The 72,089-nt window shown below is 39.8% G+C and overlaps 3 protein-coding genes across 3 annotated transcripts in view; 1 reads left to right on the top strand and 2 right to left on the bottom strand.

The window, feature by feature from the left end:
* Nucleotides 1–4,298, top strand: part of CLDN18 (claudin 18) — a gene marked incomplete at both ends in the record, with an annotated part of 10,939 nt that extends 6,641 nt beyond the window's left edge. The window contains 3 exons of the mRNA XM_081329603.1: nt 1,793–1,904; nt 2,636–2,746; nt 4,157–4,298. Coding sequence (XP_081185729.1) covers nt 1,793–1,904; nt 2,636–2,746; nt 4,157–4,298 — 365 coding nt within the window. The remainder of the gene's footprint in view (nt 1–1,792; nt 1,905–2,635; nt 2,747–4,156) is intronic.
* Nucleotides 4,299–17,127: 12,829 nt separating this feature from the next.
* Nucleotides 17,128–48,159, bottom strand: DZIP1L (DAZ interacting zinc finger protein 1 like). Its single transcript, XM_081328244.1, has 16 exons — nt 48,103–48,159; nt 41,256–41,834; nt 38,720–38,804; nt 37,519–37,631; nt 35,936–36,097; nt 34,840–34,977; nt 33,955–34,017; nt 33,274–33,414; nt 32,661–32,691; nt 30,740–30,790; nt 30,093–30,226; nt 28,248–28,434; nt 26,837–27,059; nt 23,730–23,947; nt 18,530–18,669; nt 17,128–17,451 (listed from the first exon to the last, which is right to left on the bottom strand). Exons 2-16 carry the CDS (start codon nt 41,769–41,771, stop codon nt 17,275–17,277), a joined length of 2,379 nt encoding a protein of 792 aa, XP_081184370.1. The 5' UTR covers nt 41,772–41,834; nt 48,103–48,159; the 3' UTR covers nt 17,128–17,274.
* Nucleotides 48,160–52,239: 4,080 nt separating this feature from the next.
* A4GNT (alpha-1,4-N-acetylglucosaminyltransferase) lies at nt 52,240–54,793 on the bottom strand (the record flags this gene model as incomplete). Its single annotated transcript, XM_081328551.1, has 2 exons — nt 52,240–52,842; nt 54,386–54,793. The coding sequence occupies 2 exons, from the start codon at nt 54,791–54,793 to the stop codon at nt 52,240–52,242; spliced, it is 1,011 nt and encodes a 336-aa protein (XP_081184677.1).
* Nucleotides 54,794–72,089: the final 17,296 nt, after the last annotated feature.

The raw sequence follows: 72,089 nt of genomic DNA, 5'->3' as shown, positions 1-72,089 counted from the left end.
CGTGGCTAGAGTGCATATGGCCTACTGGGTGGGCGTGGCCAGCTCTACATCGTTCGCATCAAGGGTGCCTATGGGGGCCCGGGCAGGAGTGGGACAGATCTGAGGGTCTCTGGCAGAAGGAGGGCCTCTGGGCCAGGGCCAAGGCAGCGGGGGCCGTTCCCTCACTGTTTCCAGGATGGCTTCGCAGGCCTCATGAAACCACTTTCTGGGCCGGATCTGGCCCCCGAGCCTTGTGTTTGACATGTCTGGTCTAGTTCAATATTCTGCTGAGTACAGGAATCCACTATTATGCATGCCAAATAGAAGACTATTTAGACTCTACTTCAATAACTCTTTGGAAGATGAGTTTATAATCTCTCAGTGCAGTCCATTTCACTATTGAACAGCTCTTCTTCTGAAGAAATAAGATGTCCTGATGTCCTGCCCAATTTTTTTTTAATGCAAGTCCATTGTTCAATGTTTTTATTTCCTTTTGGAACAACTCTGTACAATTTTGTCCATCTTGTGCAAGATAGCCGTTCAGTACTTGAAGATAGGTCTAATGTCTTCTTGAATTCTTCTTAGTTGCTACCCTCTGAGCACACTCTCCTTCCTAAAATGTGGTGCCCAGTACTAGATGATAAATTCTAGGATTTAATGTTTGGCTTCTGTCAAAACTCAGGGTAATGGTACTGATGTGATTCAAGGACAGCTGCATTTGCTCCTACGTAGTACTTCAGTGTATAGTGTTTAATTAGAAATCTAGTGAACTGGGCACCTTTTCATTCACTTGTGTTATAAACTGATAAAAGGTGTTCTTTGCTGGGTTGGATCCATAGTTTATCTATATATCAGTACCCAATTCAGTAATGTATAAGCAAAGGCCCCTGGGACTCTCATAATCAGAGCATGAAGATAATTGGTCACTGTTCCTACCTAGCAATAGATGATCATAGTTTGAGGATAGACTATGTGACTAATAGCCAGTGCTTTTTTTGTAAAAAAAAAAAAAAGGTGCTGGAACTCACACACAGCTCCAGCTCCAGTCGAAAGCCCTTTATGGAGCGGGGGGGGGGACCGCTTTAGGGAGCGTCCGAAGTGCAGATCACGTGAGCAGCGTCAGCTGACAGATGTCATTGCTGCAGCTTTTGAGAGGGCGCTTGTTCGAAGCTGACATGTCTTCTGCCACCTCGTCCTCCTCTGCCTCCGATGACACAGAGGCTTCATCCAGAGCCAGGCAGTGGCATTGCTGCTTTGGGAGTGCCCCTGGTCCCTTGAAGAGATTCATTCCAGGAGCCAGCCCTGGTTCCTGGCATCCAATGTGGGGGTCAGGACAGGTGGCGGCAGCAGGGGGAACCCCATGAACCAAGGCAGAGAAGAGGGTCTGCTTCAGGGCCATGGAAGTGTTTCCGGGTCGACCTTCGATGCCCCCGATTTCCCCGAGCAGCTTCCTTTGACTGAGCTAGAGCTTCACTCGTGCTTGCAGCTTAGAAGGAGCCAGTTCTTCCCTTCAAAAAAAAGGTGCCGGAATGCTGTTCCATGCGTTCTATGACAAAAAAACTACTGCTAATAGCTATGATATTGTTAAACTTCACAAACATTACAATGAAGTAAACTTGCCAAAAATAAATTGTGTTAGCATATTTCCTGAGAAATAGAGCTTATCTAGTAAGGTAAGTGGAGGTTTAAAAAAAATCAGTTGTATGATCATGCTCTGTTTGTAATTATATAGTAAATAAAAAATGTTTTTAAAGTTTTGACAAGCTACAGAGTTGTTGGACCTAATACTAAGAATCTCTGTTCTTTTTGATAGGTATCTGTGCTATTTGTGGAGTATCTGTTTTTGCCAACATGCTTGTCACAGACTACTGGATGTCAACAGCTAATATGTACCAGCCAGGAATGATGCAGTCACTCCAAGTAAGGTAATTTCAGCCCACAGTGCTTAGAAGGAAAATGTTGCTGCTGTTTTCCTAATATCAGCACTGAAATAGTAAGCTAATTTTAATAATCTTTTCACTCTCCGTGTGAGAATAAGCTCAAGGAATAGGAAGAAGAGCCTCAATCAGGACTACAATCAGATAAATGAAATTTCCAAAGCAAAATTGTAATTCATCTACTAAGCCCTGGCTTTCCCCCCAAGGCATTTGGACCCAGACTTGCCAAGGCAGTGCCTTTTAGTTAAAATTTTATATTTTATATATTGAAGTTTTATTAACATTGCATGGTTACTTTTTTCCTATGTATTCTTTGTTTCTCTTATATGTTGCCCAGAGTCAGTGCTTGAGTTCAGAAGCCCTATACATCAAACAAACAAACAAACAAACAAACAAACAAACAAACAAACAAACATTAAAATTATCTATTTAAATCCCATGATTAACATGATTAATATATGTAATATTTTTTGTACCCTCTCATGTTAGAAATTATAATTTGGTAGCATTTGGGGAAGAGATTCTGGGAGTCACATTCAGGTTAATCAGGAGCTGCATACAATGGATGGGGGAGGGGCTGCTTTAGTCATATTGCAGCTAGTAGGGTAGATTAGACATCCCAGATTTAAGCCCATTTGATTTCAGTGGAATTAATCCAGAACTATTTTAGTTTGGCCCAGTTTATTTAGAAAATTAAGTCCCACCTTTTCATTTTGCAGATACACATTTGGTGCTGCTCTCTTTGTGGGATGGGTTGCTGGAGGCCTGGCCTTTGTGGGAGGCATTCTGATGTGTGTTGCTTGCCGAGGACTGGTACCTGAGGAGACCCAGTGAGTGCCTATTCTTATAAGTTGTATGTTGTGTGACAAAGGACTATGGAAGATTCTTTTCAGTTATTCTATCTTTTTTTAAAAAAATATGATCCACTTCTACAAAAAGAGGAGAAAAAGTAGTTCTCAGCAATAATAATAATCAACAAACAATGTTTAAAATCAGAAGCAGGAGATAATCAAGACAGTACTTAATGACAGTTCTGGAAAAAAAAATAGGGCATATAAATTTGTTTCAGTATTAACTGTTTGTATATTGCTTTTTTCTTTTCTGTCCAGTAAAAGCCAACTTTTATAAACTCTTAGAAAGTCACATTTAATGTGGGAAAAGGAATAGATTATTAATACGTTTTCAAATCTAATTCAGTCAGATAACCCATTCAGATGGACAATGAGTTTGCTTATACAAATGAAGTTTTAGGCATGCAAATTTCTTCCACAATAATATCACAATAAGACCAGCTCTTTAGTGATGAAGCTTGACTTTAGGTGGCTAAGCCACCCTATTCCCTGTAAAGCCTGCAAGGCTCCAAAAAGACATTCTCCCCTCCTTTTCCAGTTGATTATCTATCATTTTAATGTGCGTAATGTTTTGTTATTTTCAATGATTTTTTTCTTTTCCATGCAATGCTTGGAGCAATGTTATGTTGGGCAAATGGAGAAATGTTAGAAAATTAAAGTAGTGAGTAGCTACTTGGCATTGGCTTTGTTGCTCAAGCCTATGAACAAGAATGGGACAAATTGTGACATTAGTGTGGAGTCTCTCAGTTGGATGGAGATGATTGTTTGACTAGTTCTAAACAGGTATATAATACGTACATAGTTTTAATTCATTGTGTCTTGAGAGAGAATAATGGTAAGTAAGAAAGACCTTGGGAGACTGGGCAAAGAGAAGCTGCCAAAGAATGGCAGATAAGAGACAGCTTAACTTGTAACTCAGAAGAGACTCTACCTAGTTTCCTTGCTGAAAAGGAGACGAGCAGAGAGAAATGTACTTTCAGATTTGCAAGATTCTGTAAGATAGTTTGCAATGAAGTGGAATTAGATCATCTGGTTGTTATTCCTATACGGTTTACTGTGGGAGGCTGACAGAGGGCCATTAATGTTATATTTGTTATATAGACCTTGGATATTTATAAAGTGTAGAGAACTGTACTGAAAAGAACAGTGCAGATATTGTTACTGTTTAATAATAATAATAATAATAATAATAATAATAATAATAATAATAATAATAATAATAATAATAATAATAATGGAAGGGACCTTGTAGGTCGTCTAGTCCAACCCCCTGTTCAGGCTGGAAACCCTATACCATTTCAGACAAACGGTTATTCAGACAGATAACTCCAGTATAGGCTGTTATCTCCCACTTCCACTAAATGACACCTTGATTTACTTCTCTTTCAGTTACAAGGCAGTCTCCTACAAGTCTGCTGGGTATAAATCTGGAACCGCTTATGAAACCAAGAAGACTCCTGTAATGGATAATAATACTGTCAAAAGTGATGAAGGAAGACGTTCCTACCCTTCAAAATATGACTATGTATAGAAATTGCCTGTTATTATATGGCTCCACACTCTATTTGTTAAAACTTTAGCTTTACTCCAAACTAAGAGCCAAGTGCTAATGCCACTACTAATCTCTCTTTGAAATATTCTTGGGTTTGCCCTTATGATGCTGGAAATCTCTTCTCCAATTGTTTATTAATGTTTGCTTTATGACTGTAAATATTGTAGTAAGCTTGAAATGAACTGATTATTTCCCCCTGAAAATAATTGCTTTCTTTTCAAAGAGAGTTGAAAACTCTCCATTGACAATTTACTATATTTTAAATAGGTGTAACTATATAGTAAAAAACTGGAGCATCATTGCAGTGTACAATATTGAATCCATTTCAGGCTCATGCTTTGAGACTTTATAACAGTGTTTTTCAAAGTTTTAAAGTTTTGGGAACTTTAAGATGCATGGACTTCAACTCACAGAATTCCCATGTTGGCTAAGGAAGTCTAGGTGTTGAAGTCCACGTATTTTAAAGTTCCCAAGCTTGAAAAATATGGCTTTATAGTTTTGGACATACCTTGATAATCTACTTGGATGTTTTTCCTAAATCATTCAAAATTCAATCCAAGTTAGGAAAATTATTTTATTTTAATTTCTAAAAATAAAATATAACATCAGAATTAATTTAGGGTGAATATGAAGTAGGATTAATTGCTCAAACAAATACCCTTGCTCTATTTCAACGGATATTATGTCCTAGTGTATTTTCTTCTTATTTCATTCATTCTTAAAAAAACACTGATATAATAAAAATATGTCAATTGTTCTAGCTTGCTGATAGCAAATGTTGCCTTTATTTTTGAATTGCCATGCATCTTGTACAATGCAATTATCTTGTCATTCTTACACTTGAGTCTTGAATACTCTACTGACAAAATAAATTTGCAACATTAGTATCACATCATATTTTCTTGAGAGTGCATTACTAAGGTAACATTGGTCTGTATCATCTTATCTTCTTGTTTAGGATGCTACAGATGGAAAATAGCAAACTCAGAAGTTAGATCGTTTCTTATCCCCTTATAGTATTTTGGATGTGTAGAGGTGTTTTTTTTTTTTGCTAAACTTCTCTTTTGAATTGAATTGCAAATGTTTATAATCAGCAGAAACTTCAAAGAAATCTAGAGACTTTTATTTATGCTTATGTTTTCCAGTGCACCCGTCTTACTTTTCCACCCAGTTTTGGAGGCATTTTCAATAGATATATTTTGTGAGTTTGTTTTTCCCAGTATATACTTTTTATCATTGTTTTATATTACTTAATTTTAAAACTAGATTTAAGTGTTCATGTGGATTTTTCTACATTTTATGAGGGTTCAAGATCCGTATAATCATTCAGGCATTCCGATGGGCCATATTTCTCACTCATTCCTAATGATTATCAACTTTCTTCAATAGCTAGTAGTTTTTAGTCTAAGAATAAAAATGCACGTCAAATATAAAGGCAAAATAACTAAAATAAATGTTTTGAATTCAGTGTTTTGTTTAATATGCATAGAATTGTAACAGTTAAAATTCTTTTGATAGATATTATCTTAATAGTTATTAATTTGACAAATATTAATGCTACTGTTTTGCTTCCAGTTCCAATAATGGAAACTTCATTATTGCCATTATTCCAAAAATATTGACTGCCACGTGTTGTGTTTAAAATTAATAACTTGTCTGAAAATTGTACACTTCTATTATTTTCATAATACAAAGCAATTTTACAGAATTTTCCATAAAAAGTTAGAAATCTGAGTGTCCATCTGATTTTTGAAGGAATGATGTGAGAGAGGTCTACAGTATGTGACTTCAAGAAAGTTACATTATATTCAATTTTGTCAAAAGAGAATAAAGCAAGTGAACTTTAGATGGCCACAAAAGCTGCAGGAAGAAAGAATAGTGCTGTTAATTTCTCTGTTGAAACTATGGACTGAAGGAATAAAACATTTTCCATAACCCATGGATTATCCAACACAAATCATATTATAGTAGAAAAATATAGGTATACTTTTTGAACTACTCTTTTAGTATCTCTTAATTAATGCAACAGCCTTTCAACATACATTAATTAACTTACGGTAATAGCTTTTCTTCTTCCAGCATCTTGTATAGCTAGTGCAGGCATGTCAAACTGCTGGCCTGCAGGCTGGATTGCGACATGCTGAAACCAGGCCCACTCCATTGCCGGCAATGGGGAAAAAGTCACGATACATCACGCAACATCGTGTGATGTTGCGAGTTTGACATCCCTTAGTTTCACTTTCTCTTATTCTTAGCTTAGGGAGTCCAAAGCATGGTCATACTCATCCCAAATCATCCATTTAGCCTAATGTAATAGTTTAGCATTATATAATGAGTTGTGAATCTATGCTGACAGTCATTTAGTGGTCTTTAGTCAAGTGACCTACACTGACAGGATCTGTTATTATTTTATTAATACATTTCATATTGACTTATTTCCACAAAATTGATTATATACCTTTCTTTGTATGTTAAAAATATTGAATGTTTGCTTACTAAATTACTTTAAGAATCTTTATTAGTGTTTTTTCTTTTTAGGCTAGACCAGCACTTTTTCTGTGTGTGAGGATGTTACTATTGTTATAGTTATGCATTTTGTACTCCAGTAAAAAGGAAAGAAAATTTGCTTTTGTTCTTTGTGTCTTCTTTTGAAATTACTATAAAGTTCTTTATACAATGCAAATAATGGGACTCCAAATATTGGCAGTCATTGGCAGTATTAATTTAAAAAAACCTGAGGATTCTTGATCCCATAAGAAAACAAATATGTTGGATAATAGTAGAAATGTGGTTTTCCAAGCTTTGGTTTCCCTAGAGCTTTTTTTTTTGAAGCGGCTGAAATAGTTTCAAGTTTAACAATAGTAATGGTTTTTCTGCATCTTGACATATAGTAATAATAACCCTTTAACATATTCATACTTCATTGTTTTGTTCCCCATTTAGGGAGCTCTAAACAGTAGCCTACTGAGAATCTGAGCACTCAGCCAGTTACACTATGGACGTTTCTCCCAATGCCATTAGGATGTTACAAAAGAGATACAGTAACATACTTATATTTTTGTCTGCACCACTACAGTAGTGCCATGGCACCGTTTGAGATAATTTATTTGTTTATTTATTTTTTATTTTATTACATTTATATACCGCCCTTTCCCGGAGGACTCAGGGCGGTTTACAGGGAATTAAAAACCAAAAATACAAAAGTTAAAACTAGTTTTAAAAAGATTAAATTTATCCCTGTACAAATAAAACCCCAATTAAAATAAATTAATTCTCAGCCCGGGCCAGAGAGCTCGAAGAGCCAGGTCTTCAGGCCCCGGCGGAATGAACAGAGGTCGGGGGCAGTCCTCAGCTCCACTGGCAGCTGGTTCCAGAGGGCAGGCGCCCCCACTGAGAAGGCCCTATCCCTGGGTGTTACCCGCCGGCAATCTCTTACCGGTGGGACCCTGAGAAGACCCTCCCTGTGGGAGCGCACTGGACGAAGGGAACTTGATGCTGGCAGCAGGTGTTGCCAATAATAATTTCAATTCTGAGAAGTCAATTTCCCCTTCTTAAGGGTTACTGAAATGCTTTCTAACAATTAAGTGGAACCTCCAGCATGTCTAGACTTTTTCCCCCCTTTCCTTTCCTTTCCTTTCCTTTCCTTTCCTTTCCTTTCCTTTCCTTTCCTTTCCTTTCCTTTCCTTTCCTTTCCTTTCCTTTCCTTTCCTTTCCTTTCCTTTCCTTTCCTTTCCTTTCCTTTCCTTTCCTTTCCTTCTTTCCTTTTTACTTTCCTGCTTTCAGTCTTTGTCAATTGCCTGACTAGTCCCTGAAGTTTTCTTGGCAAGATTTTTAGAATTTTTTTGCCCTGGCCTTCTTCCTTAGCTGGAAGTGACTGGCCCAAAGTCACCCAGCTGGCTTTGTGTCTAAGGCAGGGTTAGAACTCAGTCTCCCAATTTCTAGGCTGGTGCCTTCACCACTAGACAGACAGATTCATCTGTTGTACCTGTTATATCAGGATTGGTAACTAGATAAAATCTAGTTACCAATCGTGACATAAACAGGTACAACAGACAATATTTTTTACAACTGAACAACTGGAAAAATTGTATAGACATATAGCGATCATGTTCAGAAACAGAGACTTAGGGCATATACCACAGTCAACCATTTTTGCTTAATTATTCTTACAGTAAGAAAATGATAATTCAAAGATACTGCAAAACCCTGAAGTGAAAAAATAAGTATAACTTGCTTCCTTTCCCCAGATTTAGAGAACGCTGTTTGAGCCAGTAGTAAACATATAAAGTTGTTCTGCTTTTTTCTGTAATACTGTGGGAATACAGTTTCCTAATTTGCTGGGAGTTTTGCATGGTTCCATTTTTTTAGCATCCACTTTCTCTCTGTTCTGTTCGAAAAGAGAATCAGTGTTCTTTTGACTTACTACATTCATGGATAGGGAGGTCTGCCAATTTACACCATACAAAAATCAAATCCAAAGATTCCAGATAACAGTTTTCTGAACATTGTTGAATAAAGAATGTATACACGTCATATTATATATTAACATCCCTATTTGCATAAAATGCATCTTCACATTGGGCACAGACCTACCCTAATCCCAATGGTATAAGCTGGTAATAGGATTTCATTGTCTTGGGTTGTTTTCAAGTTTCATCTTTGCAAAAAGAAAAAAAAATCATTTTGGATTAAACTTTTATTCATTTCTATTTCCCTTGTGGAAAGGCTAAATTTGTTGTCTTGTGTCATTACAAACAAATCTTTGTGTCAAAAAATTATCAGGGTACCTGTTTCTCAATTCCAACTTGATTAAAAAATAAGTTCCCTCCCTTTAATGTCAACTTAAAAAAAAACATTGTCTGCCATGGATTTACACATTTATCATGCTAATTCTGTATTCTCTTTGCTTTCTTCCTTTTCTCAGAAGTATTATGAGCGAGCAATACACTAAGTACATGAAATAATTTTAATATATTTTTTAAAAGCTGTAGTATTGAGTTTTCAAACATAAACAGTACTCAGTTCAGTTCATAAAGCAACAAAAATAGGATGATGAAAGTACATACAAAAAAATCCTAAAAGTTGCCTCTAGTTTAAATCAAACACAACCAAATTTAGGCTTCCTCCTGATCTTGTCCCTTTTTGTGGGTTTAAAGGTCAACTATTACTGAGAGAGGTTGCATCCATATTAATAAAAGCAGAGAGGCTTAAGGGGATCTATTGATACTATAATGCAAATAACGTATACTATAAAGGTACATTCTGCCATTGGTAGGGAAAGAAGATCAGAATGTTTTAATTGGACTTTTTACATAAGGTGTTATTCTCATATATTTTCACTTCTGTTGCATTGTCTCATTATCCTATTTTTAAAAATATTTTTAACATAACAAATACTGATATGTGCATCATTTCACAATGTGAATTTTGACCAAACTATACATTTCAATATGATTTCCCTCTGGTAAAATGAGTGTTAGCTTTCAAAGTATCCATCCACACATTAGCCTTAGTTAAAGGCGTCTGGGTTGGTGGGTGGGAATGACTCAAATACCCATAATGAAAAAACTGCAGACAAGATACAGAATGAATTTGAAAAGCTCATTGCTGAGAAGATTTAGGAAGTTACAAGGGCATACAATTAATCATGCTTGCCTAGTAGATTCTATCATTTACACATGTGTATCTTCAAATAAAAAGACTATATCTCCACTCCTTCTGAACTTTAAGCCTCTCTTCTCACAAAGAAACAGTTGTTGTATTTGGAACTTCCTACCAATCCAGAAGGTTTAAGTGGGCTCTCATGTTGCCGACAAGCACACAGTTGAAGAGATTTCACATGGCATTACTGGCTTTGGTGCTGTTCAGTATTGATGAGGTGACTGAAGAATCAACTCAGCACATCACAAGTTGAATAGCAAACTGAATACATGTGTTGAAAGAAAAATTTTCATCAGGGTCCAGTCCAAGCTGGGAATAATAAAAATGGAGACTGCTTTAGAAAGAAGGTTGTAGTTTATTGAAGAGGAGAGCAGACAGAAAGATGGCTCTGGGAAAGCTGACCACATGTAGTACGGAGTGGTGGGTTTTTATACCTTCTTGAGCTTTTGTTTAGAGTTGTTCCTGTGGCATGAACTTTGACCTGAGTCTGAGTGTGCCTTTCTGGTATTCTGATGGTGGTGGGTTAATCCTATTATGTCCCAAAGGTCATATCCTACTTCCTAGGGGTGTGGCTGATGACTATGTCCTGTATTGGATTTTTGTGTGTGAGGGATTGTTAATTCTAGGGATCTTTGTCTTTCTAATCCCATCAGCTCTAAGCTTCCAGTCTTTCTGAAAGGATTATGATATCTGCATTTCTACAGAGTTGGGGGAGGGGGGGAGGGAGACTTGGGGCTTTTAAGAAAAACTGGGCATGTTTTTCTGCCTTTTAAAGATCCTTTGAGGAAATATATTCTGCCTTTTTAATATTTCCCAAAATATTTCTTTCTCTGGATTCTTCTCACATATGCTTCCTCTTTGTGGCCCTTTTTTAATCATTCAAAGGAAAATCAGGAGGGAAGGTTACTAACTAGGGTGAAAGGTGGTGTCAGGAACTGGATAGTCTGGAAGGCCTATTTGCAGAATTGCATACAGACAAGAGGTTCAGTTACTTCATCCTGACTTTTGAACTTTACTTGCTTCTGTACAAATTGTATATGCAATCTGACAGACTGAAAATCCCAAGTTGGCTTGTTACTTCTTAATTTGAAAAGGCAGGTAGTACAAAAATCTTGTGAAAAATCTTGGAGTTGCCAGAATTGCCATTACATACTTAAAGCCTGCCTTAGAAAGTATTTCTGTAGGGATTTAATAACATACACTTTAACTGAATGAATGGCTAAATGCCTGTTCTGTATCAAGTAAACTTTAAAGAAAGTTAAATAGTATGGCAGTGAAAATCCAGCATGGGGGAAAAAACCCAGTTTTTTGAGATGCCAAGCTAGCATGCATTCATGTGCCTCCAATCCCCTTGCTTGCTGCAAATCCAGATTGGAGTCCTTGGGCTGCTCCTTCCATCCCATTTCGAAGCCAGTCCAAAAGCAAAGGGAATGGTTCCCACCCCACCCGATCTTTGTGGGGCTTCATTTCCAAAGACCCTCTGCACAGGCGCCAGACAAAACTCTAGGACTAAAAAAGCAGCAACAGGAGTAAAGGGTTGTTCAAAGGAAGAGGAAGAAGTAGAAAGTGGGAAAAGTCACTACTGAACAGGCAAGGCGCGATGGGTGTCGAGGTATGGTAGGTCTGGCTGTGGGGGCCCTTTGGCATGGTAAGCAGTTGCAAGGTGCATGGGGCAGCTCCCCCCTCCACCTGCCTCATGGCAGTGACTCCGTGCCTCCCCCCTGCAGAGAACCTGTTGATAAATTATTTGAATCCCACCAATGTTCTGGAGGCTACAGAATTTGAGCTTCCAGGTTGCCTGTATATTTCGTATTATGAAAGATTGAAATTGAGAGTTGAAACAAGTCATTCCAGATGTGACCAATTCTGATTCAGTGTTCTAGATAATCCTTAAGTAGCAATGAATGAATGTATCTGAGTTATTTCTATGTGTTCATCATTATGTTGCATCTAACTATGAAACTCAGAACAATTGATGCATATTGAGTTGCTTCTTAGTCAAAACATATTTTGTTTATCAGTTGCAAGAGTTAGCCACTGATAATATCTGGCATTTTGCTCTAATCAACTGTAGTGTAGCCCAATCTCTTTAACATCTGTTATGTATTGTTTTCTGGTTTGGAAATTAGTGTTCAGAGGTGTCATACTTATTTGTTTTGATCTGAAGGAATGAATATTGCGACCCTTTGTGGCATTTAATTAATGTAGTGCCTCATTCCCTGGGAAATCTATACATGAAAGAGTGTTCACATTATTATTATTGTATTATTATTATTTAAATTTAATTTAGCCAATTTGAATTTGAGAGATTTATAATTCTTGAATCACAGCCTCATTCATGCTTCCAAAGTGGGGACATTATTCATCATCAATAATAATTGTTCACCTGTTTTGTGAAGTTAATAAAGCTAGTGTGGAATAATCTTATAAACTCCTAAGGCTTTTCTAATAGTTTCAGAAGAGAGAGAGAGAGGGGGGGGGTTATGCTTGTCCTTTAATATTGAAACACTGCTATCATATCACCCCTTGTCCTTCTCTTCATTAAACTAGACATACCCAATTCAAGCAACCGTTCCTTATATGTTTTAGCCTCCAGCCCCCTAATCATCTTTGTTGCTCTTCTCTGTAATCTTTCTAGAGTCTCAACATCTTTTTTACATCGTGGTGATCAAAACTGGATGCAATATTCCAAGTGTGGCCTTACAAAGGCATTGTAAAGTGGTATTAACACTTCACGTGATCTTGATTCTATCCCTCTGTTAATGCAGCCTAGCACTGTGTTGGCTTTTTTGGCAGCTGCAGCACACTGCTGGCTCATATTTAAGTGATTGTCCACTAGGACACCAAGATCCCTTTCACAGTTACTACTATTGAGCAAGGAACCACCTATACTATACCTGTGCATTTGGTATTTCTTGCCTAAATGTAGAACCTTACTTTTTTCATCATTGAATTTCATTTTGTTAGATAGCGCCCAGTGTTCTAGTCTGTCAAGATCCTTCTGTATCTTAAGCCTGTCTTCTGGTGTGTTGACTATTCCTGCCAGCCTGGTATTGTCTGCAAATTTTATGAGTTCCCCATCTATCCCTTCATCCAGATTATTGATGATGTTGAAGAGCACTGGGCCCAGAACAGAGCCCTGGGGCACCCCACTACACACTTCCCTCCATATAGATGCAGTTCCATTGAGGACCACATGCTGAGTATGGCCGGTCAGCCAGCTATGAATCCATCTGGTGGTGGTGCTGTTTAACCCACATTTTTTTATCTTATCAAGTAGTAGGTTGTGATCTACTTTATCAAATGCCTTACTGAAGTCTAAGTAAATTATATCCACAGCATTCCTCTGATCCACTAATTTTGTCACTTGGTCAAAGAATGCAATAAGATTTGTCTGGCATGATCTGTTTTTAACAAACCCATGTTGGATTTTGGTAATGACTTTGTTTGCCTTTAGGTGTTCGCTGATTCGTTGTTTGATTTTCTTTTCCTGAATCTTTACAATCACAGTGTATGAGAAAAATAAAAATCAGCTGGTCTACAGAACATAGGGCACACCCAGGTCTTACTTAGACAAAGAAGTGAGAGACAAAGAACGAATAAAAACTCCCCCTCCCAAAGATCTCCAGATATTTTTTACAGGACTAGGAGCCCATTTACTATGTATTCTACTCCCTCATTTTACTTATGGCATAACAAATATGCATAAGGAACTATTGATGATACAAATATAGCTTTAATCTTTCATATAAATATGGTCTCTGCAGTTGCATGGGTATACAAAGATAAGTTAGAACAGTTTATGCAGCATTTTGTATACATTTTGTATTACCGGTAATATTATAATCCAAACATTACCTCACTGTGAAATTTATTTTGTGATAGAATGAAACCAGGAATCTACCAGATATGCAAATGTCTTGTAATTTTTCACCCTGCCTTTCGTCATTAGAAATATTCCAAAAATTAAATATTTCTGCACCTAATTTTACATTAGGGAAAAAATGCAAACATAGCAAAAAGGTAGATGATATTTATCTTTCTTTTCTCAGAAACACTGTCTAATGCTTTACAGTCTCAAGAATTTATAAATATTGTTTAATAATATTCACTTATAGACAGAGCTCTGTGACTGAAAAATATTAGAATCTCTTAGGGTATGGTTATGATCTCACTTTCTCTCCTCCCCCCCCAAAAAAAAATAAAGATAAATTGTCATATGCATAAGACATTCAATATTTCATGTCACAGTATGAAACATTTTGATTTACATTACAGTATGTAAAGGAAAACCAACAATTATTTTATACTTATTTGCATTAATTCAAGTATAGCCTCTGAACATTTTCCAAAGATTTCTAGGTGTAATTTGATTTTCCCCCCATTTTTTTTCAGTTCAACAATTTTGAGAAATGTAGTTATGTTTAAAAGTTGCAAGTCCTCAAGTATTCTTGGGACATATTGTTTTGAGCAAATGTCTAAAATTGACCTCAGTAAGGAAAAGCATATTAAGGATGGGAGAAAATAGAATCAAGCAAAACTTTTATTTCAATTTAGACACATGTATAGAATGGCCTATTCACTATTACTCCTTTGGGTGTTCTATATGCTTTGCTTTAGGGGGAAAGTCTTTTTCTTATTGCGAATATCATTTGCAGAGTCTAAAAAAAAAATAACATTGCATGTTTCTTCAGACATGGTGCCATCAAGTGGCAATTGCCAGCATTGTTTCAGTTTCAGATATATTTTCTAGAGCTTCTCTAATTAATTTGTAATTTATGGGCCAGCCTGACCAAGTTTCTTGAAGAGTCCACATTTTAAGAAGAATAGGACTCAGAAAATATCTGCACAAGTGGGGATCCCTGAAAAACCTATATGTTCAGATCAGCCTGACATATTCAAGCCAAAAGATATCTCATTCCCTAATTCTCCATGAATGAAGATTTGCCAGGATAGCAAAATGTCCAGTCAGTAGAGGAACATTTGTTTGCTTGCTGAACAGTGAGATTAGCAGGAATATTTTTGGGATGAAGGAGAAGGCAGGGAATAATCAATTACATTGCAACAATTACCCAGGAATGATCATAATCAGACAAGATGACATAAACCTCCCAGTATCTTCCCTGGGATAATAAGAGCCTTCTGTACAGGTATTCCAGCTCTCATCCTCATTCATTTCACATCACGGAGGACTTATGCATCATTGAAAGCCAATGTAACTGTAAGTCAATTCCTATTAGAAGTGATTTAGGAGAACAATACTTAAGAAAGGTGATTCATCCTTTCTTTTGCTTGAAAAAACATACAGCATTTCTGTATATTTATAAAACATAAATTTTATTTTTTAAAATTTATGTGGCTGTTCATCTTAAGTAGATAATCCTGTGTACCTCACAACAAATCCCAGAAAATACTTGTTTTTTAAAAAAAATCTGTAAACAACCATAATACACCAACCAAGGTATCATAATAAAATTGCCAAAAGAACTGCACCTACAGTATATTGGGTGCAACCAACATCTCAGCCAGTTCCTGGTGGAAGAGCTAGGTCTTTACAGTGGACATAAGGCTAAGAAGATTGGGGCTTTCTGAATCAGGGAGTAGTTGTTTCAATGGAAGATTATAGAGCAGAGAAGGCACATCTTCTAGAGCCCAGGGTGATCTGGATTGTGCTCATCCTGTCAGATGTGGTGGGATGGACAATCCTTGGAAAGTTGTGGTCCTGCAAGTAACCTTTCTTGGTACCATGCAAGACTTTAAAGATGAAAACTAGCACCTTGAATTGTACCTGAAAAAATATGGGCAGGCAATAAAATTTGGGCAATAATGATGTAATTTGGGCTAACCTTGGTACATTTAAAATAATATGTACTGCTGAGCATATTGAAGCTTCAGCGTTTTTCAAGGGCAGCCCTATGTAGACTGCATTGCATTAATCTAACTGGAAAATGACTATATATCACATCCCATTCTTTCTCCTATGCTGAAGGTAGCAATCACAACATTCCCATCTTTATTCATCTTCACAGCCAGGAATGGCTTAAACTCACCATGAATTCTCATGACTGAGGATGGACCTGAATCTGGATCCCTCCAGTCCTACTCCAACTGCTTAATTATTATCCTTAACTGGCTATCATTAATTTCCAACATTTTAATTTGTGGTCCATGTATCATAGTTCATGATATTGTCAACCCTTCAAGATAGGAAAGTTATGAAACAGGAGCAATATGGACTCCAGGAAAGCTCAGTATTGTTGTAGGGTAAAATAACAGAATCTTGAAAGCCACTCAGATTTTCTCTCTGTCGCATCTTACATCAAATAAAATTGAGGGTGGGGGTATTTTGAGTTTTCATTTTCTGAAGATATACTTATTTAATTCTGAAATACCTTTAGCATTTTCAATGTGATTCTATTTAAATATAATAGAAACATACTTTGAAAATGCTAAATGTATTTCAGAATTAAATAAGTACTCTGCACTATGATGAAGTGCAATCAAGCTAAGAATGAAACTAAAGGCTGATGGGATACAAAATGTTTGAAGCATCTCCATTTGACTTACTTTTGTGGCTATAAACAAACTTATCAAAAAGAGGAGAAAGTTGCATCCATCATACTAGAAAGGAAAAATTGCCTAATTGCATAAATAATTCAGAAACATTTTTTCTAATATTAGGTTATGTATCACAGCACAATGCATCAAAAGCCCTTTTTTCTGTTAAGTAGACCACAAGAATCATACATCTTTCTCTCTTGTAGTTGCTGAAATTCACTTATCCTTAAAGCAACAGTGAAAGCTATACTGTAAACTTCTTTATAGCCCATAAATGAAGCTAGGATGATTCAGCCTTATATCTATTGCCGCATTTATATACTGTACTAATATGTGTTTTGTTTTAATAATACAATGCTAAATCATATCCAATGGTACATGAAGGCTGGGTTCACATACTGCACTAAGTCAGATCCAAGTGCACAACATTGTGGCTGTGCATGATATGAGAATCATGCTTGTGTCTTCTGGACAAAAAATAATTTATAATGTCATGTCAAGATTGACTTTCAGCAAAAGAATAAACCAGTCTTTTCCTTCTCGAGGACCATTAAAAGACCTTGTGTTAATTAAATATTTGCTTTGAAACTTTATACCTAGAACCTTGAATGTTATACTTTCGGTTTTTGGTGCTGTGTTTTTGTTCATTCTTTTGATTATCAAATTTAATCTGATTTCTCTGTCATGGGATGCTCTTCCATCTCCGCTAGGTTCTGTACTCATCTAACCATGGGAATCACCAGGCCCCAGTCTTTGTGCTGCCGGGAGTCCAGATACTGTTGTCCCATAATCCAGTGGAGCTCCCACTAACTTTTGCCCCTTGTGGCTTCTTTATCTTAGTTTCAGGTTCCAGGTGTTGGCTCATTTCCTCCAAGGAAGAAATTTCCAAGTCACTATCCTCCTCATAGGCAAACTACATCAGGAAGACAAGGGAAGATGAAGTGAGAACAAGTGATGGAAACTTGCAAACATTGGATGCACCAAGAAATGCATGAATAATTTGATACTTGTGAATAAAAAATATTTGATTTGCAGTTACCCTTCAGATTTTATGTTTCAATGAATTTTTATAGAATATTTAGAAACATGCATTTAAACAGAACATTTTAACTAAGATGAGTTTGTAAAAATTTGTCAAAATCTCTCTCTCTCTCTCTCTCTCTCTCTCTCTCTCTCTCTCTCTCTATATATATATATATATATATATATATATATATATATATATATCTTTTCTAAACAATTTTTATGCTATTAGACATTGCACGTGAATGTCTAAACAAGAATGACTTATCAATGAATTCATACAAAATTCACTCAATTTAGGTAGGCCATCATACAGAGGTGGACAACCTTTAGATCCAAGTCCCTTTCTTGTTGCCCTTTGAAGCACTTCAAAATTTACCAAGCTTCCCATGATGTTGAGGTTGGAAATAAGCGAAACTGAATTGTAAGCCTACAGGTCTAGCACAATGAAAAAATCAAAGTCCTTCCCCAGCTCCTGGATGAAAATCACTGTTCACCTTTAATGGCTGCTGTGGCCCAGCATTTCATATCATTTCCCTGCCTCATGTTGTTACTGGCCCTTCAGGTAAAAACTAAAACTAATTGTTGTCTCTAGCTATTAAAAGTATCTATTTTTGATTATATGCCAGTAAGTCATTGCCAACTCTTTCCTGCCATCTGATTTTTTTTTGCAGGTGAGATGTGGTAGATCTCATAATCTTTAGGCAACCTAACCACTTTATGGATTAATACAATGAACAATCCTTTTGTTGACAACATATTGACTACCTCTGAATTACTCGCTGTCTTGATCTTTTACTTTTTGTAAATAATCTTAAACCCATTTACAGAATAAAATGTAACTTTCTTAGAAACGTGCAGATCCTGCTACTAGTGAATCAGTTACGAACAAGATCTGTACTGTTTGGAAGCAAAATTAAGAGGCTACTACCTGCTACCTTCTTGGGTTTTGAAATTAACACCAATACCTGAAGCTTCTTTGTGGGATGATTGGTTTTAGCATCTTCTTTGCTTTGGACGGCAAAGAGCTTCACACCACCTGGAGGCTTCTTTCCAGATATGTTCAGTTTCTTCTCCAGATTTTTAGCCATTGACTGCACTAGCGTTTCTAAGTGAAGCAAGGAATCAGTTAGGCTCAGGATTAGTGGTGACATGTGATTGTACTAGCCTTTCAGCCTATTGCTAGGCCTCATAGGAAATGGTTATTATATTTGAAAAGTTATTTAGCCTAAACAACTATTAATTCATGTTTTCTTTCTGAATTTTATAAAAATAATCATATATGTTTTATTTTATTTATTAATTTATTTATTATTTTATTAATTTAATTTGTATACCGCCCTTCTCCCTAGGGACTCAGGGCGGTGAACAGGGCAATACATAAAAACTAGATACAAAAATTAAAATTATTAAAACATGATTAAACAATGCCCATAAATTAATACAAATTTAAAATTAAAGTCATTTCCCACCCCGTCCCATCAGGCCAGGCCAGCTTGTTTAAAGAGGTAAGTTTTAAGATCGCGCCGGAAGGAGCGGAGATCGGGCGCCATCCGGAGCTCAACCAGAAGATGGTTCCATAAATCCGGTGCACCCACAGAGAACGCTCTCCCCCTGGGGGCCACCAGTCGGCATTCTTTGACCGGTGGCACCCTGAGGAGGCCCTCTCTGTGGGAGCGTACTGGGCGGAGGGAAGTTGACGCCGGCTGCAGGTGCTCCCCAAGGTATTCTGGACCCATGCCATGAAGGGCTTTGTAGGTCATTACCAACACCTTGAACCTCACCCGGAAGACAACCGGTAACCAATGCAGCTCGCGGAGTAAAGGTGTGACATGGGAGTATCGGGAGACTCCCAGTACAACTCTCGCGGCTGCATTCTGTACCAGTTGGAGCCTCCGAGTGGTCTTCAAGGGTAGCCCCATGTAGAGAGCGTTGCAGTAATCAAGACGAGAGGTCACGAGCGCATGAGTGACCATACGCAAGGCATCCCGGTCTAGATAGGGCCGCAACTGGAGCACCAGGCGAACCTGGGCGAAGGCCCCCCTAGTCACAGCTACAATATGGTCTTCTAAGGAGAGTTGTGAATCTAGGAGGACTCCCAAGTTGCGAGCCCTATCTACAGGAGATAATGACTCACCCCCCATAATGAGGGGTGGGATATCCTGAATATCCCGAGATGCCGGTACGCACAGCCACTCAGTCTTGTCAGGGTTGAGTCGAAGCCTGTTCCTCCCCATCCAGACCCGGACCACCTCCAGGCACCGGGACATCACGTCGAGGGCATCACTGGGGTGGTTTGGGGTCGAAATGAAAAGTTGGGTATCATCAGCATACTGATGATACCCAACTCCAAAACCACGAATGATCTCACCCAGCGGTTTCATGTAGATGTTGAACAGGAGAGGCGAGAGGACCGACCCCTGAGGGACTCCACAAGCGAGAGGCCTCGCGGTCGACCTCTGCCCCCCTGCCAACACCGACTGCGAGCGTCCCAGGAGATAGGAGGAGAACCACTGAAGAACCGTGCCTCCCACTCCCAATCCCCTGAGACGCCACAGCAGGATACCATGGTCGATGGTATCGAAAGCTGCTGAGAGGTCTAATAGGACTAGAACAGAGGAATATCCCCTGTCCCGGGCCCTCCAGAGATCATTCACCAGCGCGACCAATGCCGTCTCCGTGCTGTACCCGGGCCTGAAGCCCGATTGGTACGGGTCTAGATAATCCGCTTCATCCAGGACCAGAGGGAGCTGATGCGCCACCACACTCTCAACAACCTTCGCAAGAAAGCGAAGGTTGGAGACCGGACGAAAGTTATTCAAAACAGCCGGGTCCAAGGCAGGCTTCTTGAGGAGAGGTCTCACCACCGCCTCCTTCAAGGCGGCGGGAAAACTACCCTCACTCAGAGAGGCAGATATAACCACCTGGAACCAGCCTCGTGTCCCCTCCCGGGCTGCATAAACCAGCCAGGAAGGGCACGGGTCCAATAAACATGTGGTGGAGCTCAGCCTCCCCATGATCCTGTCCACTTCCTCCGGAGTCACAGGATCGAACTCCTCCCAGGTGACATTGACAAGACCGCTCGTGTCCTGATCGTCCGATACTGCCCAGTCGGAGTCCAAACCGGTCCGAATCCGAGCGATTTTGTCCAACAGATGTTGACTAAATTCCTCGGCATGCCCCTGCAAGGGTTCCCCACTCACCTTCTGATTAAGGAGGGAGCGGGTCACCCTAAACAGGGCAGCCGGGCGATTATCTGCGGACGCGATGAGGGCAGCGAAGTAGTTAGATCTCGCTACCCTCATCGCTGCGAGATAAGACCTAATATGGGTTCTTAGTCGCAATCGGTCGGATTCAGATCGGCTGGACCTCCAAACGCTCTCTAGGCCCCGTCTCCGACGCTTCATCTCCCGGAGCTCCGCGGAGAACCATGGAGCCCATTGGGATCTGCGCCGGGTCAGGGGCCGCAGGGGTACAACTCGGTCAAGTGCCTCCGTGGCCGTCCTTTCCCAGGCTTCCACTAAGGCATCTGCCGAGCTGTGAGCTGAGGAGGCAGGTGGGGACCCCAGCGCTACCTGAAAACTCTCAGGGTCCATTAAGCGCCTGGGGCGGAACCATCTAGTTGGCTCAACAACCCCACGGTGGGGGGTGGCAAAATGGAAGACCAGCCGCAGGAGATGATGATCGGTCCATGACAGGGGCATAACAATTGGGGAGCCCCCACCAAGATCATCTAACCACCGACCAGATAAGAAAACCAAGTCAAGGGTGTGGCCTCCCTCATGAGTCGGTCCATGAATTACCTGCGTCAGGTCCATGGCCGTCATGGAAGCCATGAACTCCCGAGCTAACTCAGATGCTCCTCCCAGGGATGGTAGATTGAAGTCTCCCAAAACCATAAGTTTGGGAAACTCAATCACCAGCCCTGAGAGGATATCGAGAAGCTCAGGCAGGGCTGCTGCTACGCGACTAGGCGAAAGGTACACGAGCAGCAAGCCCAACTGCGCCCTGGGACCAAACCTCAATAGGAGAGATTCACACCCGACTATCTGAGGAACGGTGGCCTCCTGCGGACATAAGGTCTCCCTCATAACCACAGCCACTCCCCCACCCCTACCCTGAGTCCGAGGCCGGTGTAGCACCCGGAAGCCTGGTGGGCAAAGATCAACCAGGGGGATACCACCCTCTGGGCCCAACCAGGTTTCCGTGATGCAGGCCAGGTCCGCATGCTCACCCTCGACAAGATCCCGGACGAGGGGAGCCTTATTAGCAACGGACCTGGCATTCAGGTACACCAGCCGGAGCTCAGGTGGCTGCACATCCCCGCTCCCAGAACCTTGGGTCGAAGACAGAGGGTCGGAGCGCCTCACCGCTTGTAGATAGCGGAGAGGCCCTCCCGGAGGTCAATACGGCCCTCTGATCTTACACCTGCTGCCATTCCCTATCGTCGTGGGAATTGACAATCCCACGACCCGCTCCAGAGCTCCGGAGATGACCGATCCCGGCTCCCCCTCAACGCGATCTATCCTGGGCCTGGCCTGAACAGCAGTTGGCGGATTACCCCCCCCTCTCCAACCAACCACAACCCTCCCCCCTCCCTAACCCTACAAAAAATTTAGCTAAAAAAATAATCAGGGGCCTCTTATTAAATTTATATCTTAGGCCCCTGTTTCTGCCCGGCCATCTCTCAGGGTCCCAACAATCGGGCCCGTCATCAAGAGGCGAATTAAAAGGTAAGGCGGGTTGCACCCAGGATGGGGGGGCACCCCTGAGGGCAAGTAAAACCGTGCTGGAGTACCTCAAAACCATGGTAATAATTGGGTAAAACAGCAAAAAAACGGACCCAGATCAAAATAAATAAAATGGGAGGATCTTAAAATGGAAGGAGAATATCCAGACTGCAAACCCAGCTCTTCTGCCACTAGAGCTGGGTAACCCCGGGACAATCCCCGTTCTCTCACAACGGTCAGAACCGGGGAGCAGCCTGAGATATACAGCCGGGGAGAGAGATACCGCCTAGAGCTCTCACCTCTAAGACGGAACAGATGGGAACTCTTAACTCTTAACCACTCTCTCACAGTGGTTATACACCCGGCACCTTCCACAACCCAAGGGGAAAAGGAAAAAGGGAGGACAATAGGGGAAACCAGTCAGCGAGATGGATTAGGGTAAAAACCCATAAAGTCACGGAGTGGGGCTCAAGGATATGGTCCAGTGAGCTATAATAGTCCATGCCTCCAGATGTCCAGGCATAAAAGTCCATACTCCACCCAGCCATAGTCACCATGCCAAGACCGCCAACCGTCCCTCACCGCCAACCGTCCCAGACGCTAACCAGGGCCGTCTCCACCACTCCAGCTTAAAACGCTGACGCTGCTCCAAGCCGTAGTTCATAATAGCAGTCGTAAATCAACCAGCATCCGGCTCCTGAGCAACTGGAAAGTTCTCCTCAAGGTCGCCAGCTCCGTCGAGTTATTCCGGGCTCCGCAAGACTCCACCAGACTCCCATAACAGCATAGCCGCAGCTAGAATCAGCAGGTTGGCAGGGCGCGGGGTGCGGGTCTCCCAAGATCTTCCAAGACCTCCACCACTCTACTCTAGGATTCACTGGGTTCCCGCAGCTCCGACAGTCAGCCAGTCGGTGTTGTACAAAGCAAGGCTCTACCGAGTTCTTCCGCGTTCTTCCAGAGCCTCCGGAGGCCTCCATTTGGCTTCGTTGAGCTCCGGCGGCCCGACAATCAGCTGAGTTCCTGCGGCCCGACAATCAGCTGGTCGGCGCCGCAGAGCACAGCACGGAGCTCAGCCAGTTCTTCCGGGCTTGCACGGCTCTCCCAAACCTCCAAAACTCCAAGCTTAGAGCTTGTACTACAGCAACACACCCTGGCAAATCTCCATAGTAGTATTTAATTAGTATTTAAAGTATTTAATTCAGCTATAAACATTGGTATTGACATAGCAACTACCAAATTTCAGTTGTCTGTCATTTAAGCCTATATCTATATCTATATCTATATCTATATCTATCTAAAACAAGATAAATGTTGTCCCAGCATAGTAATCATTTGATTGCTGAAGTAGTTGATACATATCTTAGTATTTTTTTTACTTCTTTGACACTGACATTTGTGTACATTATGACAATAATAAACCCAATTAAATGATAGTCACCTGAATGAGTTCCTGCTACAACTGAGGAACTCTTTCCTGTACCAATTTTCTCTTTAGAAAAGTCTGTGTCAGATGAATCCCACTCACTCTCTTCCACCTGTGCTGCTCTGGGAACAGGTTTGCTCTGTTTTGGTTCCGTCCTGAGGGATGTGTGTTTCGGAGAGCTCATGTTTGTTTCTTCCTCAGACTCTTCAGTCTCAGAACTGAAAGGTGAAGTACTGAAGGAGAGAAACACAATAGAAGGGAAAACTGGGAAAAGAATAAATATTATGAACCATTTTATACTGTATCTTATTGTATTGTGTTGCATTGTATCTTGTTTCATTATGTTTTGAGCTGCCCAGAATCAATCTGGAGTCAGCAAGTGTCCAAGCTGAATAAAATCAATAAACACTTATTATAAAAAGCCTGCTTTGTGTGATTCTAAGAATGCTGAAAGTTTACAGCTTCTCTAATAGAATCTGAAGTACTTTCAGAGTAGCCTAGCTAGGGAATGCATATCAATGACCTTTGTAAAAATGTGTTGCACCTTTCTTTCAAAGGTAAACTCAAACAATTTATGAACACCAAAATACCTCAAGAAAAAAATAAGTGTAGCAGACTGACTGAGCTTGTAGGGAGAAGGCAGGTGGCCTCAAGCCACCATTTCCAGAAACCCCATCTCCTACTGGGAAGAGGTGGCTTGGTAATGCTTGTTAAAATCATTCATCTTCCAAGGGATGCCATTTCTGGCATCCTTCTAAGTGTGCGAAAGAAAAGGCCATTATAATCTGTGCTGTTTCTGGAAATAACATGGTAAAAATGCAACTTTGTGGTTACCTAGTATTGAGGCATTTGATTAAATGATTCACCCTCCTCCCTTTCTTGGGAGATAGACCAATCCAAACATGGATAGCAAAAATTATTTTAAAATAGTCGATGAAAAAGAGGACAAATTGCAAAAGCTGTTCTGAAAAGGGAAGCTCAGTGCTTCAGGCAGACCACAAGAAGGTACAAAATAGAAGAAAATTAGAATGTTTTCTGGTAACATCTTTGGAGAGATGCTGTAGGATTTCTTTTACAGATCACAAAAACAACTAATACTGTGATACTCTACATCAGACATGTCAAACACAAGGCCTGGGGGCCGGATGCAGCCCAGAAAGTGGTTTCATGTGGCCCACAAACCCATCCTGGAAACAGTGAAGGAACGCCCCCCGCTGCCTTGGCCCCAGCCCAGGCCGGCCAGGGGCCAATGTACAATTTCGTGGTGGCCATCTATGCTGAAATACATTGTCTTAGCGCCACAAGGCTGTCTGGAAACAGCGAGGGACCAGCCCCTGCCGCATCGGCACTGCCCCCTGGGTGCATGCTTGGGAGGTATCACCCTTTGTGAGGAATGAAGAAATGCACCATCATCTGGAAGTGGCCAGCACATGGCCCTGCCTACTTCAGGCAGGCTAGGGGCTGGGCAGTGTTGCGCTTCTCTTCAGATTCATGCCACCTGACTTAGCTTCTTGGCACTGTGTGGAGAGCGCCCCGCTGCCTGCCAAAATTGGGCAGGCTGGGGGCTGGGCAGCATTGCGCAGGTAACATCGATTCTCATGCTGTTCATGGCATCCCCTCCCCAAGAGCCCACCAAGCCGGATATGTGAAGTAGGCAAGGGCCATGTGCTGGCCACTTCCAGGTGATGGTGCATTTCTTCATTCCTCATGAAGGATGACACTTCCCCAGCTGCGTTTCTTGCCTGTTTTTCTCCCTCCCTCATCTCAAATATTTTCCCACCACTCTAGGAGGAAGGAAGGAAGGAAGGAAGGAAGGAAGGAAGGAAGGAAGGAAGGAAGGAAGGAAGGAAGGAGAGGGAGGGTCTGAAGGAAGTCCCCTTGCCCCCTCCTCCTGGCCTATCTCGGGGGGTCTCCCATCCTATTGCTAAGGAAGCTTTGAATACAAAGCCAGGTCTCCTCACATGGAGAGGGAGTGGGTTTCCCTCTTGACTTTGCCCTCGTACCCACCATGAGCAACATGGCTAAGGAGAGCAAGCACAGCAGCAGCAGCCTTGAGGACGAGGTAAGTGCAGCTGGGCACCCCCTTGGGAAAGTGGTGCTGGGCTTAGTGCCGTGGGTGCTTGAGGGCTGGACTGGGCATTTGACCTCCGTGCCACCATCCAGCCCTCCCACCACCACTATGGCCTGAGAGGAACAGTGAGGCTCCTCCAGTGGACCATGCCTTGGCACTTGCCCCGGTTCCATCTCCTTCTGCCAGAGAACCTCAGATCTGTTCCACTCCTGCTCAGGCCCCCATAGGCACCCTTGACACGAACGATGTAGAGCTGGCCATGCCCACCCAGTAGACCACACCCACTCCAGCCACGACCACCCAGTAGGCCGTGCCCACCCTGCCCCCCCACCCCCCCAAGGGCAACCACAATGCTGATGTGGCCCTCAATGAAATTGAGTTTGACACCCCTGCTCTACATGAAGAAGTGCTAAAGATTGGAATTACACAGAATTCACTAACTTGCACGGAGAAATACAGTGTTTCAATTTGAGTAGGTAACACACAGGAAAAAGTCAAAGTAAATTTATATGTTTTCCAAAATACTAATTTTTATAGCAAAAATTCCTTTGCTTTATTTAGTGAGAATTTCTCCAGGATCCTGTAGATTCTATTTGAACTAGAGACTGTTAAAAAGCTATGTTATAAATTCCTCCCTTTTCCAGTCTCCATCCAGAAACTTACTTCATTTTTAAAAGGAAATTTTAAACTTTTTAAACAATTTTAAACTGTTATTTCTAGCAAAGAAGAGAAATGCAGTATTCTCAGTCTGTATACACAAGGAGTCATACTGCATTCCTGAATGTGGAATTTACATCTGCAGTTGTCTATCAAACAAGCTGGGTTTGCGAATATCAGTTTTTTATAAGCTTTTTCACTGACTATTTTGCACATTCGCAATGATTAGTTAAGTCTCATGCAAATGAATGGGTGACTATATAAATTCAATAAGTAAATAAGTAAGTAAGTAAGTAAGTAAATAAATAAATAAATAAATAACTTTAATTATAAAAAGATCAAGCATAGGTTAAAACATCAAATCAGGAAAATCCAATTATAATCCAGAACTCACCTGGGGAAGTGAACAGCAGATTGTTGAAGAGAAGGTGAGCTGCTTCTAATTTGATTTGGAGATGGTACCTTTGGAATCTCTATTGAACTAGTCATGGAACTAACTTTGCTACGAGGAGCTGGTTTCGGTTTGTCCTGGGCATAATATTGTACTTCCACTGGGTGTGTTCCAATCTTCAAAGGTGTAACCTGGAGTGGAGAATGCTGGTTTTTTTGGTTTTTTTCTGAGGGAAATGATTGAAAACATTTGATTAAAAAACAACAACAATCTGACTGGTATTTAATCTGGGTCTCAAAGATCACTGTTAAAGAGTTCCACATCAAAACAATTACAACTGAACCACTGAGAATTTCACAGAATTTTTAAAATGCAACCTTTATATCTCTTTTGCTTTGTGAATAACCTCTAATAGCATTAAGGCAAGTACAAAAGCAGGATTTGCAGTTCTAACCTGACAAAAGTTTTATGTTTGCCCCAGAAACCAAATGAAGCAAAAAGCCTAAGTAAAAATCCTCTTAGTGACTCAGCTTCAATTATCCAGCTAACTCAAACATTACACAGAAATTATATTCGTCTATTTGCCTCTTACGTGTTCATAGCTGGGTCGCTGATGGTTCCCGAATAATCTCACAATAAGTATCTCCCCACTAGTAAAAATAAATTATCTGTTCTTGCCTTTTCATACACTTGATCCACAGATTTATTATTAAAGCCAGACTCTCGGGTTATGCAACTGCAGACACATGTACATATGCACAAACCTTTGGTGATTGTTTATGGCTCACCCCTGTTGTAGAAAAATGTCTTGGATAAAATGAATTTAAATGTTTATCTACCAATCTTCATGAAAGGCTACAACCTATCTTTTTAAGCATGCTTTTAATAGCACGCAGAATAGTAAATATTCTTCTGTGTGCTACAAAAGTCATGCTTAAAAAGATGGGTCACAGCCTTTCATGAAGATTGGGAGAAGAATATTTACTCTAGGGATTTATTTATTTATTTATTTTGCTCTCACCACCATATTTACCCAGTACATGGATCAGAGTTAAAGTATATTTTTCCAGGATTACCAATATTAAGAAGTGTGGGAAACACCATAGGCTAATTAATTTGTACTTTTGTACAATTGGCACTTTTAGAGTATTTTGCTTGTATTATATACATGTTTTGTACAGTTTTATCCTTTTTTAACACTAGACTTACCCTGGGGTAAGATAGGTGGCAAACAAATTTAATAAAATAAAAAAATGATGTTAAGTAATTTCTTATCAGTTCTATTTATATAACTAGCCTTTTGTACAAAAGATACTGAATATGCTTAACATTTAGGATATCTCAAGATTATAAATGTTCTTTTATATCTCTTCGAAGTGTTTCATTAGTCGGAACCATGACATGAGCATCATACCTAAGACTGAAGAAAACAGCCAGGACATATTCTCTTCATCCTTCTGAACCACTTTCTTCTGCACTTCTTTTTCAAGTTTATCTCTCAAGTTTAGCAGCCCTGGAAATGTTTTAGCCTTCTGCTGCTGCTGTTTTTTAATCAAAGTTCTCAAATGTTTATAGGTTTGAGCTGGGATAGCTTTTGTACCCTATAAAACAGAACAAATGTTTCTAATCAGTATAAATGTGTGCATGAGCCCTGCTCTCATCATTCATGCAGCAAATACGTTCCTGAGATCTCAACCTCTTCAAATTAAACAGGGGATTCCTCATGCTAGGCCAAATGTAAATTCCTGGAATGCTCTATTCAGGTGGAAAACTTGCTATACCTCATTTGAAAAGTTCCTGCTGAATTAAAAAGGTTGAAAACAAGGAGGATTAAACTGCTGTACAAATCAGTATTCCAATCTTAAATCCATTACAAAAGGAACATAATTATCATCTGATCTCCCAGATAGATCTGCTGTGTCTGGAGTTGATAAACTAAGTGTGAGAAAATAGTTGGGAATGAAATAGGTAAGTTTTCAGACAGAAAGTGGGACTAGGAAGGAAATTGAAATAGACTAAGCGGCTCGTAGAAAAAGAGTTGTGGATGGTCTCATGGAGAGAAAAAGAAGATGGCCAGCAAATCAGTGGGATTCAGGCAGTTTTGGCTGCCAAAAATATGCCAATTCCAGATGGATTGAGGATCACTGAAGAAGCTCCCTGGGTATAGGGAAGATTACTGAAAATTAACAAGGATTATGTTTTGAGAAATAGTGTAACCTGTACAGAATTTGGGAGAAAGAAGAGGGGGACTTGAAGACACATTATTTGCTTTTGATACATGTTACTGACAGATCTATCCAGTGGTGGGATTGAAATATGTGAACAACCAGTTCTCTGTGTGGATGCCACTTGCAGAAGCCCATTCTGGGCTTGGGCAACAAAAAATTAGCTACCGGTTCTGCCGAAGTGGTGCGAACTGGCTGAATCCCACCACTGGATCAATCTAGTTGTGAAAGTAAAACTGTGACACAATACAGAAGTTTGTTTTAAATTTTGCAATATTGCAGTTAAAGAGAAATGATAAATTATAGAGTTATTGTCTATATTTCCACACTCCCTGAGACAGCTACATTGCACAAGGTTACATGTCAAGCAAGAATGCATTTCTTTCAAATATATTTGTCTCATGCTTATTTCCTTGTCTTTTATTGGATTGTTGCAATATACTGAGACAAAGAAGTCAAGAATGAATCTTAAAAAAATGTTAATTAACACTTCATAATTTTTGGAGGCAAAAGAAAAAGCAGTTCCTTGGCAAGCTATTTTCCTGAAAAAGGTTTCGGAGGAGGAAGAGGAGAGGAAGAGTCTGATGCTAGGGTGCTTTTCAATTTTCTGTCAAGCATGTGAATGTGTTGAACAGGTATTCAAAGATGAGTATAATTTTATGTCACTTTTTTGCCAGACAAATTAATATACATCACAATCCTCAAATTTGCATCCAACTGAAATTCAAAGTAATTCTAGTGGATAAAAAATGAAAAATGTTCCTTTCACACCACTGAGCCGTGATGGCGCAATGGTTAGAATGCAGTACTGCAGGCCACTTCTGCTGACTGCTGGTTGCTAGAAGTTTGGCAGTTTGATTCTCATTGGCTCAAGGTTGACTCAGCCTTCCAACCTTCCGAGGTTGGTAAAATAAGGACCCAGATTGTTGGGGACAATATGCTGACTCTGTAAACCACTTAGAGAGGGCTATAAAGCATTGTGAAATGGCATATAACTCTAAGTGCTTTTGCTATTTTCTTCTAATAGGACTTACTCGTTTCACTCCCATGGTCTCCAGTTTATCTTCAAGTGTCTCTTCCAGAATTGGCCGGAATTGCTTCAACAAATTGGGATCCTTCCGCAGTGTTTCCAGAACTCTATTCTTCCTGTCCAAAGTATCATCTAGTTCTACCGAAACCAATGAACAGGATGGTTAAACATTCTGGAATGTTTAAAATTTATACCCTATCCCCAAACTGCCACTTAAACATTTATTTCAGGGGAAGAAAAAAAAAGTCTTCATCCAACTTCAATTTAATCTGCCACTGAAGGAGATGGTTTCTGTAAAATTCAAGAAAATAGTCCTAACTCCTTCATTTATTCCAGGACAGCAGAGACAACCCAATACAAATATAGTGATCTAATGTAGTGCTTGATTTAATATAGTCCTAATCAGGATTTAATATAGTCCTAATCCATGACTAGAACTGTGTAACTATAACTATCAATTTGTACACTGCCATCTTCTGGAACTGATTATGACATTCATCTAAAAACCAAAGTAAATGACTAGCCACTGTCTTTTTCTGACCTACAACAGTTTATCAGCATCTCGGAAAATACCATTGAGTGGTCAGACTCTCTCTCACTAATAGAAATATTTAGCATATAAGAATGGCAGGTGACATTTATAAAATATACCTTCTTCGCTGGATTCTTTCAGCTTTTCTGTCTTGGGTACCTGTTGGATTTCTGGAAATTGAAATCAGATTTTTTTAAAAAAAGGCCTATATTCATATTCCAAAACACAATCACATCTTTGATATTCTCATGGCATTAACATGACGAGTTAGCCATTATTTTAATGGGAACTAACCTAATTTGGATCCAGCCCAGCTCTTTTAAAAGGAAAGAGAAAGCAATCTGAAGCAAATAGCACAATGGAACTATGCCATTAAGAATACTGATGGGAAAAAATGGGCCAGATGAAAAGTATTATCACTTGGACTCCCTGCAAAGTCTATGAATCAGCATTTTACACTATGTGATGTATCTTATCTGGATGGATAAAGTGAAGAGGGGAGAGAAAGAAATAATAACATGTAAATGAACCTTAGATTTTTGTACAGGTTTAAATGCATTACCATACCCCTTTACAAGTTGTTGAGCAAATCTAAGGATGGCAATGAAATATCTGCATATTGTTTTTCTGTTTCTCTCTTTCTTTTGCCTTCTCTTGTTGTCACATGGAATTTCATATTTTACTAGTTAACCTGCAATCCATTGGGTCATTTCAGAAATATTTCCTTATCTAAACAGAGAAACAGAATGACCGTGGGTGGGCAAAAAAGCAATGGGAGCAAGAGTGATTTCTGATTTCCTGCTGGCTTCTCCACTGACTTCTCTTATGGGATGCTGACAGGGAGCATTGGAAATTATGATTATGTGATTGCAATGCTGTAAGCACCCACAACTTTGCCTAATTTAAATCCCATGGGAGAAATGGGGCCTAGGTTTTGGATGTATATTTCAAGTTAGCCTATTTGAAGTATGTTGGTTTAAAAATTGTTGCCTTATGAGGCACCATTTCACCCAATTTAAGATTACAAACAGGAGAGTTTTATTAATATATAGATGCTCCTCACCACAAGGATTAGTCTTCTTGAGCTTTGTAAAATGCTTAGCAGACATAACGACAGCAACAACAACAACATTAAAAGCTTCAATATTTGAACACTGATCAAATGGAAAGGGAGCTAAAAAAACTTAGAGTAAGTCAGTAGTTAGTATTAACTATTAAACCTGTAGAACAAGTTAAGATTTCTTCCCTCACAGTAGCAATAGGATGATTAAATATAGAAATTCACATCTCTCCACACAGATAAATGCTTTAAATTTTGCCCAGTGCAAAAATAAACCACATTTACAAATCATTCAAAAGGCACAATAAAAAGCTAAGAAAGAAACAAAAAGACCAGAACACATCTTCTAAAGCTACCAATATTCAGGTGAGCACAGATTAACACCAGTCAAACAATTAGGCAGAAAACTATACCAAAATCAAGGCACTACCAATGAGAAAAGACACGCCCATCAACACTGGCAGGGCAAGCTACTGTATATAAACAGGGAGCAAACCCAACACTCACTGGCACTGATGATGTTACCTAGTCTGGTAATGAAACATCTACAATCAACCAAGCTCAGAGAGCACCAAGGACTCCACAGCTTAAAAAGTGTTCAATGGATCCTACTGAGCATTGTTAATATTTTAGTTATAAAGGATCCATTATCTAGAAAAAAAATCTAGCTATCTCCCATTTTTCTCTGGCAGAGAAAAACCAGTGGGCGCAGAATGGGGTTGTATTTGTTTCCAACTTAATGAAGTACCTGAGAAATCTATTCCACTTTTCTTTTTTTTAAGTGTCGAGACTGGCACATTTACACCAGCTCTAGGCTCTTTAAAAATAAGAGTCTTCCCTGACTCTTCTGGATAGGCCATGTGACTGTATGCTTCTGGATGAAGCAGCATGGCTACTAAAGCATTCTATAGTTTTGTCAAAAGAGAAAGAAAATCTACTGTAACTATGGACAGTTATTAAATATAGGGATTGGTCATTACCTCTGGGTTTGCTGGAAGTCAGAAGCTTAATCTGAAAGGTAATGTAAGTATATAAAATAAGTCAGCTATTATTTACAAGGTGCAAGAAGTATTTAGGTGATATGACTGGTACATAATAAGGTAAATCAATTCACAAAGTTACTACTCACATTTCAAAATAAAATGTGTTTCACGTGTTTCATATGTCTCTTCTACTACCAAGAAAGAAGTGCATATAGCAAGAGGAGATGCTTAGCTGGCACTTTACACTGGCCAGAAAAGGAGCTATAACTCTTTCAAGATTTAAGTGGTTATTTCCACAACTGATGCATAATCCAGGGAAAATGCTTTTCATTTAAGGTATTCTCAACACCACACATCCTCCAAATCACATTTTGCTCTTTAAATCTGTATCACACTTAGCCCCACTAATTAAGTGTTTGGAACAAGGGAACATTAAGACATGCAGTTTCCTTATAAAATATGAAATGGTGCTATAGTCCTAGAAATGCTGCCTCATAGGAGACTACTAACAATATACTTTGATTCTCAGAATACAGGAGCATTGTGGTTTGAAAACAAACACAAGCTCATTTCTAAACTGAACTTCTCAGAAGGACTGTATTCAGCTTACTGTATTCTCCTGAGACTGGATGACACCAGCTTGTTCTCTGAGTTGTGTGGTAAGGGAAGCGAGTTGTTTCTTGTTATATTCAGCCATTTTCCATTGGTCAGAAGACAAGGAAGCCTTCAGTTTTTCATTCTCGTTCTTCAGCTAAGACACACACAAAAAAACATTTGGGTGTAAAGATTATTCCATCCTATTAAACACTTCATTAATAGAGACAAAAGGTTAGAAATGCAATTATGAAGGCTGCAACTTAATGGGCTGGTTGTCTAATGTCTCTGGAATCTGTACCATAAAAAATTAAAAATTGCACTGAAATACAATTCAGATACAAGTGTGGAGGGAATGGGATAGTATCTCTAGATTTGCTTTCCTTCATGAACATGCAGTGTAACGTATGTGCAGCATTTATATTTAAAGTATCTCCACATACTATGTCAAACATAGATAGAGGGAGGTAGAGCCTTCAGACTTGCTTTGGCTACTAGAATCCTCTTAATACCAGGATGGAGGGTGTATCATCAGTTAATCTTCTTGTCTATAATGGATGACAAAGATATTTAATTTCTTTTCCATGATGGTTCCTTCTGCCCCCTCTGCCCTAAATGAATAGGCATGGCTGGCTTAATACAATGTCCTCATTTTTCTATTAGCAGAAGAAGTTGCAAAATTTTTGAGTGTACTCACTTTTTCTTTCTCCTTCTCCTTCTCCTTATAAAGTTTCCTAAGTTTCCACTCCCACTCGGTTTTCTGATAAATATTGGAAAAAGTACCCAGACTTATTTAGTTATCTTGCCAGTTATCTATCACAAGTTATTTGAGTCTCAGCAAAAATGTCAGTCTTCACATTTTCTAATAATGCACCTGATTCAGAGTCCCAACTATTATAAAGCAAGAATGGGGAGTTGCATTCACTCCCATAATGCCTTGTTTCATCGAGGAATCTGTAAACCCATTTTAGTTTATACAAGTATTTCCCAACCTGATGCTTTCCTGGTGAGTATTTCTAGATACAGAATTTTGGAATTTAGGATGTAGTTAGGAATGCTGGAAGTCATGATCAAGATACCTGGAGAATACCAGATTAAAAAGGACTAATATGGGATGATCCTACCATATTATTAAAAAGATGAGTTTTGTGGGATTCATCAATAGATACATCTTTCTTTGTAACTATATATGTATATGTGTGTAAGTATGTATATACAATATGTGTGTATACATACATATGGTTTTAAATTGCAGCTTGTATTTTACTGATTAAAAATATTGTCTCAGAAACATCAATATAAATACGTTTAGAACAGTCTGTTCACTATGGTTCTGATAATGTTCTTCAACAGTTATAGAGTTCAAATTAACTATTGAATCCAAAGAACTCTAAACAAGAGATATAAGTTTTAAGTGGTGACTGGATCTATTGTTACACAACAGATCAAAATTATAATTTCGAGAAGAATGAGTCAGTACAGTCATGGCTGAATTGGTTGGGAGCTCTTGGAGCTGTTGTCTCAATATGACTGAAAGACAATAGACTGGAAAAGGCTGCATTATTCCTTTAGATTCCCCCACCTGTTGTTCAATCCTTGCCTTCATCCCTTGTAATTCTTTCTGAGTCTTAGTCCGCTGTTGTTTCTCAAAAGAATCATCATCTTGCAATGTCCCAAGATGTGAGGCTACTGCATTCTTAACTTGTAGTTCCTGAAGTTTCTGCAGAAGGAATATGTGATCTATGACAAAGTGCCACAGTCTGAAGCTGCCAGAAAAATCAAAAATATTTCTCTAGATAACATATAACATTTTCTATTTAACACATATACTTATATGCAGCAGCCTAACTGAGGTATGAGTATATGTAAGGAGGGTCAGATTCCCAATTGCATCATGCTTTAAATCTCTGATCAAGGATTTATCTTGATTGGGAAAATAGTGATCTAAATATTATCACAATTGCTCATATGGCAACCTACTGTCTGCCATAGGAAGAACCCTGGAGTAGAGAAAAATATGTTTATAAGGTTTCTTATTATTGCTTTTTGTCACAGATAATAAAGCTGCTCATCCTTCCTTGGGTCTATCAATAACCCATCCACATATGATAGGAAGAACAGAGGAGAGCATGCACTTGAATTCCAGTTAATGATGGAGGAAACTGAAACACAATCTTTGATATCAAATGCCTATTGCTTAGAACATCTGTATCACATCAAGGAGCTGCATGGCCTTCTATTATTCTTGTAATATTAGTAATGTTTTCATAAAGCTTCAAATATTTGGCGTAAGCTACCCTCAGTCAGGTTAACTGCTTTTTACTTCTAGCCAGGTTTGGCCCTATCCATTTTGCTATCTGCAGCAAAGGACAAGAATGCACCTTTTCATCATTTTATGTTAAACAAAAAATGTTGGGATTAGTAGTTGGTGGATAGCATCCTGCAGTAGCTTAGTTTAATGCATTCAGGAGTAAATCATATGATGCTCTGTTTTCCAACATTTTTCTAGGAATTAGATATTTATTCCTTTGATGTATAAATAAGGCAGCAATACTTATTATCAATATATCTCATATCTTCACTTCAAGAATAGAGATGTGTCCATGCTCAAGTAATGATGGTAAACATGTTGAATATTCAAGAAAATAGAAAAATTGCAAGCCATATCTTTTCCTTACTCCTTCCAAGGCTGAATTTTTGTTGGAAAAGTCCTTGATTTCCGTGAGGAAAAGTTGCCTCAGCTCTTCCATTTCTGTGTGAAACTTTGATCTCTCCTCTTCCTTCCATCTTTCAAACTTCCTCCTTTCCTCATCTTCCCTTTGACGAAGACGCTCTGCTTCCTATAAGAAAAGAATTATCCCCAAATGGAAGATATGATATGGGGCTAAGCTAAGACTAGATTCAGGAAGTTGAAATATTTTTAAAAATTTTAGCATGCAATGAAACTAAACAAATATTCTGAACAAAAAACTGAATGAGGATTCTTAAAATGGCTGAGGTTGAGAAACACTGATAGAGCAAGGGATAAACTGAATGATAGTAACTTGCAAAGACAATTTGCACTATCACAAACATTTGCAGTGCAATCTATGTCCCACTAAACTTATTGGGATTTCATTTCACTCTTCACTCTTCACACTATCATGCCAAGTCTGACTTAAGGTTATTACACAAACACCTGTTTACTATTTTGACCTACTTGTAGATATTTGAGAGTAAGATGATGGCATTATCATTATGTAATTTAGTCACAGATGACCTTGAGAGTTACAGTACATCTCGATGATTAGTTGTTGTCTGATCTTGTTTGAGATAGGCAATACTTATTTAGCTTGTGGATTAGTATGTCCTCTAACTTTGACTGGGAATTCTGGGTCGGTAATCAAATACAACAGGCTGAGAAGTTTACTTTATAATAGCATTATCAACAGAAAAGGATCCATTACCATTCTGGCTATCCCACTAGAGCATATAATTCAGCAAAGTTGTTCTCTGACACAATAGTTAAAATTTCAATTAATAAAGTAATAAAACAGTAATTTATTACTTCGCTTTATAAAAATTACTTTTATTTCTTCATTGGTTGCTTTTTTACATTATAGGTTCTTTATTGCTGCCTTAAGTACTATCCAACTCCATGTGCTTACTGGTAGATTCTGGGCGAATTTGTATGGTTAGAAAATAAGTCTCTGATTGTATTAGTTATGGAGGAAAATGTAGGGTCTTGCATCAATATTGTTCAGGCAAGCACACTGAAATAAAAAGGCTAGGACATTATAGCTAGAAAAGCCTCACATTTAGTCACTGTTTTCAAACAGTATCTAGAGAGGAAACAGATCCTCTGGTAAAGTTTATTCTGAAGGAATAAATATATCTGAGTTGTTTGATTTTGTTTTACCTGTGAAAATAAACCATCCCCTTCAAGATTCCTGGGAAATTTATAAATGCATCTAGGTAATTGATGGCCACTGCTATTTTTTTTTTTAATTTTTCTAAATTATTACTGAAGAATGGAGATACATTTTACCAATTTAATCTACAGTCCTAATATTCCTCAGAGGACTTCTATTAAAATACTAATTAAGAATGAGCCTATTTAGCTTATGGGCCCAGAGAAGATTGGCCTGTTGCTGTATCATAGCTGACATTTTTGACAGAGCGTGAATTATTTCCATTTTGTCTACATATAATTAGTTTTCACCTTGACAAAAGGCATTTGACTTTTGCTTTCCTTTTTATTCATATTCTTACCAATTCATACCTGAACCCTTTGCTGACTCTCAGCCTCCAGCTGGACATGGGTCTCCCTCAACTTGACCTTCAGTTCTTCAATCTCACTTTCCATTTGCTGCACCTGTTTCTTCTTTGACTTCTCTTTGAGTCGATTCAAAAAGAGGCAATGTTAGCGATGGCCTCAACTAGAAACTGAAGCTGTATATAGAAACTAAAATAGGAATTCAACTTTTTGCTAGATTTTTATGCTAAATTATTTCTCAAGAATGGAGATGCATTCTGTAACAAAAGTTGCAAACTTTTAGCCAGTTTGGTTAGTGGTTAGGGCACCAAGCTAGAAACCAGGGCACCATGAGTTCTAGTTCCACCTCAACCATGGCAGCCAGCTGGGTGATCTTGAGCCAGTCATGCTTTCTCAGTCCAACCACCTCACATGGTTGCTGTTGTGGGGAAAATAGGAGGAGAAAGGTTTGTTGGGTATGTTTGCCACCTTGAGTTATTTACAGAAATAATAAAGGTGGACTACAAATTGATAATAAGAGATAATAGGCAACAGATATTAATAGATAATAGATAATTCACAATGCAGGGAAAACAAAGATAAATTGTAATTTTGAACTATTTTCATTTTTTCAAAAATGAATTGGTACTTTCTATTTCAAGACAAAAGAAGTTAAGTATATAACCACTGAAATTTAAGAAAGTAAAAAAAATATTCATGGCAAATAATAGACTAGACTAGACTAGACTAGACTAGACTAGAATAGAATAACACAGTTGGAAGGGTCCAACTTAAATTTAAGTCTCCAAAATTTGACACAATACTGCAAACAACAGTCTAAATTTCCAAACTTTTATTTACATTTTAAAATACAAAGAAAAATTATGATGAGGATTTAGTGATTCAAAAAGTTTACAAATATTTCCTACTCAGGACGACATCAGGTCCATTCTACCTTTATGTAAAGACAGATACACAGTGGTTTGGGCATTAGGGCAGTACCAGATTCATTGCAAATGCTTTGTTACATTAAAATTTACCTTAATTTAGCTTCACACAATGTATCTCCTCTCTGTACTCTGAAAGTGGATATAAAGAAACCTCTCTCTCTCACTCTCTTTCTCTCTCTCTCTCTCTCTCTCTCTCCCTCCATCTCCCCCCCCCCCGCAACCCTAAACCTTTGGACTTCCCTCCATAGGAGAAAGATTCAGGCAAAATTAGTGCTTACCCAGTGCAGTGTCCTCGGGATGCCTACGCTCCATGTGGCCTTGTAGAAAGGAATAATTCATGAAGGTCTTGTCACAGAGCTGGCACTAAGAAACGAACAGAAGAATGAACAGCCATCTAACAACAGATTAAGAGTGTGGTCCGATGATAGAAAAATTTCTTCAAGTAGTTCTCATTCTCTGCTCCATTTATTTATATTTCCTAATAAGTGCTTTTTTTGTAAAAGAAAAAGGTGCCGGAACTCACACATGTCATACAACCCGCCTTGCCTATCCTACAAGGTTCCATCCAAAAAAGGTGCCGGAACTCCGTTCTGAGCGTTCTATGAGGAAAAAAAGCCCTGTTCCTAATGCTATAAGACACATATGGGACAAGAATACAGGTAATTCTTGACTTACGATTCATTTAGTGACCGTTCAAAATTACAAAAGTACTGGAAAAAGTGACTTATGACCATTTTTCACACTTATGACTGTTGCAGCATCCTCACGATCACATGGGCAAAATTCAGATGCTTGGTAACTGGTTCATATTTATGACGGTTGCAGTGTCCCGGGGGTGGGTGGGTCAGGTGATCACCGTTTGTGACTTTCTGACAAGCAAAGTCAATGGAGAAGCAAAATTCACTCAAAAACTGTGCTACTAACTTAACAACTGCAGTGATTCACTTAACAACTGTAGCAAGAAAGGTCATAAAATGGTGTAAAACTCATTTAACGAATGTCTTGCTTAGCAACATAAAATTTGGGCTCAATTGTGATAGTAGGTCAAGGACTACCGGTTTTTAATTCAACTCCAACCTTAACCTCACTTAACTGATATTCCCAATCTTTGAAGCAGTGGAAGAAAAACAAAGGTTTTTTTTATATTTCCTGGAATAATGCAATTGCATTTGTTTCAGATGTCACTATTATTTAGGACAGTTCCTATTTTTCAAATGTCAATCTCTAATAAATGATTATTAGGGATTTTAATCAATTTTATCTTTTATGGGTCCTTTAAAAAGAATGTTAAATATATTTCTTCTACCAATAACTGTTCAAATTGTAATATTGTCCTATGTATTCAAAGGCTGCACTCTTACAACACTGCATAATAATGGTCAGAAACATGTGCTGTTCAACACAATCTTAACTGTGAAAACAGGGTGCTAAATGGGCCTAAATGTGACTTTATTTACATCTGTGAACTTCTGAAAGTTTAAATAAATGTAGTGGGATATGCTGAAAAAGTAAGATTGAAATGAGAGCAGAAAACTAAGAACCAATCCACATGAAGCACAAGATTAGAACGAGCTCTGTATTACAGAAACTGACTATGATAAGGAATTCCAGCATCAACTGGGAATAAGATAATGGGAAACCTTTTCTGTATGGTTGAAAAGAAAATTGTACACACATAATTGCCACACTTAGATGAATTTGGGTACTTCATAAGGCTGTTCTATTCTGTGACATTCAGAAGGCAACAGGGGGTTCCCTAATTTCTAGGGCAAAGTTGTTCCAAAAGAGGGAAATCCACAAAGAATGTTTGCTTCATGACTCTTTCTGACATGATTGTACCACACAAAAGTGAGGACTTTCAGCAGATACCCTGTTGCTTTGATCAGACAGGCAGACAGCACTATTCCACTCAGAAGCGAAGTTGGTACTTATCCAGAAACAAGAGGCTTTTGTATAACAAGCTACTCCCTTTTGTTTGGATAAGCCTGAGCCTCTTCAACATATTGATGATAAAGGTAAAGTAAAGGTAAAGGTTCCCCCGCACATGCGTGCTAGTCGTTTCCGACTCTAGGGGCCGGTGCTCATCTCCGTTTCAAAGCCGAAGAGCCAGCGCTTGTCCGAGGATGTCTCCGTGGTCATGTGGCCGGCATGACTAGACGCCAAAGGCGCACGGAACGCTGTTACCTTCCCACCGGAGTGGTCCCTATTTTTCTACTTGCATTTTTACGTGCTTTCGAACTGCTAGGTTGGCAGAAGCTGGGACGAGTAACAGGCGCTCACTCTGCCACGCGGCACTCGGGATTCGACCCGCCAAACTGCCGACCTTCTGATCGACAAGCTCAGTGTCCTAACCCACTGAGCCACCGCGTCCCTATATATTGATGATACCTCCCCCTAAAAAGGCAAATGGCCTCTCTCAGTGGCTTCATGTAGAGATTAAATAGGATAGAGGAAAGAATCAACCTCTGTGGTTCCTCATAATGAAGTGCATTTTCAACGATGTATGCATTTTTCTATGGCTTTTTTGGAAGAATTGAGAACTTAAGAGAAATTGCCAAATTTCACTGCATCTCTGAAAAATTAGGCACATTTTGTGTTTTTGTTTTTTTAATTCCATTTATATCCCGCCCTTCTCCGAAGACTCAGGGCGGCTTACAAGCTTAGCAGTAGCCTTCATTCTATGTATATGCCTGCTTATTAGGGCTTTCACACACACACCCAAGCGGCATTATTACAAAGTCAGCTTAATTGCCCCCAACAATCTGGGTACAGACTGAATAAATTTCTCATGTATTTGCTGTACCTAAACCTCACCTTGTGGTAGTTGTTGGCCCCAGCTTGCAAGAGCAGCTGTTGCGTGGCAATCATTTTTTTCCGTCTCCTGCTCTCTTCCTTCACCCCCTTTAATTCTTCTGCTTGCTTATCCAGGTCATACTTGATACGCTTGCACTCTTCAAGGACTGCCTGGTGCTGCTCCTCCTGGAGTGCCAAGTTCATACTTAAGAACTCCTGAGAGTGCAACAAATATTCGATGGTGAGCTGGGCCATCTTCAGAACCTTAAGGAGAACAGGGTCTACTGGCTGCTGACAATAGGGGCACTTTTCCGCATCAAGGTTACAAAAGGTGACACCATTGATATTTTCCTGAAGAGTGTCAAGATCCAGCTCACGAGCTACCCGTTCCACATCAATGGCACTGAATCGTCTCCAGTCAATGGTTTCTCTCCGCAGCTGGAATTTAAAGGCTGGGATTACAGAAGGGTTGGCTAGCATGTTGCCCGAAAGATCACAGGTGCGCTGGAAGTTCACAGGAAATGTGGAACCTGGCATATCTATCCAATAATGTCGAGATGTAGGCAGCGGAAACGGATAATAAATATTAGATACAAAAGGCTAGGAAAAACCAGAAGATACAGATGAATCAGAATGGAAAGAAAGTAACAGTAATATATTTACTTGAAGATATGCAGTTCTTATTTAATGACCACTCATTCAGTGACTGTTTGAACTTGCATGTGTGCTGAACAAGTGGTAGATATGACTGATCCTCGAACTTATAGCCAGTGTAGTGCTCCCCGCGGTTACATGATTACGATCTGGGCACTTATCAACTGGCTAAGATTTCGTCTTAGCATGTGACAGTCATGTGAACGTAAAGTTATGCCTTTCTTACCAGCTTCCACAAGCAAAGTCAAAGAAGTTTGCAGAAAATTTAAAGTCATGGTCATTTGAAGTCCTCACTTAATGACAATAACTGGGTACTGCCAGAACTGCCATTGATAATAGGCACAGTCATGTGACTGCCAGAACTGCACCTTGCTAAGAAGCACAGTCACACTTTCGGACTGCAACAATCAGCAATGGAAATTGTTTATCCTGATTACCATTAAGGACTACCTGTACTTGACATGTATATACAGAACTGGACATTACAAAATTGGCTTATTTTTACTTTTATTTCATACCAATATTCAAATGACGAGTGAACACTCAATTAATACAAGAGTAAGATAAGTATGTGACTTAATTCACTTAATTATTATATAATTCATTTTCTAATTGATTCACTAACCATTCAAATTTAACACGAGTTATCAGTGGAAATGTTTCAGATTTCAGACTGAAAACATACAATATCTATATGTTGAAAGGCATACAGATTATTCAGAATTTATACATAATTCTCTCAGACAAAGGGCTACAAAAGCGTACATATTGTGACTACAGATAGAAAATAAAAGTGCTACTGAACTCTCTATTTTGAAAAATCAAAGTATAAGACATGTATTTGCAGACCTATAAGCTTGATAATGAAAATTTCAGTAATAACCAAAAAGCAGCTGCATTGACCACATAGGCACATAAACACCTCAGAACTGAGTATGTGACTTAGAAGGGAATATTTCAAAGATACTGCTCCAGTGGGAAACAGTAACTACTTAATATTATATGAAAAGTTTACATTACAAAGAACATGTTACCTTAATATATTATGTGAGAGTAATAGCTTGTTAGAACATAAACATAATTTAGCCTTAGTAATATATTGAGTTCTCTGTTTACCATAGAATAAAAATGGAGGGTTTTCATTATTTTTCAGATATTATTATATTTCATATAAAAATTTATATATTTTTCTGTATATAATTGGCCAAGGATGAAGTTAGATACATTGAGGTCTGCTTATTGAAACCTAAATAATTTCAAGTAATGTTCATCATTCAGTAAAGTTTGAGATATTATTAGCATATTATTAAAAACACTCCATAAAATCTAAAAATAATTTAAACAAGGGCATGCAAAATTGTTTGTAAATATTACACTATCTTTCACAGCACAATTAAAACTATTTCCTCCATAAATTCAACAGAAGTAGTGTACATATAACTCTATACAGGACTGAAATCATAGCATGTATTTCTCCTAATGCTAACGGAGAAATCATTTTTGCAATACTCACAACACTTTCTCTAGGATTCTGGCAAAAGAGGGAGAAACTTTTTTAAAAAAGATACATACCATGATTTCAATACAGAATAGCTGCTATAATCAACTTGGTTCTGTTACTCATCTGCAATGGGATATTTGTGCTGAGCAACAGTGAGTTACCAGGTGTGTCTTGTGTAATGGTAACAAGACTCCAACGGTCTGCCGAAAGTAAAAATATACTCTGGTCCAATGGAATGTTCTCTCAATGGTAAAAGATAGCCTTTATTGTCATTTTTTACTGGGAGCACCCTGGCCTCCATTAAAAATGAAATTCTGTTGCCTGCTCTCAAAAAAAAGTACGGTATATATACACATACCTATACACATACATAACAAACATATACACATTGTCAGAACCCATATCAATAGGTTCCCCTATCCTTCCTCTCCCCTCCTCCAATTTTTTCTTTTCCTCTTTCATCCTGACCTGAATCTCACTCTCTTCTCATCCTGGGTTCTGCCATACTCCTAGGGGGGAGGGGAGAGTGCTTGAGGGTTATTGCCTTGACTTCCTCTATCACTACAATGTAACACTTTGCTTTCCTGCATTATTCTTCTGTGAACTTTCCCATCCCTTCATGTCAGTTAGCAAAGGGACTGAAAGAAAGAGATGCAACCTCCAGCAACTGGTTTATCTCTGTGCTCCCAGAGAAGGTGCAAAGAGCCGCCTAAGCATGGCAGCTGCAACCGGAGACGGCCTGATGTTATCTCCCTTTCCTACGAGGAACCTAACACCTGGGGATTGGGCCATTTGAACTGACCAGATGAACTGTGGGGTGGGGTTTTGCTTGGGACACTTTTACCTATCGATCTGGGCAGGAAACCCTCAGATCCTGTCTAGTATGCCTGCTATCAACTTCTCCTAATAAAAGATCCTTTTGGAAGAAACTGCTTCCCCAAGTTCTCCTTTCTTGGGATGAGGTTTTGAAGTGGGCCCTGACACACATTAACATATAAATATATCACTTGAGAGTTCACAAGGTTGATGCAAACAAAACTGTGATTGAATCTGGATGTTCTGCTTCAGATACCATGAAGCCTCCTCCCAGAAGGTAACAAGAACAGTTTGTGGAAAACAAGGAGAAAAAAAACCAAGGATTGTTTTTGAAGTGTTTTGTGGAAAACATGTATTTAGTTCAAATACTGTTCAAGAGAGAACCACAAAGGAAAATATGCTAAATTATTTAACAATGGAAAAATGTTCAGCAGAAGGCCTCAAAACTAGCACCTTTTCTGTTAGGCATCCACTAGTTACATCTGTGTACTTGAGTTATCCAAGTTATAGATATTTGTATATGAATTATAAAGCTCAATTCTTTTTTTTTTAACACAGTAGCATACAAACATTCAAAATCACTATCTGGAATCCTTAAATAACCCAGTTCTGTTATCCTTGCATAAAGTGGAATTGTTAAATCTGCTTATTATTTCTGCAGGTAAAAGAAGACAGATTAACTTGAAAAGTTAGTCCTATCATAGCTTTAGCATACATCACAAAGAAAAAAGAATTAATATTGGAGAAATAACACAAACAGAAATGTTTAGATGTATTTTCACATCCTTAACCTGGACAAGTGAAAATCAAGCCTTCTGTACCTAAACACGCTATTTTCTTCCACCTAGATGTCTGTGAGCTAAATTCTTTCATAAACTGAGCATATGAGCATGGGTGCTAATTTTTACTGAAAGAAAAATAATAACACAAAGCATATTAACAAAAAAACAAAATGATAGACAAGTTGGGTAAATTGAGCACCTATGTATTGAAGGATCTCCTGGTAGTGTGACATGTTCTGGGTTCCTCTCCTCTGCACACCTTCACTAATGAGAATTGAGCTTTTTATAGTGATAGCTATAGTGATACCTATGCTACTTTTCTTTTCTTGTAGGAATGAATGGCATCCACTTATTGGAAGTTGTATTTTAGGCAATTGATTCATGTCATTCAGGTCACCTAATGGTCATCTGAAATCCCATCTTTCGGATGGGGGAAATAGTTGTTTTTGGGGTTGGAAGCAAACAATTTGTATTTCTGGCAAAGCCATGTATGACCATTACAAAGCCTGCATATGTTATTTAGGTTTTTACAAATAATGATTTTAAGCAAGAAACATGGTTTTGGGCCATGCCCACTTTATATGATTAACCTATAAAATCTGATTTCAATGTAGGGGACATTGAATTCATACAAGAGCTGCACAGCAGACCTGCCTTGCCCTGAAGCAGCCCCCATCAGAAATTTATTTATGTATTTATGTATTGAATTTATCTGCCACCCATCTCACAGTAAATGAGTTCAGGTGGCTAAAATAATGTTGAATCATTTATTGATTGATGGATATGTCCAAAACAACTGTTACTTCTCCTTTCATTTAAGAATGATGATCCCAGTGTTTCTCAATTGTAGCAACTTTAAAATGGGAAAATGTGTGAACTTCAACTCCCAGAATTCCACATCCACCCATCCTGAATGGGGAATTTGGGGAACTGAATTCTACGCATCTTAAAGTTGTCAAAGTTGAAAAACACTGGACCATCTTGTGGGAATCTCTCCTTGTGATCAACACAAAGCTCTCATCTTTATTACATGAAAAAGAGAGCTATTCAGAGCACATTATATGCAATTAACATTTTTTATTCATTAAGTGCTATGCTGTTTACAAGGATTCCTTTCCAATACAATTCAGAGGTGTAAGAGCTATGCACCTCGGTTAGCAAAACTGAAAAAGGGGGAAGAGGGACACAAATGAATCAACAATTTAGACCAGCATGGAGTCTTTCTAGGTTTCCACAAAAGTTGTGCAACCAAAAAGAAAGCACAACTTTTGAAATGATGTAGATCAGGGGTCCCCAAATGATGTAGATCAGGGGTCCATGGACCAGTACCGGGCTGCAACATGCCAGCAACTGGTTCGCATAAACAAGCAAAGCTCCATATCCACAGGATGCAGGCAGCACACAAAACCCCCTCCAGTCCAAGGAAAAATCGCTCTCTATGTAGCCAGTCCCTGGTGCCCAAAAGGTAGGGGACCTCTGATGTAGATAGTTGCTAAGGCTCACTCCTGTGTACTCCCAAACTGCCCTTTGGAAATTGAACCTAAAGTCCTACATAGCTCAAATATTCACCCAAACATGTGAAATATACATGCAAGGGCCAGGCAGGCTTTGAAAATAATTCAGAGTTGCTTGGGACATCATACGAGGATGGAAACTAATCAAAGAGAGAAGCAACCTGGAATTAAGGAGAAACTTCCTCTCCTAACAGTAAGGAAAATTGTGGAACAGTTTGCTGTCAGAAATTGTGGATGCTTCATCACTGGAGGTTTTTAATAAGAGACTGGGCAGTCACTTGTCTGAAATGGTTATAGGTTCTCCTGCTTGAGCAGGGGACTGGACTAGAAGACCTCCAAGGTCCCTTCTAGTTCTATTCTGATTAATACACTACTCATTAAAGGCTTGTCTCTTTATTCAGGCTTCCTCATTGAAGTTAATACCATTTTTAAACTATCTATGCTCTTGCAGGTCTGAAGCACTTCTGAATCAAACTTATGGAAAGCTCTACCTTTCTCAGGCTTTCAGGTGACATTTTCATTAGACAACCCCGCAATCCCAATGCTCCTTTTGAACACACTGGCTATTGCCAATTCTACCTGGTTTGGAAAAGAATTAATTTTTCAAGTTTAAACCGACAGGATTCCCAGCACAATGAAAACATGATAAAATTCCAACTCAGCTTCAGTATCTTTTGGCAGAAAACAGGACAGGAACACTGTGGTAGGTGCTACTAAAAGTGTGCTCTTGGGTGTGAAAATAGTAAGCATGTTCTGATCCCTCGGGTCACCCGGTGAGATACGGTTGCTACTGTTTTGACCTGACACAGGTCAACCTGAGAAAAAAAAATCTAGCATACAACCCACGAGGGTTAAGTATTTAGCTCACAAGATGCTTGGATCTGTGCGTCTCCCTCTCTGGATGGAGGCCACAATCTGTCCAACTCTGCGGGATCTCTTGTCCTCATAAAAAAAGAGCCAGCTTATGATCAGCCTTTCCTTTGCGACTGGAAACGCGAGCCGATTTCGAGACTTTCAGAAATGCCAAAGCCTCAACAAAGAGGGCTACAAACAGGCGACGGGCCCTGATAGACCGTCCAAGCATCTTGTTCCAAGTCACGGAACTTCTCGTGGCCAGCAGCCTCCCAGACGCGGCTTCAGACTGGGCAAGGAGCGCCCTTCGAGAAGTCGGAAAGCCGCGTTGTTACTTAAACCGTCTCCGACGCACCGCCTCGGTTTCCCTTCACCCCTTTCCCGCGGTTATAAGCCCACGTATTCTCCAGGGGCCTCGCATTCTCCGGGCCTAAGGAGGTTGCAAAGGAAACGGCTTTCGAAGAAAAAGTTGGGCTGGCGAAAACAGATCGCAGAGGGAGATCATTTCGTCCCCTGTTCAGTAGCCACAATATTATTATTCAGATATGCCAGACTCGTTCAGCCATGAACAAAGCTGGTAATGGTTAACCGAGAAAGCGATGCAAATATGAGAAGAGAGAACTGGCTTGAGCAAGGCGTAGTCCCACCTCCTCCTCCTCCTCCTCCTCCTCTCTCCCCTTCTCCAGCTTTTTTTTTGGGGGGGGGGTATTAAAGCACAGGACTATATTTCCAACAAAGCAAATCCTTACCTGCCCACAGGAAGCATATTTTGCGAAGCAGAGCGGTATGTATGGTGATTGTGATTGTGTGCCTGCACTCGCGCTTGAAAAGGCCGATACGAACAGCGCGGGCTGGAGACAAAACTCGGCGCTGAAATCCTCCGTCTCTCCCCTCCCACCCAGGAAATTCAACACCATCCAGGCAAAGATCCCGTCGCCGGTTCCCCACGGCAACGAATCGCTTTCTCGGCCCGAAATTTGCAACGTCAGAGGTGAAGCCTGAAAGCAATTCCGAGGCTTTGCTGCGCCTCCGAAGCTTCTCCCAGGAGGGCTGGAAACAGCTGGCAAACCGTCCCCCAAGCCAAGCTGTTGCTGTAGTAATTTATGAAAACACGGCACCTGATTGCTTTCTCTTGCTTGTTTAAGCTTCATTCCGGCTGTAATCTACCCACAGGGTACAACGAGGGAGGATCGGGCAATCACAGTTTACTAAAATATTGGTCCTCGGAGGTCTGTTAAAGGCTTCGCTTGTTGAATAACAAAGCTGCCTCTCCGTTTCTGGTTTGGTGTCTCATCACCACCAGCAGAGAGGAGACAAGGCCAAAAGTTGGGGCTGCTTTCTACGGAGAGTTTAAGTTGTATCCCCGTGTGCAGCGCTAAACGGTCAAAACGCCCCCGAATAGGGGAAAGATATCCCTTAATTTGCGATTGGCGTCTCCAAAGAAAGCGGAAGTAGCAGCCCAGGTGGTCTATATTTCAAAAGGATGGAAAACGAGGCATCACTTAATAAACCTCAGAGAATAAGTGAAGCCTTCCAAAATTACCAGGCATTGATGAGAGAAAGCTGGAAAGTTCCTTTCTTTTTGCGTTTTTAAAGTTTGCTTAACTAAACGGTGAAAGAAGGAAGGAAATCCCATCCTGGGTGTAGAACATATCAAACAATTCTCATCAGGTTCCAAAAAAAGACAAATGCTGAACTTTTTATGTCACATAGGTCTTAAGATACAAACACAAAGCAGAGAATATAGAAAACCTCTTGCTACAGTGGGGGCTAACCTTATATTAAGTGGGAAGCTGTTTCATCATCAGGCCCAGCCACAGAATAAACTCAGGCTTCCTTTGTGTGCAGTATAGAGGGCTCATAGATCAGCTTGAGACTTTTTCCTATCAAAGTGTGATAACATTCTGTAATTAAATTATAACCAAGTCTAATTCACATCTATCCCTAAATTAGCATGTATCTTTTCCCTGAATTTCATTCTTTTATTTCTCTTAAAATAAAATTGTGATTCCCCCCCCCCCCTAAACTTAAAGCAGAAATGTAACCGTCTATCTCAGGGGTAGGCAACCTTGGCTCTTTTATGACTCATGGACTTCAACTCCCAGAATTCCTGACTCAGTCAGCTATGCTGAGTCAGCTATGCTGACTCAGGAATTCTGGGAGTTGAAGTCCATGAGTCATAAAAGAGCCGAGGTTGCCTACCCCCCTGGTCTATCTCCATCCTTGTTCTCAGAAGAGGCCATTATTAAATTGTATTAGATTAGTGTTTCTCAATCTTGGTGTGTGGGATTTCAACTCCAGAAATGCTGGCTGGAGAATTCTTGGAGTTGAAATCCACATACCTAAAAGTTTCCAAGGTTAAGAAACATTGCAGTAGATTCTTGGGATATTACTTAGCTTTATCATTAAGCAATCTCAATACATGTTCAAAGTTAACATTTCTACATACATTAATACAGTGGTACTTTGGTACTCAATTACTTTGAAAGTCATCGAATTTGGTACTTAATGCATTTTGACACAAAAGTTTTGTCCCAGTTCTCATTGTTTGTTTGGTACTCAACACACAAACTAGAGCTTGTCAGTGTCTTTTGACTCACTACATTATTCCTTATGGGGAAAAAATTGTTTAGTGGTCAATATTTTGGGTACTCATCACACCTCCCGGAACCAATTAACAATGAATACTGAGGTATCACTTTAGTTTGTTTCTATACGTGTCTATTTGGAATAATACATTAGGGATTAGTCCCGGTTAGTCAGAATAAAATCATAGCTTTAGACAAATTTGGTACATCTTGAGGCATTTAACTGGTCACTGAAAAATGAATGAGAAATGTATCCATAACATAGTATACACAACAATGAGAAAATCATGTATACTTTAGTGATGTGTACTACAATAATTGTAAATGACATCCTTATACAGCAAATGATTTTTTTTTAAAAAAGAGCTAGTTTCATTTCACATTATCATTACATCCATTCAGTTCATCTATTCAGTTCATTATTTATTGCTACCAAAATGTTACATTCCAAAACTATCAGTGCTGTATTTTCAACTTTTTAAAGCCCCTGTTGCACAGCACCCTTTCTGATAATATCACAACTGCAATACTGGCCAGTTATAAAGTTGCCAGCAAACATAGATGAAAAAAGTCAGAAAATGTCTACTGACATTTTTTTCTCATTCTTTCTCCCTTATTTCCCTTTTCCGTTGCTAGCTCTGCATCAGAGGAGACTGTTGTAGAATCACTTTGCTAATTATTTGGTTTGGGTTTGCCTTACAAAGATTATTACATAGTGCCTGAGAATTTAAGCCTATTTTGCCAAACATTAAAAATAGTCTTCAGCATAATTTATTATAAATGAAAAACACATGTAAAGTTTCAGAAGATGCAAGAAGAATGCGAAAGAGTGGAGAGCAGCCAGTCCATATTTCTGAGCAGAGAAGACCCACCAGCTAAGCCAGCCGGCTTGGTTCCAAGAGAGATGTGTGCATGTGTATATTGCATAGTCTTACTTGAAATGGGAAACTGGCTGAACAAATTGCAAAGTAGATCATATGGGATATTCTTCCTAGTGAGTATGATCTTGTTCATGAAGAGACTTGATGCAGCAGGTTTGCTATTAGGAATGTAGTGCTCTATTAAATGCCAACTAGAATAGTTCCATGTGAAAGAGCATGTTTCAACAGTGTTTAAGTGCCCTATTGGAGAAAATATTGCGGTGACAGATAAAAAATAAACCTGCTGTGGATAAAATATATCCCATTCCTACTCTTTTTCCTTAATGTTAAACATATATTCATTTGATATGAAGCTATCACAAGTTACTGGCTTCTAAATTTCTTTATTGTTACTGTTTTGAGCTGAAAACAATAGTAAATATGAAATTATTATTATTTTCATAGCCAGAAATAACATCCTATCAGTAATGATAATTTCATAAACTTTCATCAAGGACAATTGATAAAAGAAACATTCTGTAAGTTGCTGTTAAAAGGAATAGAAATAAATTACATGTAAATTCATAGTTGGTGCTCCAAGCACAAATCTATCTTTAAGGAGTCCCCATATTGTGTCCTCATTGCTACCTCAAAGTCATGAGTAGTTTTACAGAGGTACTAGAAACTAAAAGGTTATCATCTCATCTCTGATTTGCAACTGTTCAAAGACAAGTTCCCATAAAAATATTTGCTTAACAATAAAACATCAATAACACACATTTAAAAGCATTAGTTTTATTTTGTTTTAAAAATAACAAACCTCTGTTCTTAGCAAATTTAGGCTATCGCTATTGCATGTGACTGCTTCCCATATAGTGTGAAATGAAAAAGGCGAAAAGATTTACCTTTGGAAAAGCCTAAAAAGAAGCTGTATATTTCCTGGGCTCAAAGAGAGGTTTTGCCTATATTGCTCGTTCATTCCCTGTATTTCTGAAAGTGTTAAACATTATCTTTGAAGATTGCTAAATTAATATTTGAAGGTTTACTGAGTTTCAAACCACAGTTTGATATGCTGGAATTATAGAAAAAAAAACCTCAAGGTAGGATTAGTGTCTTCCTGTTTGGTATAGGAGAGGAAAGTTTCCGTCCTGTTTTGATATTTCTGAGCAGCCGAGTGTGGCTGGTCAAAACTCCCACTGAGTGTTAGTAGCATGATGGATCAGGAGGGGAGGAGGGGGAGGGAAAGGAGTCTTAACTTGCTTTGATTCCTTCTGTCTCCTCCCACCCAGAATTTACTATGTTCTGTTATGGTTTCTGGAGGTCTTGATTTCCTGGCCTTTCAAATATCCAGCATCAGAGACTGGAATATATGTAAAAAGAAAGGAAGGGATTCCCAGGGTTCTTGGAGAACTGTCACAAAAGCAACCGGATTACAACCTTAACTAGTTTTATTTTGGGGCAACTGTGTCTTGTGTAGCTCGACTCTATATGTACTAGGACAATATGTTCTGACCAGGTTTTCCACAAGTGTGTTGCTTCCAATGGTCATATTCTTTTTCTTTTTCTGGTTCATGAAGTTCCATAAGTGCAAAGCATAGGAATGATTGAACTCTGGCTTTGTGATCCATACTTCATAATACTTTGTCCATGTTTCATAAGGAATGGGATAGAAACGTTGAGGGTGCAGAAAGGAAATATTGTAGCATATGTGGTCTTCCACATTCTCAAAGTTTCTAAGATTACATTGCTTCTTTAGTATTCTTGTAAATAAGTTAGGTCCCTGATTTCCCCAGATTTCTCCATTGTAATTATGAACAAAACCATTCATGCAATCCCAGATGAACCAATGATGACGCTGAAAACCAAAGACCCCATTGCTGGAGAACTGGGAAGACTGAGCTGCCAAAAAATTAACTGCTGGGATAGGTTTGATGGAAATAACATCAGTGTCCATATAAATTCCTCCATATTTCCACACTACTGCAAGTCTGATTGCATCAGAAATAATATAGGTCCAATATTTCTCCTTTGTTCTATTGACCTGAAAAAATTCAAAATTGATACATAAGCAAGGAATAACAACTAGCTAAGCTAAAGCAATATTTCTGGTATTTGCAGTGAAGAAATCATATCCGTATAGTACAACTTAACTGTTACAGATTCAAGTTCTGGATGTGATATGCTAAACTGTGTATATTTAATTTAATTTAATTTAATTTATTATCATTTCTATACCGCCCTTCTCCCGAAGGACTCAGGGCGGTGTAAGCTTTATCCCTGAGATTCTGACTAATTCAAGATATTGCATGACGTGCTTGTGTGTATGTTTGTGTACACTCCCACATATACATGTGTGTGTGTATGTATTTGTGCTAACCAAAGTATGTTTTTAAAAATATATTTATTTTCCAATGGATCCACTAATATTAGTTATACTGATTATTTCTGCATTTTCTTAATATACTTGGAAAGCTTTAAGTAACAAAACATATTGTGATCAGTACATAAATACTGCTACAACTTGTTCAGAATGCAAGTCTTACTAAGTTAAAGGCAATATTTTACATGGAGTGAAAACTATGCCCAAATTAAAAATACATTAAGCAAAAGTTCAAAAGTTCAAACTTCAGGAAAAATGTTCATATTGTTCTTTTAATGTCACTACCAAGGTATAACATAATATTTAAAAAATTATTTCATCCTTAGTGTGGATAGCTTTTTCCAAGCACATGTAAAATATCTCAGATGCAATTGTTATCTCCTTTTAAATGAGTCAGAAATTAGATCATGCTTAACCCTCTTTCCTAAAAACCTGCAGAGCTGCTGCTGTATAGATTAATAGCCTGACCTGGTAATGGGCTTTGTTCTTAGAGAATAATTTTTCAAAGGATAGAGAGCCAATGTGGTTATTTCCTGATATGTTGTATTAACTTTGCAGAGTTCAGGCAACCTCTTAACTTTATCTTAAAGAGAGCAGTGAAGATCAAGTAAAATCCTTTCCATCTAACTTTTATGTTTGGGAAAGTATTCTGAATCAAGATTTACTTTTTTTGAGAAGCAGTCTCATAGTTGTTCCTGGAAGCGCTGTGGATAAGGTAGAGTCTTACTGAATAATCCCACTGCAATATGAGTATAAGGCACACTTAATGTTAAAGAAAAGAAAACAGAGAGTTTCCTGTAGCATGTCATATAGTACATTGCGAGTAATATTCTTTTTGCCATGGCTACTCTAGGGGAGAAACTTCCAAATTGATTTTTTTATTTGATTTACTGTATATTTTTTTCTATTTTCTCTTCTGGTAAGTACTTAAGATTGCTAGCAAAATGTATAATATAGAATATAAAGAATTAAAGGTGTGGAATACAATTAAGACTCCATAAGTAGTAAAATCATGTGACTGTTGAAAATCTAAGGAAGAGGTGTCCACAGATCCTTAAATTCTGAGTGAATGGGGCTGGCGTCAAACACAACTCCCAAAGGAGAATGTTTCTTCAGATAAATGAAAAAGCAATAACAGAATGAACAGCACAGGTCAGCTGGAATTAATGTTGCCTTTTTCTCTAGCTATTCAGAGCCATCTTACCTGAAGATACCATGACAATAGAGGCGTGTCCTGGAATAAAATGTCCTCCTGAAGAGGGAAAAGGAAAACATTCTTCATAGTTGATAAGAAGTAAAGTGAGGGGTAAGAAGATTTTATAACTGGCAATGTGTTGTTGTCCAGTCCTTTCATAAAGAAAATGATGGGCCTGTCTGGATAAACTCTGGCAGCAGATTCCACAGAACATAAAACAAGTGGGGAAGATGGCAGATGATCGGTTGTTTCCAGGAAGATGATACTTCTGCCCTGGGTCATGACATCTTTGGGCCTCAGGAAATGTTTGGAAATTGGATTGCAGAAAAAGAAGCAAACTGGTTCTTGAGACAGTTCATAAACTATTCCAAATGCAAATAGAAAGGTGACACACAAGCACATCTGAATTTCTTTCATCTTGTTGACTGCTTCTTAGGCTTTTGATGTGAGTGAAAACAATGTCCATTAGTCATGCATTTTCTACCACCACCACAACTACTGCACACACAAAAATCTACTTTCCTATTGCTAGTAAAATTCTTCAGCTACTCTTCTCCTAGGCAGAAAGGCATAACTCCTTATAGGTGTTCCACAGTGATATAAGAATCTGTGCTAAGAGCACTTTTAAGTAGAACTAAGCTGATTTCTTCTCAAAAACATTTTCCCGGGAAAACGCTGATCATTCCTTTATGGGCTCTCTAGAAATGGAAGATAATCACATACTCTCCACCTCAAAATGCATTTAGAATTATGTACTGTAAGCTACTAACCAGCCCACCAACCAGCCTGCTGCCACCCTTTCAGAAACAATGCTATAAAGCAAGCATAACAATCTCTTAATACTAGAAGATCCAACAACAACAACACATACATAATTATATTTATTTTAGGGAAAAGTCAAGGGTTTTTTGAGCTGGGTTTATTTGCAGATAAATATGTATTGTACAGCAGCCTGAATCTTGAGAATGCTTGTTTTCCCCCCCTCGATATCACCCCTGTATATCTCCATCTATGCCAAAGTGTGTGAAAAATTCATAAAATCCAGGAATAATTCTGTAAATTTGAGAAAGAACGTTCTACGTTCTAGAATGCAGCAGCTTTATATACAACATGAAGAAATAATAAAATCCCACCCCTTACCAGAAAAATACAGATTTTTTCCCTGCGCCACCTTGTGGCCATTTGTGGCATTTTTCTGATAATTGCTGTAGATACAAGTATTGCTGATGAAGATACTGCCTTTCTGTTAAATATCAATATATATTTTAAAACTAGTTCTCTGAATAGATCTCCTCTGTCAACAGACCTCATTTCAGACTACAACTCTGTTAGAGCTGTGGTGCTTCTGAGCATCTCTATTGGAATATCGATGAGAGTTTTGAAGTGATGGGAGTGACTGAATTATTCTAGTGGAGCAACACTAGAGGTGGATGAGAGATCCATGATGTTTCTTCATAAAGACCCTAGGATTAAATATATTTACAATTTTTACTTAGGAAATCCGTCTTTTGGGGAAAAATGAACATCCCAACTTTCCAAGCAATAACATAATGTTTGACAGATTACCTGATTTTCTGGCTATATTTTGATGAAATCAGGAGATGCCTGCAATGTTTTAAGTCAGCTGTCTCAACAGGAGATTCCAGGAAGATGCAGTAGCAAAATATCTTCTCAGTATCCAGAGTATTCATGTTGTTGCTTAATATTAGTTTCCATGTGACTGATAGAAATTAAAAGTTGGCATCCTCTGACTGCTGGTACCTTGGAACATCAACTGATTTTGAACAGGCAACTCTGTCTTTCCCACAGCTTTCATATTTTACATTAGAAAAATGACCATGAGAGAGCTGGTAGTTTTCTTCCAAATTTCTTTAGGAATACATATTTTTAAAAAACTTGCTCTTGCAGACGTTCCTGAGTAAAATTTTGGTTTCTGTGATGGCTGCTTAGTAAGTACTATCCATTTGCCTTTCTGTTTTCCTTTTGAAATGAGAGTCTGGACTGCAGTGCTTTACTGAAAAGCATTGGAGTCATCTCAGTGCTGCACTTTTGCAAAAAGGCTGCAAACACTTAAGTGAAATGAATAATTAAATATTTTAGCAAGTGTGTTCTTCCCCCCCCCCCACCGTGGATTAGCTCTGGAAAAGGTGAGGAATGTATTATAAACATCCCTTCACAGATTAATCACCTGTCTGTTTTATCCGCAACTGAAGGAATTGAAAAGAAAGTTTGATTGTATAAATATATGGGTTTGTTTGTTTAAACAACGTTGGGGTTTGTAAATATAATATATCTAAATTTCGCAATTCTTTGGAATGATCAAATGCAAAAGCAAAAAAAAAATAAATAAATCTGTATTTGAAGACGAAGACGAACAAGTTACTGTTGGATGGGATCTCAGTGAGAAACAAAAAGAGATACTGGCATGCAGGGAACTGAGAGTGAAATCAGGAAAGTGAGATCTACCTTGATTTTCTGATTTCACTTTCAGTTCCTAGAGATACTGTATCTCATCCAACAATAGCTTGATTAGTCAGATAGCGTACTTTATATTGATAGCTACAATCTGCAGGTATCTTTCATCTAAATAAACATGTACGTTATCAAGAATGTTTCTAGAAGTTATTTCAGTATTCATATTATCATTCACTTTTCTTTCTTTGAGTGATTGAAATTCCCAGTGGAGGTGCTTTTGTGACTTAACCTCTTCCTAGACAGGAGGAAAATATTGACTAATAGGAAAGGGTTTTGTAGACTATCTTATCCAAGTCCAGTTTAGTTTAGTTCAGAATGGTAGGTTCTTCAACAAATAGCTGTTCCTGAATTGCATCTGATGGAAATCTTTAACGAGAGAATTTATAACACCACGTAGCTGGCTTTTTTGTCAAACCGCTTTCATCATCAAGAAATTTTCTTTCACTTTGAGCTGAAACTGATCATCCTATTATAATCAAATCAATCAAATTTCTATGGGTTGATAGAGAATTAAATCTTTCCTTGTTTGTCTTACAGCTATTCAGGCATTTGAAGGATTTCATTGTATCTCCCTTTCCTATCCTTCATTATAGGGTTTTTTAAAACTAAATTTGGAATGTTCTGTGACTCTCATGCTTCTGGGGAGAGAAGAACATTTGGAATAAATAACATTCCCTTTAAAAAATCCACTAGGGGTTTAACAAACAAGTAAAACACAGCTATGTTCTTAAAGCCTTGTGGAAGCCATCTGAATTTCTGAGGGATGCTATTTCAGATGTTGTGAAAAAAAATATTCATTTCTGGGGCCCCACCAGGTAACCTTGTTTAATAGAAGGGACTCACTGACCCCACTTTGCCTGATTATACTCAATGGGCAGAAACTACTGGAGACAGGTAGCCCCATAGGCTCTATGCCAGGGGTAGGCAACCTCAGCTCTTTTATGACTTATGGACTTCAACTCCCAGAATTCCTGAGTCAGCTGACTCAGGAATTCTGGGAGTTGAAGTCCATGAGTCATAAAAGAGCTGAGGTTGCCTACCCCTGCTCTATGCCATGAAGGGCTTCATAGCTGATAACCAGCACCTTGAACTGCATCTGGAAGCAAACTGGCAACCAATGAAGTTCTTAGAGAATTGATGACATATGTGTGTATCTGTCACTGTTGCACTGTTGCACTGCTATATTTGGCTTTTAAGTAATCTTTAAGGGCAACCCTCTGTATGGTATATTTCAATAGTCCAATTGTAGGTGATCGTGGTATGAGTCACTATCTAAATATATTGGTGTCTATATGCTTGGAGTATATATGCACTTGGAGGTTTTGACATTAGTTTACTCTATAATGGGTCTCCTTTGTACCTACCCACAGTGAATCAAGTCAGGCATGGTGGTGGTAGTAATTCAATGGATTCCAATTCATTAGAATAACACCATCAGAATTGGAAGGGATCTTGGAGGTCTTCAAGCCCAATCCCCTGCTCAAGCAGGGAACCCATTGCTTAAGCAGAAAAATGATATATTTTTTTAAAAAAATAATTAATTTCCAAGAAGATATGTTAATGAAAAGGACCAATGAAGTAAAGACATCAAGCAATATCCAGGTGCTAGGAAATAGCACTTCTGACATATCTTTCTGGAGAAAACAACTTTCTGGAGAAAACTCATGTTGAAGCCCAGTGAAGATTTCTTGCTCAGAAGCAGTGGCAAAAGGTTATATGCCATCTAGATTTATTTAAGTATAGGGTTAAGTAAAAAATTTGGGCAGTCAGATTTATGATGACATGGTTGAATCTCTGATTTGACTTTCTGAATTAAATTGAAAAGTCAAAGTGAAACATTAAATCGAATGCTTCTGATTCTTTTCTGATCATTTTGATACTTCTGTATAAAATTGAAAATCTCCCCTCCGCAAAAAAAGAACCTGTATTAGTTAACAATTTATTTTCGATATCTAGACTGCATCAATGTTCAGATTTGATTCCATTTTTCTGAATTAAATTAATAATTCAAATACATTTTGTCTGATAGCTCTGACATATTACTTAATATACTTGTTTTTATTTTGTTCAATTTCAGAAAGTTCAAGTGAAAAATAAAGCAAAATGCATTATTAGTTAATATTTATATACTTATATTCATATAAAGTTAGCTGTAATCTGATACATACTTTCTTGGGAGCTAAGTCGCTGAAATTTTCAGTAATATATATATATATATATATATATATATATATATATATATATATATATATATATAAATCTTGCTTGCTCTCTTTGTACTTTTATTGTCTGCTGAACATGTGTTGTTGTTAGTTGCAAAGTCGCAACCCCATGTACAACGTTCCTCCAGGCCTTCCTGTCCTCTACCATCTTCTGGAGTCCATTTAAGCTCACGCCTACTGCTTCAGTGACTCTATCCAGCCACCTCATTCTCTGTCGTCCCATTCTTCTCTTGCCCTCAACCTTTCCCAGCATTAGGCTCTTCTCCAGTGAGTCCTTCCTTCTCATTAGGTGGCCAAAGTATTTGAGTTTCAACTTCAGGATCTGGCCTTCTAAAGAGCAGTCAGGGTTGATCTCCTCTAGGACTGACCAGTTTGATCGCTTTGCAGTCCAAGGGACTTGCAGGACATTTAAACATTAACTGTTTCATGTATAAAAACATGCATAGGTCTCTGTGAGTTTGAAGGTGCTATGCTAATTGTCCTAATGCATTAAATTAAAGCACAGAAAACTCAAGAGGCTTTTAGAAAGATTTTTAATTTATCCAATGGATGCCTCATGTTTTATTGATTTAAACTTCTATTGGAATGAACACAATTGATCTATCATCTACATTGCCCACTGCTTAAAAGAATATACATTTCAAAATAAAGTCTTACCTGTTTTGAACAGTACTGCTGATAGTGCTAGGCCATACACTGAAAACAGAAAATTCTTTGTAAAGCATACATTAGATTTGAGTGAATGTAAGCTTGAACATAAATTTACTGGTCCTTTTATATCTTGGATATCACTCCAACTCCTAACTTTTAGAAGTGATGTTTGTACAGTACTTGCCATTAGATAAAAAGAGGAAACAAAAGAGTTTTAAAACGTATTAGTTGAAATGCAAACAGCAGTTACTACCTCTACCAGGTATGTAAGAATTTGCTAGTAAAAAGTACAGGTAAAACTTGTATATATGAGACAGTATGTGTATATGAGACAGTACTAGAAGAAAATGTGTGCATTCAAAATAGAAAAGATATACGTAATATAATGCAATTCCCTCTCCCCCATAGTTTGAAATGATTGTTTAAAAACCACCAAGAGGAGACCAACTTCTTGTACCCAATCCTGTTTTTGATTATTTTTCTTGAGCAGATATTCTTTAATATGTAAAGAACAATATGGGCTCAGAGAGAGATGTGGGAGATAGTTCTATGTTGGTGCCTTCTAGATTTGTTAGACTGTTATAGTTTGGAAAAACAAACAAAGGGAGACTAATAAAATGGTGTGCTGAATCTGAAAGATGTGTTTAGGCTTGCATGCCTCATTCCTAACTTTCTTAGATTAAGCAAAACAATTTCAAGGCCAGGCACATTCCTCCCCCCCTCTGTATTTCTGTAGAATAGGCATTCTAAAATTTTATTAGTCAAGTGTAAGTGGATTTGGAGAGATAGAAGCAATTCTCAAGTGCTACTATAGTGTAATTGTAATATATAGGGATATTCATAATAATTACATTTTACCCTTGCTGCAGCAATATCCAGGAAGAGTAAATAATTACTACGTGAATCTCCTGCTCTCAAATATGAGTTTATCTGTTGCCTGAGCACTAACAAAATATTGTTTTGTGGCAGTGAAAATGAGGCAACAGCCTAAGCACGGTAGTTTTACTTTTTAAATTATGCTTTAATGCAATTTCCTGAACATTGATCAAAATTAATTGAATCTAGATAAGGATGTTATGCAAACATAACCAGAGAACTGGAACAGAGTCCAAGCCTTCCCTTTGTGAGAATCAAATGGGGAGAGGAAGAACATGTATCTTGTCTCTCAATTCCTACAACTGTAAAATGTGTGATTGCATCAAATAATTTCAACTTGGTTACCATGTAACATAGTCAAAGGCAGCTTTGTGTAACTGACAGTCCGCTAAAGCATTGGTTCTATTTGATAAGTTTGCTTCAATTCACAGGGTACCAAAGCTCTTTATATTTTATCATTGCTTTGATGGCAATAAAATAATCAAGTACCTATATTTGCACAACTTTATTATCTTCAGCCATTATTTATAACAAACAGAACAACATGAATAGGAATTTACTATTATCAAATAGTTCCTGTAAGAAAATGTTGCAGTCTAGAATGTTCCTATTCAGGAACCTGACCAGCCAGTGGTCCTTTCCCCAATCATATTATCTTAGAATTCTTTTTCTTAACAAAACCCCAGACCCCAAATACCACGACCATTAAATATGTCCAGCTTTTGACAGTTTCTTCAGCCCATAGACCCATCCATTACAGATTTTAATAGTTTTAATGTACAAAAATGTAGATTTTCATCAGCCTATTAATGTCCTCTATTTTAGCTACTGTGTTTTCCCAAAAATAAGACTGGATCTTATGTTTATTTTTGGTCCAAAAGACCCATTAGGGCTTATTTTTGGGACATGTCTTATTTTTCCATATACCGGAGGCAGTGAGTGTGTGGGGGCCAAAGGGGTCTGGCAGCAGCTGCAGCCTGCTGGCCCCTTGGCCGGCACACCCTAGGACTGTGAAGCCCATGCAGTGCAGGTGAATGGGAGTGCTGCTACCCCCAGGCTAACCCCCCCACCGAATGTGGCACGCGGCCACATGCCCACTCTATACCACTATCTGGTTGCTTGTGGCTGCAATGGCCATGTGGCATGCCAGTGTCGCTGCCACAAAGTGAGGCAAGGCAGGTGGTGGGGTGTGTGTATTGTATGGTTTCAGTGGCAGCAGCTCTGGAGGCTGGTGGTAGGCTCTCTGCACCATCCCTGGGCTGGCGGTTTTGGCCAATGAGTCCCATTCATGGCTTTGCCCACGCAGCCATGAGACCACACTGCCATAACTCCATCTACTAGCCCTGGTATAACTGTCCCGTGGCTGTGTTGGCAGAGCCATGAAGGGGCCAGGTGACCAAAACCACCAGCTCAGGAATTATGAAAAGAGCCTACCACCAGCCTCCAGAGCTGCTGCCATTGAAACCATACAATACAGGCAGGGAACAGGGAGCAGGCAGTATGAGGTGGCAGCACAGGACCCAAGGGGCAGGTGGAGGATGAGGCAGCCACAGCTGCCGGGCAAATGATCTGCGGGTTGGGGCATGGGCAGCAGGGACAAAAGAAAGCTTTTTCGGCAGATGCAACTGATGTGGACAAGGCCAATGTGCAGCGGTGGTGGAGGCCTTTCACCATAACTTCCCAAAACACAAGATAGTTGCCTTCGTACTTTTATTAAGGAAAGGCCTGCACCTCTGAATTTTCTTTTTAGGTGGAGCTGAGAAGAAGAAGAAAAGGAAATAAGAGAGGTAAGGCCCACTTCCCCAGCTATACTTACCCACTTGCATTCTTTGCCTATGTCGATTCCCTTCTGTGTCCCCAAAACCTTGTCTTCCTCTCATCTCCAGCCCATGATAAGGTAGACTTCATGGTAATGTTTTCCACTTTTTGTCTCAGGGTAGCCTCAAGGTATCTAAAAATATGTCAAACTTTTTTGTGTGTGCCTTCCAGTCAAGGACAGATCCTTGATGTTTTTCTTTGCAAGATTTCAAGGAAAATGGCAACTGGTTTGCCACTGCCTTCTTTCTTGTGCTGAGAGATAAGGACTGGTTGCAGGTCACTGAGTTGGTTTTGTGCCTAAGACGGGACTAAAACTCTTTTCTTTCCTGGTTTCTAAACTGGTGTCTTTACCAGTAGCTAAGACTGTTTCTCAACCTTGTTACATTACCTAAAATAGAAGTGTGGTGACTGCAGTGACTGAAAACAGAGAAAACAGAGGACCAACAAAAGGGTAGCCAAATCATGCCAGAATATTTTTCTGCTAAATCAGACAGTGAAGAAAGGGAAAAAATAGAATAAAAACCAGTGGTTTTTTTTCTTGCTATTTCTACTCCTAACTCTACTAATGGTTAGCAACACGTAAAGTGCAAATAATAGACTACTCCAACAGATTTACTATATATAGGAAAACAACTAATAATATTCTTTCAGCCCTCCAAGTGCTAAATGACATTTATTTGCCAATGGTTCATATCTCAAAAAGAGAGAAAATGTAATAATAATAAAAAATAGATTTTTCTTTCTTTCTTCAGATATTAAAATAATTAGCTGATGAAGGTATTTAAAGGAAGAAAGGTATTTAAAGGAAGGTATTTAAAGGAAGTGGGGGGGAACAAGGACAGCGGGAATGAGGAGGAGGCCAGCGACAAAACCAGCAGTGACAGCCCTTCCCTCTCCTGTTACCTGGTCCGTCAACAAGGAACCTGGTGGAGCACAGCTACGCGACCATCGGCTCCGTGGTCTATGGCTGTTCTGCCTAACAGCTGTTCAGTGCACGGGAGCAACAGGAAGCTGAAACTGGGCAGCACTAACTTTGTTTGATGTCAGTTTGTTTGCTGTTCCTGTGACTGAACACATGCCAGAACGTTCCATTATTAAAGCCAGCCACCTGTGAACTCTACTACTTGTTTCCTGTTGGAGCCAGGGGGGTGTTAAGGACTTCTGTCAAAAAGTTAGCGCTCTTCTTTATTTGTCCCTGCCCATTACCCTTGGGGGCCTGACAGGGATCTGTTCAGGGACCAGGGAATGGCTGAGGGCACACAGGAGATGGTGCCTGTGGGTGAAGGGGGAGAGCCAGTTGAGGCTGGGGTGGCAGCGCCAACTCCAGATGCTGGAGATGAAGATATCCAGCCAGTGGTGTGGCCCAAGGTGCTTGAGGCCCGACCTGCAGGACTGGTGAGTGACACATGGGTGGTTCCAGGGACGACGCAGGAGGCAGGACCCTCAGGAGAGTGGTGGCATAGTTCAGCTGTCACCGGCATGGTCATTGGCCAAGTACACACACCAGATGCTTTGGGCCACTAAATGATGGAGTGGAGAGAGAAGCGTCTAACAGATGATGATGTAGGGGAGTGGAGCTATTCCATGGCACCAGGGTGGCAGACGGACATTTTGAGGGAGAGGTTTGGAGAGGCTGGGTTCCAGGATCTCCCCTCATGGCCACGTTGGGAGGCAGGCCCCAAGACGGCACCATGGCCATGAACCCAGCCAGTGCAGACATGGTTTCAGTTGGCCAGCCCAAAATTGAAACCAGACACTGGCCACTCTCCTGACACCCTGCAGGTGAAAGGCCCCACCAAGGGTGTGTTCCTGCCCATTCCAACAGGACGATCCCAGGCTGTGTGAGAAGGCAGGACGCTACTGGATCCAAGTAGGGCCCCCACCAGGCATCCAATTTTGGTGGCTGGATCATCAGTCCGACGGGGTGTAGGTGCTGGGGAACAGCACTCTCTACCTGTGGTTGATGCCCTACAAAGTCCGGGATGGCCCTTGGGGTCATGGTCCCAGGGGATGGCCTGAGGTCCTCCGCCATTACAGGCAACATTTTATGGGAACCCGGATTGTTTGGCAATATTCCTAAGCCAGGCCATTAGCCATTTGGACCAATACGCCCAGTTTTATCCATCCCAGTGAGCCATGGTGGTGGTGACCACGTAATAATAATAATAATAATAATAATAATAATAATAATAATAATAATAATAATAATAATAACAACAACAACAACAACAACAATAATGGTATCTTGGAGGTCATCTAGTCCAACCCCCTGCTCAGGCAGGAAACCCTATACCATTTCAGACAAATGACTGTCCAGTCTCTTCTTAAAAACTTCCAGTGTTGGACCATTCACTGCTTCTGAAGGCAGGTTGTTCCACTGGTTAATTGTTCTAACACTCAGGAAGTTTCGCCTTAGTTCTAGGTTGCTTCTCTTCTTGATTAGTTTCCATCCATTGCTTCTTGTCCTGCTTTCAGGTGCTTTGGAGAATAGCTTGACTCCCTCTTCTTTGTGGTAGCCCCTGACATATTGGAACACTGCTATCAGCCCACCCACCCACCCCCATCCTTCTCTTCATTAAACTAGACATACCCAATTCAAGCAACCGTTCCTTATATGTTTTAGCCTCCAGTCCTCTAATCTTTGTTGTTCTTCTCTGTACTCTTTCTAGAGTCTCAACACCTTTTTTACATTGTGGTGACCAAAACTGGATACAGTATTCTAAGTGTGGCCTTACCAAGGCATTGTAAAGTGTTATTAATACTTCACGTGATCTTGATTCTATCCCTCTGTTAATGCAGTCTAGCATTGTGTTGGCTTTTTTGGCAGCTGCAGCATACTGCTGGCTCATATTTAAGTGATTGTCCACTAGGACTCCGAGATCCCTCTCAGAGTTACTACTATTGAGCAAGGTACTACCTATACTATACCTGTGCATTTGATTTTTCCTGCCTAAATGTAGAACCTTACTTTTTTCACCATTGAATTTCATTTTGTTAGTTAGCACTGGGCCCAGAACAGAGCCCTGGGGCACCCCACTATACACTTCCCTCCATGTAGATGCAGTTCCATTGAGGACCACACGCTGAGTACGGCCGGTCAGCCAGCTATGAATCCATCTGGTGGTGATGCTGTCTAACCCAAACTTCTGACATTCTGCTTGTTTTTAGAATATTTGCATTATTGTTCTTAGGGCAATGGACTGGTTTTTTGTCATCAGCATTTCCTCATTTTGAAGTGGTAACTTTTATTTTTGTTTTCTTTTGTTGTAAACCTGCTATGTACTGCCATGATATTTTGTTCTACATGAAAAAGGCCTGGAGCTAAATTTTAGAGGTCCCTAACATTCTGTGGAGTTCTCCATCCCATTACTTCTCTGATAGTAAGCAGTGTGTCTCCTCTTCCTCCTGCTCCTTCTGCTCCTCATCCTTTAGTGAATGCAAAATCAGGCTCATTAAAGAAGGGTTATAATGGATGCAACCATTGTAACTACCTCTAAAGTTCACAAAGGCTGTCTGAAAAAGTGAGCAAAAGTAGCATCAACAGTATATTGGAGTACAGGAAATTGCTTTGTATTATGTTAGACCATTGATCCATTTAGCCCAATGCTGTTAGCACTAAATAGCAGTGGCCCTCAAAAACCTTCACCTGGAGATTTTCATGTCCTATGTTGAGATGCCAGGACTGAACCTGGAACTTTCTATGTGGAAAAATTTTGTCCTGTTCCTCAACTTTCCTCTAAGTAGTCATGTTTTGATGTTGGCTTTCAAAAGCTATGTTTGTCTTACTAGAACTTTTTTTATATAGAGAATCTGTTGAGTCATGTGTCAAGCCTGATGTTATGCTGGCTTTTCAGAATACAACACTAGTTATCTGATAGAGTCTCCATGTTTGCTTTCAATTGAGAACAGATCCTGTTTTAGAAAATAAATGAAGGATGTAGGACTTTCTAATGGATTTTAGGGAATGCAAAGCAAACACATAGCGAGATAGCTTATTGATAATTTTCACTCTTGATTATTCTCAACGTTATTGGCTTAACAAAGACAGCACAGTTTCAATTAATAGTATAGGTTAAATAAGTTCTACTTAAAAGATCCAGCATTTTACACACAATGTACTTTTTCCTATCATGAAAGCTCAAGTATGGACAAAATAATGTCTTTAGTGCTCCTACCAGAAATGTATTAACTATCCCCAGTAGTATTTGTCTTTACTAGTTCAATTCCATTGTTTGTTGAAGATTCATCTTTTCACCAGGTCTTTGTATCATTTTAATGTGATCTGAAGAGACTTCTTAATATTCTCTTTTGTTGGTAGTATTTTTATTGTTATTTTTCCAATTTGATATAATGGATGCTTATAATAACCTTGTGTTATAAGTATTTGTGTTCTATATTTTTATTTATAAATTCTATTCTTCTAAACCATAGATTTTTACCCAATTTGTGAATCATGGGTTGTCAATCACTTGACACACATACTCTTCTTATGGGTTTTTATATACAAAATTAGGTCTGCTATGAAGAAAGTGGATAAACAATTTTTTCATTATTCTAGAAATTGGCATCTTCAATGGCGCTGAGTAGTGGGAGATACACTTGTCAGAAAAAAAAGAAACAACTAGTGCATAGCTAAACTAAGGAAACTGCTACTAACAGGACTGCTTTGAAAAGAAATTAGAGAGATTCACGGAAGGTTTGCCTATTTAGGTCTATGTCATAATAGCTAACTCAGGCCACTATTGGGAGGAAGATTTGGCCTTTGGTCTGGATTCGTCTTATGCTATCTTTAAATTCAAGCAGGCAGAGAAAACAGCATGGTTCAAGCACCACACAGAGTTGCCTTATTTAACATGGTAGCTCAGAAATTGAGCAAGTCTGCAAGGAATTTCAGTTGAAATAATTCAGCCCTGGAAATTTTTGATAGGATATCAGCTTTATCCACATTCATATACGTTATAACGACAGAATCTCTTTAGTCAGCAGCTCTCTTTTTGATTCTGGGATCATTTTGGTAAGAGGCCAGTACTGTATAGTTGCATATGTGGTTGGACATAATAGTCCAAAAACCGCCATAGGGGTTGTTGGTATGCTTCTGTCACTGTATGGTTTGAAAGGCAGGCACCAAGAATGAAGAGTATGACTAGAAGCACAGTGAGGAGAATCACCAGCAGGATTCCAGCAAAATGCCACAAAATAATGAAGACCCAGGCTAGCTTCCACCTGTTGAAAAGAAATGGGAAACCACCAGTTGATAAAAGTAAAGTATGTCATGGCAAAACAATAACTTCTTACATCTTAATGACAGTTTGTTGATTGGAGAAAATATATACTGTAACTAACTTGCAGTTGCGAGTTTGATGTTTAAGTTTAAGTTTAAGTTTATTATATTTGTATATCACCCTTCTCCCGAAGGACTCAGGGCGGTGAACAGGGCACATATAAAATACAAAGTACAAAAATTAAAAGAGAATTAAATACAGGGCCCGAGCTAAAACAATAAATAATAATGTAAAACCACAATAAAAAACCCCAACACATCCCCAATCAGGCCAGGCCAGCTTGTTCAAATAAAAAGGTCTTCAGATTGCGTCGGAAGGAGCGAAGGTCAGGCGCCGTCCGGAGCTCAACCGGCAACTGATTACATAAGTCCGGGGCACCCACAGAGAAGGCCCTCCCCCTGGGGGCCACCAGTCAACATTCTCTGACCGGTGGCACCCTGAGGAGGCCCTCTCTGTGGGAACGCACAGGGCGGAGGGAAGTTGACGCCGGCAGCAGGTGATCCCTGAGGTACTCCGGACCCATGCCATGTAGGGCCTTGAAAACCATAATTGATGTGCATAATATAATAGTTAAGAAATTTGCAAGAGAATCTCATTAAATTTTATAAACCATCTTATTGTTTAATGTTTTGCTGCCATTGATTGTATTGCAAATTCACCTTTGGATTTTGTTTTTCTTTAATGGAAATTGTGGTCTGCCTAATTAATCATAAAAACAGAATTCTGAAAATCCGTGAGAAAATCTTAGACAAGGTCTCCAGGCAATCATCTGGTCATAAGAAAAATGGACTCTGTGCATATCAATCAGGTTCCTCTTTATGGTTGTTGCAAATTTATGCTGTAGTTATCATCACTGTTGTTGTTAGCTGCGAAGTCGTGTCCGACCCATCACGACTCTATGGACAACGTTCCTCCAGGCCTTCCTGTTCTCTACCATCTTCTGGTGTCCATTTAAGCTCACACCTACTGCTTCAGTGACTCCATCCAGCCACCTTATTCTCTGTCGTCCCCTTCTTCTATTGCCCTCAATCTTTCCCAGCATTAGGCTCTTCTCCTGTGAGTCCTTCCTTCTCATTAGGTGGCCAAAGTATTTGAGTTTTAGCTTCAGGATCTGGCCTTCTAAAGAGCAGTCAGGGTTGATCTCCTCTAGGACTGACTGGTTTGATCACCTTGCAGTCCAAGGGACTCGCAGGAGTCTTCTCCAGCACCATAGTTCAAAGGCCTCAATTCTTTGGCGCTCAGCCTTTTTTATGGTCCAACTTTCACAGCCATACATTGCAACTGGGAAGACCATAGCCTTGACTATACGAACTTTTGTTGGCAGGTGATGTCTTTGCTTTTTAGTGTGCTGTCTAGATTTGCCATGGCTTTCCTCCCGAGGAGCAAGCGTCTTTTAATTTCTTGGCTACAGTCCCCATCTGCAGTGATCTTGGAGCCCAGGAAAATAAAATCTGTCACTACCTCCATTTCTTCCCCATCTATTTGCCAGGAATTGAGAGGGCCGGATGCCATGATCTTGGTTTTCTTAATGTTAAGTTTCAACCCAACTTTTGCACTCTTCTTCTTTAGCCGCAACAAGAGGCTCTTTAGTTCTTCTTCACTTTCTGCCATTAGAGTGGTATCATCTGTATATCTTAGGGTGTTGATATTTCTTCCAGCAATCTTAATTCCAACTTTTGATTCATCTAGCCCTGCCTTTCTCATGATGTGCTCTGCATATAAGTTAAATAGGCAGGGTGACAGTATACAGCCTTGCCGGACTCCTTTCCCAATTTTGAACCAATCAGTGGTTCCGTGTCCAGTTCTCACTGTTGCTTCTTGTCCCACATATAGGTTTCTCAAGAGAGAAATAAGATGGTCTGGTACTCCCATCTCTTTAAGAACTTGCCACAGTTTATATTTATTTATATTTATTTATATTTAAATTTATATACCGCCCTATTCCCGTAGGACTCAGGGCGGTTTACAGGGAAAATTAAAAGTTAAAATACATCATATACAATTAAAAACTAACATTAAATTAATCCCTGAACTTAACTAAAACCCCATTAATTAAAAATTAAAACCCCTCAGTCTGGGCCAGACAACTCAAAAAACCAAGTTTTCAAGTCCCTACAAAATGAGCGAAGGTCGGGGGCGGTCCTAAGCTCCGTGGGAAGCCGGTTCCAAAGGGCCGGGGCACCCACAGAAAAACACCCTTCCCCTGGGGATAACCCGCCGGCATTCCTTAACCGGCGGTACCCTAAGAAGGCCCTCCCTGTGGGAGTGCACAGGACAATGGGAAATTGATGCCGGCAGCAGGTGTTCCCTTAGATAATCCGGACCCAAGCCATTTAGAACTTTATAGGTCATTACCAGCACCTTGAATCTCACCCGGAGGGCAACCGGAAGCCAATGCAGCTCACGGAGAAGAGGTGTTAAATGGGAGTATCGGGAAACTCCCATAACAACTCACACAGCTGCATTCTGCACCAGCTGAAGCCTCCGAGTGGTCCTCAAGGGCAGCCCCATGTAGAGAGCGTTGCAGTAGTCTAGCCAGGAGGTCACAAGCGCATGGGTGACTGTGCGTAGGGCATCTTGGTCCAGATAGGGCCGCAACTGGTGCACCAGACGAAGCTGGGCAAAAGCCCCCCTGGTCACGGCTCCTATATGATCTTCAAAATTGAGCCGTGAATCCAAGAGGACACCCAAGTTGCGAGCCCTATCGACAGGGGGTAACACCTCAACCCCCATCATTAGTGGTAGAACAACCTGGTTTATCCGAGATGCCGATATGCACAGCCACTCAGTCTTGGCAGAATTGAGTTGAAGCCTGTTTCTCCCCATCCAAAACCGGACCGCTTCCAGGCAATGGGACATCACGTCGAGTGCATCACTGGGTTGGTTCAGGGTGGAAAGAAAAAGTTGGGTATCATCAGCATACTGATGATACCCCACCCCAAAACCAGGAATGAGCTCGCCCAGCGGTTTCATGTAGATGTTGAACAGGAGGGGAGAGAGGACCGACCCCTGAGGGACTCCACAAACGAGAGACCTCGGGGCAGACCTCTGCCCTCCTGTCAACACCGACTGCGAGCGGCCCAGGAGTTAGGAGGAGAACCACCATAAAATGGTGCCTCCCACTCCCAACCCACTGAGACGCCGCAGTAGGATACCATGGTCGATGGTATCGAAAGCCGCTGAGAGATCTAAAAGGACTAGGACAGAGGAACATCCCCTGTCCCGAGCCCACCAGAGATCATTCACCAGTGTGACCAATGCCGTCTCCGTGCTGTACCCGGGCCTGAAACCTGATTGGTACGGGTCCAGATAATCAGTTTCCTCCAGGAACAGAGGAAGCTGATGCACCACCACACTCTCAACAACCTTCGCCAAAAAGCGAAGGTTGGAGACCGGACGATAGTTATTTAAAACAGCCGGGTCCAGGGCAGGCTTCTTGAGGAGGGACCTCACCACTGCCTCCTTCAAGGCAGTGGGGAAGATACCCTCCTTCAAGGAAGCAGTTATTACTGCCTGGAACCAGCCTCGTGTGTCCTCCCGAGCCGCATAAACCAGCCAGGAGGGGCACGGGTCCAGTAAACAAGTGGTGGAGCTCAGTCTCCTCATAATCCTGTCCATGTCATCGGGAGAAACAGGGTCGAACTCAGTCCAGATAACATGCTCAAGACCGCTTGATTCCTCCATGCCCAGTCAGAGTCCAAACCGGTCCGGATCTGAGCGATTTTGTCCACCAGATGATGATGAAACTCCTCAGCCCGACCCTGTAAGGGTTCCTCCCTCACCTCCCGATTAAGGAGAGAGTGGGTCACCCTAAAAAGGGCGGCTGGGCGATTATCTGCAGATGCGATGAGGGCAGCGAAGTAATTAGACTTGGCCGTCCTCATCACAGTGAGGTAAGACCTTGTGAAGGCTCTTAGTCGCAATCGGTCAGATTCAGACCGGGTGGACCTCCAACCGCTCTCTAGACCCCGTCTCCGATGCTTCATCTCCCGGAGTTCCACAGTAAACCATGGAGCCCAACGGGATCTGTGCCGAGTCTGGGGTCGCAAGGGTACAACACGGTCGAGTGCCTCGGCAGCCGTCCTTTCCCAGGCATCAACCAAGGCATCAACTGGGCTGTGAGTGAGGGAGATAGGTAAGGACCCAAGCGCCGTCTGGAACCGTTCTGGGTCCATTAGGTGCCTGGGATGGAACCATCTGGTCGGTTCCACAGCCCGGCAGCGGGGGGTGGCACAATGGAAGACCAGCCACAGGAAATAATAATCGGACCATGACAGGGGGACAACAGATGGCGAGCCCCCTCCCAAATCATCCAACCATTGTCCAGATAGAAAAATCAGGTCAAGGGTGTGACCCGCCCCATGAGTCGGGCCCTGAATTACTTGGGTC

This window comes from Vipera berus (genome assembly GCF_964194415.1).
Source record: "Vipera berus genome assembly, chromosome: 5".
NCBI lineage: Eukaryota > Metazoa > Chordata > Lepidosauria > Squamata > Viperidae > Vipera > Vipera berus.
The sequence above is the reverse complement of the archived record's forward strand: the minus strand, read 5'-3'. Positions and strand labels throughout refer to the sequence as shown.

Coding starts and splice junctions, on each gene's coding strand:
- DZIP1L (XM_081328244.1), bottom strand. CDS start 41,771: ATGCCAGGTTCCACATTTCCTGTGAACTTCCAGCGCACCTGTGATCTT. Junction 38,805..41,255: donor GGGCCAACAACTACCACAAG/GTGAGGTTTAGG, acceptor TTCGTTTCTTAG/TGCCAGCTCTGTGACAAGAC. Junction 36,098..37,518: donor AGAGTCAGCAAAGGGTTCAG/GTATGAATTGGT, acceptor CTTTTCTTATAG/GAAGCAGAGCGTCTTCGTCA.